The 72089-nt window shown below is 35.1% G+C and overlaps 1 pseudogene across 1 annotated transcript; it reads right to left on the bottom strand.

Annotated features, from left to right (window-relative positions):
• Window positions 1-49165: 49165 nt before the first annotated feature.
• On the bottom strand, window positions 49166-50175 carry LOC149545286 (uncharacterized protein At5g64816 pseudogene; annotated as a pseudogene). Its single transcript, XR_016353559.1, has one exon. The product of XR_016353559.1 is annotated as an uncharacterized protein At5g64816 pseudogene (transcript).
• Window positions 50176-72089: the final 21914 nt, after the last annotated feature.

Below are 72089 nucleotides of genomic sequence, written 5' to 3'. Positions count from 1 at the left end.
TGCTTGCTGAGAAATGAGTAGCCTGTGGGGAGAGGATCAATGGAGGATGAAGGAAGACCTCTAACACTAAGGTTGAGTTCCCTGAAGCGCCTAACTTAGTCTTCAACCAACTTCTCTTGGACAATTTTCTCAACCTCTGGTAGAGGCGTAGTGTTGGAGTTTTTGCAAGTAGAGGCCCAAGTTTGAATTTGTTGCTCTGTTTCAATCAAAAGAGATGACTGTTTATTAACAAGCTCGGTCTACTTATCCTGGAGGTTTCCAATGTCCCTAAAATTTTCAATAATGGAGCTGATATCTTTTGTAATGCCTATCATTTGTGTGGTAAAAGTTTAAGATTTTGATTTACAAATAGGGTTCCAGTTTTCTATTTTTTCCTAGTGTCAAATTTGCTAAGGTTTCCGAGCTCACAAGAATCTCAAACGATTCAACAATTCATTTAAATATAAAACCCCTTATTGTATATAAAAATGAATTATCATATAATAAAACCTAACTTCATTAAAAAATCTGTAAATTAAAAATTAAATTCTATTTCGAATTGATGATATCCTTATAACCAATCTTTCAATAAATATTATTGTTATTTAAATAATTATTATTAAATTATTAAAATAATAACTACCAAATCATTAATAAAATAATACTAATTTATTAATAACCATAATTACTAATTTAAAAATATAATAAAAATTATTATTAATTATTATTAACATTAATATAAATTAAATTAATTTATAATAGAAAAAATATAATAAAAATTAATTAATTAATAAAATAAATAAAAATAAATAGAGCACATGCTCTATGTTTAAAAAGGCCCATAGGCCACTATCGTAGCAACCAAGCTACAACGTAGCTCAGGGACGCGGAGGTGATGACGCCAGTCCCCATTTAATATTTATTTTATTTTAGTAAATAAAAAAAATTATAAAATATTTAGTTTCAACAAAAAATGATAAAAATACCAAAATACAATTATCACAGTAATTAAAATATTCAGTTTCAACCAAAAAAAAAAAGACTAAAAATACCAAAATACAATTACCACAGTAATTAAAAATTACTATGGTAATTAGTATTATATTTTATTCTTTAAGTTTCCTCACTCATAGATCTAATAGGGCAACGAAATAGAAACAATCAAATTTAATAATTAAATTTAGTTTTATTTTCTAATCACCCATCCCGATTCCACAATTTCTAAAATGACTCATTTTCCAATAAGAGTATTTCATAACAAATATCAAGTTTTCTCATACGAGGGTTTCATATTAATTTCAAGCACAGACATTTTTGAAACTAAGAATGGTGATTTCACAAACAAAGGTTTCAAATAGAGTCATTTCCAAAAACAAGATTCTTAAACTACCACGAAAAGACAGACAGAAATATGAAGAGAAATTGTTGTGATAAATTCAAGCAAGAATCCTACCTTGAAATGATGCTAACCAGACGAACGCTTGAAGAATGCACAAATTTCTCGTTTCCTCGTAAAACCCTTTTCTCAAATTTCTCTCTTGCAAACCTGTGTGTGGAGAAATGAGCTTAGATTTCTTAATAAAGAGCCTTCTCCCTTTAGGGTTTTAGTTTTGCAATCATGAGAACCTTTTTCTTTATTATTGTATGTTATTATAATTTCTTGTGCAAGCTTTTTGCATTATAATTAAAATAAACCTTATTAAATTCATTTTTTCTCACTTTTATTAAATCACAAGACGTTTTTAATAATATACTTATTAATTTAACTAATAATATTATTTAGAGTTTATTATTAAAATGAAACTCCTAAATAAATTATTATTAAATTAAGTAAATATAATTACACCAAAATTAGAACTTTAATTAAATCATTTAAATTTAATTCTTTTGTTTAATTAATTTCTAAATTAATTAAATATAATTAAAATTTGATTTTTCTTAATAAAAAATTGTTAAATTAAATCATTTAATAATCTTTTTATTTGATTTAATTATAACTAAAAATCACAACATTCCCATAAATCCAAATAAGAAAACTCATCTGAAAGACAATACAAGTTCAAACTCCAAGGTCAAAATCTCGAATTCGCATCACTTGACGAATTTAGAAGGGTAAAACTCAGATAGTTGTCATACTTTCTAGGACAATTGGCTTAGGGTTAAGATTTGGACTTAAGAACTATCTCCTCTCTTTTACTATTAAGATACTACAATAGGGCATGCTCATCCTGGCAATTTAGGGAAGTCGATGCCCAGTATCTGCAATCTACATAAAAGTCGAGCATGTACATATACATGTAAATCTAAACTAAACAGGCAATGGTGGGGAGTGATACATCGTATAGATCCCGACTAGCAGGTGACTACGACTCCCTCCCTCAACCATATTAGAAATATCAAACATAAATTAAAACATACAAGTACACCATACACATGCAAGTATGGGGTAAGTAACCATAAAACTACATATAAATAATTCATCTATCTATCATCATGAGATAACTGAAATCACTATATACTAACATCATCACAAGAATAATCATGAACATGTGAAATAATTAAGTATCAAGTAACTCATCAAATATATAAATTGAGTATGAAATAACATTCAATCAAATCTGGCAACCAAGTACCACTAATCATAAAACATAACCATCAAACTAGCCTAAATGAATTCGGCAATAAAAAATGAAAAGTAAACTAGGGGTAGGCATTACATAATGTTTCATTATTAATCTTTGCATATATATAGTAGGGAACTAATATTTTTATTAGACATAGACATTTTGAATTAATTTTTTTTATTCTATAAAGATTTTTAGAATCTTAAGATTTAGGTGTTTATATTTTAAAAACCAATTTCTAGAGAAAATTTCATGTTTTTTAGTTGACTCAAACTTATTCTGTTGGAGTTTAATTATTTTTTCTAGCTAAAAAAACAACTTAAAAAATCTACAAAGATAACTATGAATTAATTGCATAATAAATGTAGGTGTCCTATACGAACCTCTTGCACTTGAGAATTATTCAGTGAAGGTGAATAAGTTTTAGCATTGTTTTCTTCTATGAACAAATGTCCAGATGCAATTAGTTCACGAGGTTGTATATGAATCCGTTTATTTTCCCAAATATTGTGGGCCAATGGACGATGCAACATGTTTTTTTATTATGTCATTTAACATTTTTTTATTAACTTATATTATTACTAGCATTTGCACCAAAAGGAGGTAGAATAATTTCATCGATAGAAAGATATAAACCATTGAAAAATAATACAAGTAGGAATCAATATGTTCCCTTTTTATGTTCATAGTATTCATTGCATATTATCAAATACATGAAAGAGACAACTCCTCTAGAACTTTAGTATGATAAGTTATTCTTCACATCAACAAGTATGTGAAGCAAATAACTATTGTGATTTTGCATTATGTGATTTGTCACACCGAAAGTGTACTATGTGTGCTTGTTGTGTCTCATTTTTAATACTCATATTTTATTTCCCATTCTTGACTTTAATATTTTTTTGTCATTCCACATGCTATATGATGTTTCCTCTATCTTGTCGTCCTGCACACTTTGCATAAAATTGTTCGCTTGGCTTGCATCTCTTATTATTTGTGTACTATTAGCAGTGATACTTTTGGCAAGTCCTTCTAGTACTCTTTCTTGTGATCCCATCCAATTTGTAGAAGCATAATTTGTTTCACATGCTTCTTTCTAAACCGCAACCAATAAGGGTGAAGTTGTCTTTGAAGTGTCGCTTGAAATGGTAAAAACATCTCTCAATATACTTGTGTTCACCATATCTGAGAACTTTATTAGGAAATGGATTAGCCTACATGCACCCATGCCATAGTTATTATCGATTCATATTCAAGACTTCTATATGTAATAAATTTTATACTTTAATTTAAAATTTGATATTCTAAAATTTTCTATAGATTATTCAATAACAAATATTTTGGAATTATTAAATTTGAGAAAGAGTGTATGATTTTTGTTATGCAATAGAAATATATTGCAATATTCATTAGAAAATGCATTAAATTATAATTCTCTAATAAAAAATCATAAATATAGAATTGTAAGTCATTTGAATTATAAATTTTTGTATCATTCAATATTTTTCTAAATTTATTATAATGACAAGAGATATTTCAAAAAAACAAACAAGACTCTACTAGGGTTTCATGTGTTTTTAGAGTTTCCTTTGTTTGAGCTTTCCTTCTGTCTTCACCACTTGTCAAACTGCATTTAGTGTGGGAGTTTTTAGGGCTAGTTTATAATGGCCCCAACTAGAGGTGACCTAGCTATTGATACTGGTGTTCACACTCCTGCTTTGAAAATCCATGGCACCTCCATTGAACAAACGTCATCACAAGTTCATCTCAAAGGTCTTTCACGAGGTAATCTTGATATTATCCTTCCTCTACAAGAATTTGATGTTGCTTGTGATTGGTTAGGTGAACATACCTTGATTGAGTATTTTGTGGGTAGGACTCCTAAATCCATGCTCCAAGAATGGGTTAACAAGAGCTAGACTCCTCACGGAGTCTGCCTTGACGCTATGCAAAACCTTACCAAAGGTTCTTTTTATTCCATTTTACTAACCCACCTCAGGCGGACACGGTTTTTAATAATGGCCCTTGGCCAGTGTGTTCCTCCTTACTGGTGTTTCAAATATGGTCGCAAGACTTCACCATCTCTGATGACAAAAAGCTTAGGGTTCCTGTGTGGGTTGAGTTCCTAGGTTTACCCTTGCCGTGTTGGCCTTTTATTGAGTCCATTGCCAATATTCTTGGCAAAGTTGTTAATAAGGAGCACGATAAAAAATTTAATGCTCATCCTCAGAAATGTGTTTGCTTTTAGTTTGATCTCTCCAATGATCTCAAGGATTCTATGGGGATACAAATTGGTTCCCAAACCTTCAGAAGGTTTTCTATTTGAACCTGTCCAACACTTGTTATAGTTGCTAGTCAACGGAACACAAAATTAGGAATTTCTCTTTAGCAGTGTCTACGGCTAAATCCCTGCCCAAGGAGGCCCCTACCAAACTAGCAGAAGGAAAACAAAAGGAGGAATGGACTATTGTTGGGCACAAGGGCAAGGCTTCCTCGGCTCCTAAGCAGTCATATGTTGTTGTCGTTTTGGTTCCTCCTATCCAAACAGGAGCGCAAACCTCAGCCATTATAGGGTCAACGACAGTTTTTCTGGAGTCAAATCTTATTGTTTCTCAAGTTTCAAACCCTAGTAGTTCACAAAGGATCAAGATAGTCATGAGGGCTACCACTCCTATAGTGGTTTACACTCTGTTTTCTGCATCATCCATTGCGACTCAAAATGTGCAGCATTCTCACAGTCCTTCTAGACGTGCTGAGAAACCAAAGGAGAAATGGTGGGCTATCAGTCAAGAAGAGTTTCCTTCTGGCTTCAACCAAGTTTCTACTTTCTTGCAAAACAACTACTCCTCTCTCGAGAACGAAGAAGATATGGAAGAGTTTTCATGAATTTTTTATCATGGAATGTGCGAGGTCTTATAGACCTCTCCAAAAAGTACTATGTCAGGGACACCCATCATAGACTTGGTAATTTGGATTTCCTTTGCATATAGGAGGTTAAAATCACAAGTTTTATGCTCTCTTCTGCATGTTGTGTCATTTGGCCGAATGGCATTATGTTTTCTTCTCAGCACAAAATTGGTAGAGGTGGTGTAGTTACTCTTTTGTCACCTTGTCTTCATTCTATTATTATTTCACATGGTTCTAACCCCATGCACAGAATAATTTGGATTTTGCTTTCTATCAATAATCATTCCTTTGGAGTAGTTAATGTTTATGCTTCCAATGATGTTTTGGAAAGATCTCAATTGTGGTGTTGGATGATTGATAACTTGTCTCCAGCTACTTGGGTTATGTGTGGTGATTTTAATATGGTTGAGTTGGCCTCTGACAAATACAGCATTTTGCCTTTTCGCTAGATAGTTGGGGAAAGGGAAACCTGGTACTACATGCGTAATAAATTAGGCCTTTGTGATCCCAATACTAACTGATGCCAGCATAGTGGGGTCTGGCACACTTGGTCTAATTATTGAGTTGGCTCTGACTGCATTTTAAAACATCTTGATCATGCCATGATTACTACACAATCTTTTTTCTCCTTTTCTGAGGATCGAGAATTACCTGTCATTTTGCTACCAAATGTGATGTTATCAGACCACTATCCCATTTATTTTACCATTTATTGGCATACAATTGTCCAGCACGCTATTAGGATGCATTTTTTCCTCAATACGTTGGTGTTAACACATGCTTCCACTATTGCTCATATCCTACATGTCTGGAATTTGGAGCCATGTCTACATTCTCAAACAGGTTGGATTCAATGGTGGAACGATGCTTTTACTAGAACTACAAGATTTATGTGCATCTGTGGGTGGCAGTTGGCGGCTTTCAAAAGACAGTTTTATGACTCCACTACCAAGGCCCTCAAGAAGGCTTTTGAAGCTCTCACCCTTAACCCATTTGATGTTGATTTACAAATCCAGCTTGCCAAGCTTCATCATGACAAGCTAATTGCAGATGATTATGCTGCTTGAGGGGTCCAAATCAAAGCACACCTCCATTGGTTGAAGGTTGGCAATAAATCTTCTAAAGAGTTCTTCCAGGCTCTTGGAGACTGTCATACCAATTTTGGGATTAAATAGATTAATAAGGGCAATTTTGTTCTCTCCAATCTCCCTAACATCCTACAAGCTTTTGTTCACCACTATGAAAATGTTTTTGCTTCACAGGGAAATTCGGTTGCTTAGGAGGAAGCCCTTAGAAAGTGTATTTTTGTTACTCCAAGCCACCTAGCAGTCGAGCAACGTGCTTTCTGTGAGCAGCTTCTCATCATCTGAGACCTCAAAGAGGATGTCTTTTCCATGGCTGATGACAAATCCCTTGGGTGTGATAGATTTCCCTATGAATTTTACAAGCACCTCTGGGAGTCTATTGGTCCAGAGCCACACAAAGTTTATATTGAAGCCTATTATTTTAAGAGTCTAGGAGCAATCATCAACAAAGGAAACATCAAAATTAATACCTAAAGTTGGTGACCTTGAGGATATCTATAACTGGTGGCCCATCACTTTTCTTAATGTGTCATATAAGATTATTGCTAAGAAAGTATCTCTTAAAATTTGGCATCTCCTCCTTTTAATTGTGTGACCTAAGCAAACTATCTTTATCAAGTCCAAGTATACTCTTGACAACATCATTGTTGCCTAGGAAGGCATGGAATGGGCTTGCAAATCCAATCAGCTTTTTGAAAATTGATTTTGATAAAGTTTATGATCAAATTGAATGGCCCTTCATTTTGGCTATGCTTTTTGGAGATGCTAACGCTTGTATTGTTATCAATAGCTCTCACTCTAAAGCCTTTGGGCTCTTTCGCTCTATTCAACAGGGTTGCCCTCTGGCTCTGGCTTTGTATGTTCTTGCTATTGAAGGGTTTGGTTACCTGCTAGCCCACTCCATTTCTTTTGGTTTGGTTTGTGGCATCTCCTTGCCAAATTCCTCCTCTTAGTTGGTCAATGCTTTGTTGACAATTCCTTTCTCACTCTTTTGGAGGATGAGGAGAACATCACTAATGCCTTGCAATGCCTGGACACCTTTTTTCAAGCCTCTAGTTCTGCTATTCAATGGCACAAAAAACTCTGCTAGAGCCAATCTTTTTTTCCAGCTCCACCCTGGCTTGCCTAGTTCGAATGGAAATGGGTCACACATAGGGAGATTATTCACTTTCTGGGCACTCCCTCTACCTTTCAAGCTTCGCCAGTGGATTTTTGGAATGTTGTGCTTGCTAAAATTGAAAAAAGGCTCGAGTACTGGCTTACTAAACCCCTTTCTCTTGTGGGGAAGTTCTAGATTTGTTAGAATATCCTAGCAACTATGCATGTTTATTATTCTTCTTGTTGGGCTCCTTCCAAAGCTTCGTATCTGAAATCGGAACGATTGCTTCATGACTTTCTTGTGACTTCTAGTTCTGACCATCATGGCTTGGGATTTTTGTTGTCTCCCCAAAGAGTCTAGAGGACTTGGCCTTCTTTCCACACAAAAGCAAGGCCTTGCACTCTCTACAAAGTGGATTACACGTGCCATTACTAGTGATGAAGCTTGAAAATTTTTGGTTTGGCATTGCATTGCTTCAGGATTTCCTATTAATAGGCCCGCATGGAAGGGAATTGGCTTTCAAACCCTTCTCATCATGCAGGAACCTATGCACATTCTGGGCTCTTTTGTTATCAAGAGCATATGGAAAGCTTGGGAAGCTGTCAAACCTTGGCTTCATTAGTCTGGTGATGGGTTTTGTGATGGGCTCTCTTTGAACCAGCAGAACCTTTGGTTGTCTTCGTTGTTTTCCATCTAGGGTGTTCCTCTGACCAAGACTCAAGGTGCTATTGCTCTATGTTTTTTCAAACGTGGCATCAAGACAACTAAGGACCTCTTTTCTAAGGTCTCTATTAGTCTCAAATCTTGGAAAGACATGCAAGTCCAGTTCTATCTTGTTCGTTCAAATTGGCAGACTTTTTGGAATACTAGACTGGACAAACTGGTTCCTCCATACTGCTTCCGTGCGATCATACAGTAACTAGACCCATAGGCTAGTTGACTGACCTGATTCGATTCTACCATGTCATCAACCTAACCGGATATATTAGTCAAGCTAGTTTACTCCAATCACTAAGACTTCTCCCACTGTCCCTAAACGGAGAGCAATCATAATGGATTTGTTCAACTGCCAGATGAGGAGGTAGGGCTGGCCCAATTCCAACAATAAGGGCTTTCGATCAGGTATGTGCCATCTATTGCTTTCTGCAATTCCAAACCACTTAATTCACAAGGTGGGTCTCCAGTCTGTTTGACCTTGGTGGTCGGACTAGAAGTGGTATCCTACCACACACTTTACCAACTACAAACCAAGTATGGGGTATCAATGGCTTTCTCCCCATTTGTCGATGGTGGATACTCTCAATCAGCACTGGCATCTGCAATCTTCCCTTTCTCAAAGGAGAAAGTGTTTCGACACTATTTGGAGTGCCATTACTAAGCCTAAGATTGCCCATTTTTCTTGGTGTCTATTGTTTCAAGGTCTTCCCCTTGGGCCTCGGCTCAAGCATATTGGGGTTCCAGATCCTCGGTGTCCATTTTGTGGACAGCCAGAGTCTTTTTTCCATATTTTTTGGTTTTGTAGGCATCCCCAAAATTATTGGTACTAGATTCATGATTTCTTTGAGCCTTTTCAGCCAAAGCCTTTTTCCTAGCATGTGGTTGTGTTGGGTGACTCTCCCATGTTCCCTCGGCAATTTACCCAGATCTGGCATACCTTCAAAATGGAGATTTTGTTCACTTTGTGGAAAGATAGGAATGTTGTTCTTTTCACTCATGGTTTTCTTGATATAAATGTTGCTATGTACACTAAAGCATGCATTTGAAACAATGTAATGATGCAGATCCAAGTCTAAGCCAACAAGGTGGCTCTAGAGGTGACCCACCTTCAGGAGCTACTCAATCATTGGGGTAGTGAACCATGTACGGTTGGTAGAGTGCCTCCTAACGCCTCAGTTGATCATACTTCACCCAGCGGCCACCATTAGGGGCACAACTCTTCTACTTGCCACGCTCACAAGATCCCCGCCACCGCTCTCCTAGTGGTGGTAATTGTGGTTGGTGATGCCACTCAACTTCTCCGCCTCACCATGGCTCAGGTTGTCCCTAGGTCCGATGGCTCCCCCTCCTGGTGCTCCTCTTGTTGCTTCTGGAAAATGGCCTTTTCGCCTAGAGTTGGCTACTTCACCCCGCAAGTAGATGACAAAGATAAAGACCAAGCCCCTAAAGATGTTGCTAATGGTTGGATTGTTCCTAGCCCGCCTGCCAATCCCAAGGATGACTAGGGTTTGCATAATCGCGATGATCCACCCCCCTCAACTGGCACTGCTCTGGCAGCCTGAGGGATTACTTAAAGTTTTTTTTGATGAATAGTTGTTGATTCCAGCTTTGGTCGTGTGAACTTTTGTAGGGTGATCTTGTATCCCCTGGCCCTTTTTTGTGAATGTAACTAGCATATTATTTATTAATAGAAAAGTACTATTCATCAAAAAAAAAATTTATAATAAGTTTAGTTGTTTCTAATAGTTTTTTCCCCTAGCGGTCATCAAATCCTAAAACTGAGGAAGAATAAATATTACAGGTAATGGTATGACTTTGAAGTAACTAAATTTTGAAATTCTAAAATTTAATAAAAGTCCCTTACCTTGGTTTGAGTGTTGAAATTGGAATGTGCAAGATAATTTATTTGTTGAAATTTGAATGTGCAAGATAATTTATTTGTTGTTTCCTCTGCCCTATACCTTCTCTTATATGTAAAGATAAGACCAAAACAACACAAAAGCAATGCTTCAACTAATATGTGATGGCCACTACGCTTCTCATTTCCCCTCAAGATTTTAAGCAAGTGTGCTTTTCTAGTTGTATAAGTTGTTGAAATATTATGTGGGCATCTACGAAGAAATCATTGCTACAATATTTTCAGTGCAAATGGTGCACATGAAAATGTATTATGCAACATGTTGGAATTTTCCGTTACAACTATTGCTTCTATTGGGTTGATTTCTAAAATTACCAATGCTATGAATGTGGAATCCAAGGGAGTTGTATTATAATGATCAAATATTGTGTTAAAAAAAATATTGTGCTAAAAATATAAAATTGATTATCTTAATGTATTGTAATGATATTGAGTAAATAATAATAATAAAGTTGCTCTATTTTAGGGGAATGGTTTTGATACTCTTATTTTAATTTGATGTTCATATATTTTAAATTGATATTCATTGATCTCTCTATAGAGATTATATACTGAAGGATAAACATGTCACCATTTCAAAGTGCCTCTAATATCCAGTCAATAATTCACCAATAGTTTTTACTTTAAAATTATAGATGTTCAGTAAAAAATGTCAATACTTGCAGACAAGAATCCTAGTATCCCTACACAAATATAGAAGTGCACAAATAGACCAATTATTAACCAAAAAAACTAAAACTTATTAAACTATTAGTACTCGAATTATCATTTTTAGGATCTTTTCATATTAATGACTAAAAGATCATCATAAAAATATCATAACCCTTATTAAACCCATACTGGTTATGGACACTCCTCACCTACTTTAGATCTACTTCTCTCTTTCAAATGATAATACAAGAACTTATTTCTTAAAGTTCTTCCACTTACCAATAAAAAATTGGAACCTACACCTATTCATCCTAAAATTTCAAACTCAAATTCAAATGAAAACATATACTTTGATTTCAAAAATAGTATTTATATTTGAATGTAATCTTTACTATTCTTGGAGACGTCCTGATGGTCTGATTTTCCACAATGCAAAAAAATTCCTAAATATGTGTGAAAATCAAATAGATCCATATATATTCTACATATTAGGGTTTGGTCTTGTCAAAATTGGTTAATCCTAACAAAAACCCTAATAAAAACCAAATTGGTGCCCTAAGTAAACCCTTTAGGTCGTGTGCTTTTTCTTTGAAGATCGAGCGGGAAAATCATTTTTTTGAAAAGGGTATATATTTTCAAGAACTTTTAAAGTTTTTTCTTTTGCCTTCTTTCTTTCTCCAAAATTTTCCTCACCTTTAGATCTTTTTAAGATCTATGGTGGTCGTCTTATCGTTATGGAAACTTGCAGTTACTTTATCTCATATGGCATGGCAACCTCCCACAAAAAGGAAAACACAGTGCGTCAAAAGTAAATACAGCACCGTAAAATTTTGCCTGTCATTAATGAACCATGTCAACACGACAGACTGTCAGATGCGTTAGAAGAGCAGTAAATATAGTCATAACCAGAGCATGTGTTATTGTCATGGTGCCAGAATTTTTCAGAATTATGGTGGTCGCTATGTCGCCACCGAAATGTGTAAGAGTTTCATTGGTAACAACATGGCGACCTCCCGAGAAAGTAAAGCACGGTAGGGTCAATACTAAAGACTGGCGCCATAAACTTTTCTTTGTCATTTACTAAATGGTGTCATCATTATGGAATGTTAGAAGGTGCATTAAAAAAAGTTATCCTAATGATAATGTGCTTCTTTCTCGATGTCGATGTTTTTAAAAAATACGATGGCTGTTGTGTTGCCACTAGAAATTATGAGTTTTTACCAATAGCGACATGGCGACTTCCCATGAATTAAAACACGACGAGACTTGATTTCTAAAGAGCAGTGCCAAAATGGTCGACAGTTATAAATGACTATGTCAACGTGTCAAGGTGGTCTGATGTCACATGTTACATGGATCTGCACTCATAAAAGGATACATGTTGATTAAAGTCATCATATTGAAGATGCATCAATGGTAGTCGTCTTGTCGCTATGGAAACTTGCTCGATGTTTAGTGCACATGCCATGGTGACCAAAGAAAAAACCAAAGGACCTACCATAGTTGCATTAAAACCCTCATGAAATACACATCCTCAGAACAAAGATGAATCAACAATGGTCGCTATGTTGCATGCAAAATTTCTTTGATGTTCATGCATAGCGACAGCGAGAATGTGACATGTGTCCGCAAGTGCCAATGGGGCCAAAACAAGTTGCCAACAATGGTTAGAAAAGCTTACGTGGATAAACTTGATTGGGTTAACTGCCAACCTGGAAAATTGAAAATGAGTCATTCACGATTTTATCCCTAGATCATTGGCTTATTTTAGAATCAACGATGTATTTTCAAAATTAGAAGGTGTTGCCACCCTGTTTCTCCTTACAGTTCATTTATGATAATTGAAGGCTCCCCGTGCAAACCAAAACCAGAGATATATTGCAAAATTTTGCCATTTCTTCTCTACACAATCGAATCTTAGGATTACAAAGAGTTGAGAGCCAATTGAATTATTCCTCGCACGTTTAAAATTACAAAAGATTTTTAGTATCCACCATTTTTTGCAAAATTTCAAGAAGGATAGTGAAGAGCCAAGTATCTGAATCCATTAGACAGTGAAGAGTTCTACTATTTTTATGTTACTAAGTAAACATGCCTCCATAGAAAGTTTTCTCAAGAAAGGTAGATTATGCAAGTAGAAATATACATGATGACCTTCTTGAATTATTGTTTGAATCTACAAACGAGTCTACCCAAATGAAAAAGCTAATTTATGTAAACCCTAGCTCAAGATTGAAGATGGGTTGTATGATAGAGGGAATTAGGTTAGAGATGCTACCACTACTAAAATAGGGCTCCATCTTTTTAAGAAGTGGTTCTTAGAAAGAAAATTGTTTGCTCCCCACAGAAGCATTTAAAATTTTGATTTGGGAAAACTAGTGGTCCCTAGTATTTTTATGGATTCTAACCTACTAATGGCCATTGCCCAAAATTATGACCCAAGAACCAAGATAGTGAGAAGAATAGATGGTGAATGCCTAGTCAAAATAAATCCTAAAGAAATTCGAGAAGTTTTTGGTCTAGAACCATTTTCAGAGTATCATGTACCCATTGACCTACCAAGGCTGGAGAAAGAATACTTATCTAAGAAGGATAAGATTAGGCAGGGTGCACTAAGGGCACACATAGGTTCAATTGGAAATTTTTCAGTAGTCGCAGAATATACTAAGGAGCCTTTTAAAAAGAAATTTTTCACTTCTAGGGCCATAGAAATATACATGACTCTGTGTAGGGTTTTTGGTGAGGATAAGGAAAATTTTGTGCCAATAAAAATATGTATATGTTGATTTAGATTTCCTCTTTTGGTGTTGATATTATTTTTTATTTTGCATCCTATATATCGGAGGAAATTCATATAGGGCTAGTTGGAATTGCGAAGGGCAAGGTGGAAAAAACTTTTGGCCATTATTCACTGTTAATGCACATGTTCCTATTTAAGGGGGTTACATATTTCGAAAAGGAGATGGTTTTAAACCGAATGTATGAAGAAGAAGATCTACTAGTCCAGTTGTGGAGTGCAGACATGACCAAGGATGCAAGGGAGGCCAGTTTTGTCAAGTTTCATAGGTACTTTGCATCTAGGTTAAGATGCCTCATATTAAGGGACAATCCCAGAATCCCCAAGGCGTTGATGGATTTTATCAAACCCATAGATAATCCTTCTGATTTGAAAGTACCACATAATTGGGTAGATATCATACCATACTCTATTTCAATTTTTTTTAGGGTTTATGGTTTCCAAGGGAATTCATGTATTGCCCTACCAGGTGCCTTTGAAGGTAGGAATAGTTGAGATGCTATGGCAGTTAGGGGGAATGGAGGAAGCGTATTTAGTTAGAAGAAACAAAGGCTCAATTTTTCCCACTTGCACTATAGCTCATCATTTCATAAACACAAAAGGTGGTTGGTTATTCTTGTATAAATTCCTGGACCAATACAAGATGGCCGTGTCTCACCCCCGTTTTTGTGATACTGAGGGATTTTTTGATATGTTTAGAGGAAGGGTTAAAGTTGGCTCCAAAAAATATGAACCTTACTTCTTTGAGGACATAATAAGGAATGAGTTATCTTGGCAAGAGCAAGAGATCAAGAAAGAGAAATGGAGAGTTTATTCTAGAGTTTTGGAATTCATCCATTGTTTAGATAATAATTACAAGCCTCTTGCTTATGCAAAAATAGAGGCAGACAGATTGAATAAACTCATGACTACTTTTCCTAAAATCATGGACGTCATGGATGAAAAGAAATTGTTCTTTATTAATTCTTTTCCAGAAAAAGCCAATGAGGTCATGAGGAGGTTATCTTTTACTCCCACAATAGGATCAAGGCAATTGATCATCCAAAAGAGACCTGGCTAGAATGTGATCTAAAATAAAAGGGCTACTATAAATAAAGGAAAACAGATTATGGGATCAACCAATGTAGTTCTTGAGGAAAGACCTAATGAGCCCTCGCCCAAGAGGTAGAAAATAATATAGGAACAAACACCTCAAATTGAGGAATATTCACCCACACAGTCCCCACTGAAATTAGGAGATGAACAACTTACTAGGGAGCAGATGGAGCAATTGGGATCTCAAGGGGGAGTATTAATCACTCAAGCAGAATTAGAAGAGGGAAATCCACAGGAACCTGCAATGCCAAGCCTTGAGTTAACAATGGCAGAATATAGAGGAAACAAGATGGACCTTGTGATGGAATAGGCCAGCCATGAATTCATCTTTGATGACAATTTTGTCAAATCCCGAGCCTTCTACCAATTTATTTGGAGAACAAACATGGGAATATTTGAAGAAAGATGCAATAAGCTGAAAACAGAGCATCTAGAAATGGAAGAGGCAGATGTGCAAAATCATATAAAGGAAGAGATGATGCAAGGATTCAAGAACATGACCCCTAAGGAAGGAAGACAAATGATAAAGGCATCCGGTGTTTTGCTGCTACCCAATTGGGATATTACAGATGCTTTGGTTTTTAACTCTGTTGCAAACAAAATGAATATAGAGGATCAAGGGAAGAAAGAAATGAAAGGTGCCAAATTCAGTGAGGACCAGGCTGCATTGGTCATTTGGTCAGTAAGGAAAGGATCTAGAACTGTCTCTTCCCAGCCTAATGATACTAGGTTGATAGGCAACCTAATTGCAAGAAGAGTTGAAGAAACTACTAGAAGCTGCACATTTGGGTGTTAGATCAACCCACTTTACCTTAGCCACAACTCTAGTGAAAAGGAAAAGTTGGAGTTACAAGGCAGGTATGAAAAGGTTTTGGATGCATACAATAAAGAAGTTCAAAAAAGAATTGAACTTGAGAATAAAGTGATGGGACAATCCACTAGGTCCAAGAATCACCTACCCTCGCCCACTAGTGGAATTTTTAAATCCACTCCTCTCATTGAAATTCCAGACACACCACAAAGGCCACAATATTATACTGCAAAAGATTTTGAAGAAGAAAAGAGAAATTTTAGGCATTACATGTAGAATTGAATGTACAATATGAGGATAAGCTAAGAAAAACCCTCGTGTATTTAGTTGATAAAATTGATTGGCCCTCATTTTATGAGCAACTCGCAAAGATAGTAAACATATGGGATGAAATAAAGGCAAAAAATGAAGCCTTGAAACCAATTGTCAACAAGTGGAGTAAGAGGAGAAAAGAGGTCACATTTTTATGTTTTTCTATCATCAATTTATCACATGATCATATAGAAAAGACTGATGATGTTGCCAACAATCTTTCAGAGTTTGATGATAAAAGAGTTGAGCTACAGAGGAGAATTGTTAGTTCCTTGGACAAGTACAAGAGTGTTAAATTTGATTTGTTCCCACGTGCTTTAGGTAAAAAGAATAAATTGAAAAGTAAGGAGGAATGGGCCCAAGAATTAGATGACCTACTCTGTCTAAGGATGAATAGAGTCATAAATGAAAGAGGAAATGCGTGCTAGGCAACTACTACTAAAGAAATTGTAAAAGTCCAATTATTCTTTGATTTTTTAAAACAAGATTTTATTGAAATTGACAAAATTGTTGAATATGTGATTAAGAAACAGCATGATATTCTACGATTTAATTGGCCAGATGACACACTTTTTGACAAGTGGATGTCAGATATCGCTCATGGTGAGCAATTAGACGATGTTGAAACTGATGATGATGAGGAAATGGAACAAGATGAGGTACACATAATTGATACATCAGTAAGAGATCAAAAAGAAGAGAACAAATGTAAGCAACCAATTGCAGTTGCTAGAACAAAAGTCCAAATTAATGACTTCGCAGAAGAGAAAATAGATATAAATGTTGTCTTATTAGTTCATGATGATATACATGGAGAGCCTCGAGTGCAAGTTAGTCTGCAACAAGCAAAGCCAAATATGTCACAATCAATCCCATCAGTTACAACCTCCAAGGAGCAACAACAGTAATAGGGCCAATCATCAATTTTTCCACTCACTAAGAAATGCAACAAAAGATGTAACAGAAAATAGTCCCACCAAAAGGCGTAATGATGTAAAGTTTTTCTTGATGCATATTTCTTTGTCTTTTGTGACAGTAATGATGTAAATATTTTTGTCTCGAGGACAGCTGTCAATTCTCTATACCTAAAGCTTATTACATCTCACCCTATATAAGTGAGATCCCAAGGTCAGAGAAAAGGTCGATGAATTTTGTAATTTTGCCTTGTTCAAAAGTACACTCAATCCATTTTTATGTGTAGTCTTATGAGTTTACTTTCAAGCTCTGTAATTTCTTGATATTTTCATACCAATGACAGAATTAGCAAGATATTCTGAGTTCCATTGAGTTTCTATTCATTATTGTATCAATCTTTTCAAAGGATAATACAAAAGGGCAATTACACTACATCTATGTTATCCATTTTTGTCTCCATTTTATGAATGTTTACTTTGAGATCAATTAAATAAGGTTTAATTGATTGAATGCAATCTGGATAGGTTGTATATTGATTCTATTGTTGTTTTTAATTCATAGAGTTAAGGAAGTGCTTCAATGAATCAATAGGGTCTGTGAGTTTATAAGAGGGATGTTTCATAAGAATAGGAATTGGTGATTACAGTTGATATAATTTATTTACAAGTTATTCCTCTGCTAATAGTTGGCTCTGTGTAACAATGGATAAGGCACTAGTCATATAAATCAAAGACAAACTGAAGTAAATTCTACTACATGTATCCAATTTATATTCAAATCTAAATCAATCAAATATTGTATCAAGTGTATAAGCAGTAGTCATCATCTATTTGTGGGAACTTATGAGCTATTGTTAGCTGTTTTATCTCATCTTTATCTCACATTTATCAGAGAAATTGGACCACATTTGCTATTCTAGGGATTAAGGATAAGAGTCAAGAAGTTATTTGAATCCCTAAGGTACTCCCACCTTGGTTTTGCAGAGCCAGAAGTGTAGAAGCAATTGTGCTTTGTGCAATTGACCCAGAGACATGGTTTATTAAGCTAAATATGAGCATTGGCTACCTCTAGGTATAATAAATTTTGTTGTCTGCTGGTAATAATAATCACTATTAAATTAGGAGCCAACACGTCCAATTTTGTATACAATTAAAAGTTACCTGAACCTCCCCTTGGTATGTACAGGTCAAAAATTGAGTTTTTGTAGCATAACAATCTTGTTCTACGCATGGCATTTCTATCATCTTACACCCCAATTAACAAGTAGATTTCACAAGTTCAAGCTTATACAATGAATGATGTTAAATTTACATTCTTTACACTGCTCTTTTTTTGCACAAATTCTCATGGAAACTTGCACAACTGGTGCTAGAGATAGTGGTTCCTACATCGAGGTCAAGCGCCAATGCCCGAGAAACTATTCAAGTAGAAAGTTGAAGAAAGCGTGAGGTCCACTCATTTTGAAAGCAACTTTGTCGCACACCATGGACGTTGCTTTTACAATGGAGAATGTCAGCCAAACCCTTATCCCCTGTCTTGTCGAATCCCTTATCTCCACTGCAAATTTTCCCCATTGACACCTTCGAACCCTTTTGTAATGTTTTTCTACTTCTATTCCACTCTGCTTCGACATATACGTTGTTTTCTTTTCAGGTATTGCGACACTCACATTTAAATGCTCAGAGTCTTCAAGTAAAGAATGTGTCTTTACCTTTGCCTCCATAGGAGTAGCCATCAATCAATTGATGGCAATCTTTTCTATTCTTTGAGGTAGAAGAGGCTTTCAACACCTTCTATTGATGACAATCCACCATAACTCCAATGCTGCAAACTCTAAAAAGGCTATCATGCTTGGACCATTGTAAATAACACAGAGACTAAACCAATATGTTAATGGCACTCAGCTTAAATCATAAGGTGGCTCAATCTTATATCACTTTATTCATTTTTTATTTATGCATTTTTCAAAGATACTAATTGAGACCAAATCTTCTAGAAGTATAGACTTGGAACAAAAAAAAATAGAAAGCCGATTTTTTGGGCTTCATTCTCTTTTCTTTGTTTTTTATGCTAGAGTTGTGCATAAAGCAAATTTCTAAATAAGTTGTAAATATATTGAATTTAGACACTTTTAGAAACGATTTCCTTTTGTATAAAGACTCTTTAAATACAATGTGTTGTTGAAGAGATAAAAGACAGAGACGAAAAATTCTTTACACAGAGTTATGCTATCGAATTTTCTCAGAGCAAGATGTAAATATCCATGTGAAGATTGAAAATGTATTGTAACTTGTTGTTAAAAATACATTAGCTTGATGTTTTAGAGGGTGGTATGTTTTCTATTATGTCTCATTCTTCTAGTTTCATGATTATAGAATATTAAATCTGTATGTCGTAATATTGTTGAAAGTTATCAAATTTGTAAGTGGTAATCACTTTCCTTTAAGGTTTTAATTGTGGGAAATCAACTATGTCTATTTATGCTTTTATGGCATAGTAGTATGTACTTGTATTTGCTTATTAGAAGCTATTCAAGAAATCATTGAATACAGGATGTGCATACTGATCTCATACAGCATTCTGGGATGCTCCCATTTCCCTTCGTTATTGTGTGAGCTTGAGAATCTCTACTCATTTGAATCTCCATGTCAAATCGCAGGGCCAGATCAGGTAGCCAAAGGCCATGGTCACATGTTTTTTGGTAATCAGATTAACACATACATACCGAGAATCAGGAACAATAAAGTGGAACACTGGTACTCTGATTGTCATGAATTAAGCTTGTTTTTCATTAGGATGGATTAAGCTTGTTATTTGTGAAAGAATATAAATCTAAAATAAGGAAGAGGCGTGATCCTCATAATGAAGAGATGTCAATGAAACAAGAAGATAAGAAGCCCAATTATTAATAGTTATGCAGTGGTATGATTACTAACAAGTATGAGTCAACGGTTCTTGTAATGAGATGCAATCTCTTGTGAAGAGATGTGAATTACAGACAAGGCATGATTTGAAAACGCAACCATGTCGTGGGGATAGATACATAAGGAGACTGAAATAAGTTATTGAACTCAGCATCAGAGACTTTTAAACCATCCATATTTGGATATGCTTGATTGAGAATCTGTCATTCAGCATTTATAGGGTGCAAAAATAATATTGCAGATCAGAGACAGCACCAGTGATTACAGGCATATAAAGTGCATATCAAAAACAACATCATTTGTTAAGTTGCAAGCATATAAGTCAAGATCCGAAACAGAAACATCTCACTCAAAGCAATATTAACATATTTGCATGAATAAATTGTCATATAGGACAGAGAAAATGCACTGCTACAAGCAGTTCTCTATCGAATGCATATACACAGTCTATATAAGAAATAGCATCATTAAACTATCACTGTAAGTGACTGACTGGAATAACATATTCATACCATCTTTCATATCATCATGTTACATTGCAAGTAGTCATATTGATACCATATTCATATAGCAGTTGATATTTTACATTATCTCCAGTACTTAGCTCAATATTCCATGATACCAAAAAAGGGTTAATCTAGGGAAGGAACAAGCTTAATATTTAATAACCCATATTTGTCTCTAAGTCAGTAACAAAATAACAATATTTAGGAACTTATCTCTCAACAGAAAATTAATTTTACATTGTGTTGGCAAACAGATTTTTCACTGCAATATTGTCTTCAAAACTGACCCCATTTGCCCAAGCAGTGAAAATTGTGCCTAACAGTTGAAAAGATTGTGATCAAATAATGTCTCTCACAATCTTCCTCTACGTTTGAGAGGGGCGGCTTCATCATTTGATGGGGACATTCAATATATTTGTGTACTTTTAATCTGAAAATACATTAGGGAGAAAACTAAAACAAGATGAACAAAAGAAACCCAAATGATAGACATATAAATACCAAGTAGGATTTCACAAAGGATAACAGATTATAAAGGGGATTCGAGTACAAGATAAAGTTGGATATGTGAAATGATGAAAAAAAGGAAAAAAGTGTTTCCAAATTCGAGGACAAAGGTAGCCTAAACATTCTCTAACCAGGATACCAGGGTGTAAGCATGCTTCATCTTTTACATATATCAAAAGTTCTCAAAGGAATAATTAATTTAACATATGAGAAATCAATAGCAATAACTGGAAAACGCATTTAAGACATACAAATCAAATGCATTCTTGGTTGTTCTTTTGAAAGTATTCAAGTTCAAAAAGCTCCCAGTACAAAATATGAACATAGAAGATCTCCATAACTCCCTCAACAAAATTCTGCAGAGTTTCTCCACTCTTGCAAAAAGTCTCCCCACATTACAAAATGGCCTTTGTAATTACAGGCTTACAAAATAACCTCCTTGTAACTACCTTCTTTTCTAGGTTAGTAACCAACTCGTTTTTGCACAAATTGAATGAGGTTATAAACCATAAAAAATTGTGCAAGAAGAGTCAAACTGATGATGTTTTTACTACAATATGTTCTTAAGTCACCATGCAAGACTTGAGATTTGTAACACAGGAAGAAGATAAACTTGTCATTAGAAGATTTCTGGAATAGAAAAGCTCTGATTAAGGGTATTATATTGAGTGGATGATACTCAAGATGAAACTTCACAGTTTGTTCACCTATCCATATTCCTCTGATGAGAAAAAATAACTTATTTGCCCACCACTCATTGTGAATGTCTTGTTTCTTCCACGCTGGTAAAACTACAGTCCATTTCTGAACGAGTTGTATGTGCAGAAGGCAGACTAAGCGGTTTCCCGTTTCAAGCATCATCTTAACAAGGCAAGCAATCAAAGTTCCCGTTGTGGTCCACCCATGACCCATTTCAAGACAGATGCAGTGATCTATGAAGCTGAGGCTATCTTCATGGCTAAGACATCAGATTCAGAACTTTTTGGAGCTTTTTCATCTGCAATGGGTACTCAAGCGTACTCTAGTGGAAATCCTTCAAGTTCCAAGCATATAAACACTTCCAAAGGGGTTTGCACTACTTGTGATTTTACTGTTTCCCAAGCATCATATATTTGGCCACCAACCACCTCATGGATTACCATTATAGCACCCCTGTAGCGTTCTGCCTCCCTCAAAATATCCTCTTTTGACCTAGCCTCCATTCACTCTACCCTCTTGTCAATTGATGTCCATTTATTCCAGCATGTTTTTGTATGGCCTTTCCATCTCATGAAATACAAAAGGTTTTCTATTGATATAAATAACAGGTTCTTCTCTCATGTTGTGCCATAAAACAGACCTTGCACCCTTCCAGCCTATTTGATGAATAGCAGCTGTAATGCCATCTGAAATTGGATTAGCAACATCATACACTAGAAACCCAGGTACTTCCCTGAAATTAAGTATAGCCTCAACACACTAAGGTAAGGACATGTTTTGACAACCAGGGCAATTATCACTTTTTAGAACAGTTTGCCTCCAATAACCTCTCAATTTCTTTTGGCAGATATAATACCCATGTCAGATGGCTGCCCATCAGTGGAAGCAGTAATGTTTTTCATTAATGGCAAACTAAGAGTGCCATAACTTAAGGCACCCATTGGATCCCCACCTCAGCAATCTCAATCGCTGTCTTTCATGAGAATACATCTCTTTATGTATTCTGTCAAACCAAGTATGTTTCTGGAGACTACTTTGGTACTTCGCATCCAGGTTGCAACTACAAAATCTGCCAAAAGTTAAATGTTCTTTAATTTAAAGAGATACTCAAAATTTATCCCATATTTGATGAACAAGAGGAGATGATTGACTAAGGTCACTGAATTGACCTTAAAGGTCTGTTAATTGCATTTTATTGAGAGATTTCAAATCTCTGTGATGGACTGAACATATGCACCCCCTGCAATTATTTCATTTCATGAGATGAAATCTCTGAGGTATTTGTTGGCTGTCAGCTAGCGTCCCTCGCGGGGTTCACGACATGACTTAACCACCTCCTGTGGTTCTATAAAACTACATTGACAAGTCGATCTTTTGGTGCAACGGCAACCCTGAACAGTCTAACAAGTTGTATCAGAGTTTGGTCACAGGTTCAAATCCATGCAAGCCGTGACGAGTGATGTTGGAACAGGGATGTTGACAGTGGGTGAGCATCCCTCACAGTGCAAACCAATTTTTCAGATCATTTCATCTAGCACCATCAATAACCTTTCATTGTAGCAATACACTATTGTTTTCATTGACACTATCAATTTCTCCAGCTGTACATAGTTTTCTAATTTGGCATAGCATACAATAGTTTGGCGAAGGTTGATGGATGTTGGCTTTCTACCTGTCGTATATTTGCATGAAAGTTTCTTAAGGCTTTATGACAAATTCATTTAGTCCACAGTTGTTGTCAGTATAATTGTATTTATCGGGAATGGTTAAGTATGTTGTTAGGGAGTTTCTAGTAACTGAAGGGTAAGCTGTTATTTCACAATGGTTGAGTTGCACCCCTTCAGATGGTATATGTACATTCTCGCCATAGACAAGAGACGTCATCTGCATTGTATTGTCATATGTTATCAATGTACTTGAAGAACAATAATGAAATATATGGTGGTTTCCTAATAAACACTTGCACTCACTTTCTCTGTTATACTTTTATATTACAGCAGCTTGTAGCAAACCAGTTTACAGTAGGCAGTACACAACAGTCTGCAATCATAGCATCCATGAGATTGCATCTCTTACAGGTAACTGTCAAACAGTTGGGATACATTGTCTATGATTAACACTTTGCATGTATGCTTGTAGGAGTATTTCTGAGAAGAGATGACTATCGATAAGCATGACTTTGACAAATTTCTATGACTATGGCAGTTACTAGTTCAGTGGAAGAGTCATGGAGAGTTGAATTTTGGCAATTGATATTTATGGTGGGGTTCACTTTTGAAAAGTGTGAAGTAGGTGTTGCATATGGAGAGGAGACCGTTATGAATGAGAATCTTTGTTGCATTGGAAGTTTCCATGTATGTCTCATTGGTTTAGCATGTGACACCACATACCTCTTTCGTATTAGAAATGGTTTAGGACCATGGGCTCTTTCCACTCTTGTTGAACTCTCTAAATTTGTAGCTTCTTAGTGTATTTTATGATGATAGGTTGGATACCTTCTAAGAAGCGTGTGTGTGCCAAATATTCTCTAGAAATCTTTGCTGCTCTATTTACTCTATAATGACCATTAGCTATTGGTATCGTATTATAACTATTGTTATTGCTAATAATGCAATTGTGTTTGGCTTTTGGAGTTGTTTTTTTCCAAAAGTGTTTTCCCACATATATTTGGTGTCGTGAGTTTATTTTTTATCTGATTTTGCATGTGTTTATCTAGTTTGCAATAGTTTAAGAGTTTATTTTGAAATATATGAATCAACTCTCCTATTAAATTTTGCATTTGGTAGCGTTATTCTGCACTTAGCTGCCTTTCAATTGGTACTACAGCCTGAGTAACTTTGTCACTGTTGTTGGGTAGAAGGGTTTTTCGTGCTTATCTAGTTTTAGTGGGAGTTCTGGAGAGGAAATATTTCATAACCTTGTTGAGTTTCCACAGGTAGCTTGATGTATGCTATAGTCTATACAAGGCCAGACATTACCCAAGTAGTGGGAGTCCTTAGTCAATATATGGCTAATTTTGAAAGGGGATGTGATTAAGAGAGTGTTCAGGACTTGTCTAAAGTACCTTATGTGAGTGTTCCATCCCAAAACAAACCATATTGATGTAGTTCCATTTTGTTTGTGATGTGGTGGAAGATGGGAAGGTGAAGTTGGAAAAGGTTGATACTTCGTTGAATGTTGCAAATGCAATGATGAAGCTAGCGAGCATTAACAAGTGTAAATGAGGGTGTTTGTTCCATGGACGAAAGCGCCTAGAGCAGGTGATAGAGTCTTGACTCTTGATAGGTGTTCAAACAAGTGGGTAAATGTTGGGACTAAAGTGTCTCAACCTTAGGTTCAAACATGCAAAAAAATTATTTATTAGAAACCCACTTTGGATGTTCTACAGTTTAGGAGCTAGTGGAGTAAGTTGTTATGTCGAAACTATGACAAATTTTTATTATGCCTACAGCAGTTACTAGTTTGGTGGAAGAGCCATGGAGAGTTATATTCTGGCAATAGATATTATGTTGTAGACTTTTCACAAGTGGTGAGATAGGTGATGCATATGGAAAGGTGTCTGTTATTTACTAGTTATGCTTTGATGCATTGGAAGTTTTTTATGTGCAATGTGTCATTGGTTTAGTAAGTTGACACCACATACCTCTTTGGTATTAGAGATGGCTTTGGAAACCATGGACTCTTTCTACTTGTGTTGAGCTCTATAAATATGTTGCTTCTTAGTGCATTTTATTATGATAGGTTGCATATCTTCTAAGGAGTGTACATGAGCTGAATATCTCTAGGAATCTTTGTTTCTGTATTTATTTTCTTAAATCTGCTTTTGCATGTATTTATCTGGTTTGCGATAGTTTAAGGGTTTATTTTGAAATCTCTGCATGATCTCTCTTGTTAGATTTAGCATTTGGAAGCACTAGTCCACACTTGGCTTCCCTTTCACAAGGAAGATCAAATTTCCTATTAAGCTTGTAGTTCCAGTCAGATTGATATAATTATGAGTCTCATTATTGATGGTAACTCTCATATATATATATATATATATATATATATATATATATATAATTAATATGCTAACTAATGATGATTAACTATAGAGACATGTCTCCTCTTATCATATGTTTGAGTCCGCAAATCTGCATTTGGAAAATATCTATAACAATGGCAATGTTAGTACGTTTGCAGAATACTATCTTTAAACTTTAACATTTCCAACCTCTCTTGGAATTCCTCATTGAGGTCAACCATAAACTTTGCCAGGTCCAGGAAACTTTGCCACGAAAATTTCAGATTTTCACCAAGTTCCTGGATTTCTTTCTTCAAATACAAATCAAGTCTCCCTCGTTGACTTAAATCTTTTAAATGTTTGCTTAAGGCACGATGTTTGTTTCAACAAAGGCATGAAAATTAAGTCATATTCCTTGTAACATATTAGGAAACTCCATATTGACAAGTCCAAATTTCAACCTTGCATTTAAGATTTTCATTTACTATGTGAATTGGATTTCACCCATGGCTTGAAAATTTATCAAGGTTGGATTTCTGACCTTGGCTGCAGTTTTATTCTAAGACAGGTTGGATTTTCCACCTCTCTAGGAAATTAACATTGAGGTTGTTTTCCAAGATTTGCTAAGCGTTAGAAACTAATCAGATATTCTCCTCAGTTTTTCTTGCAAAATATCAACATTCAGATCAAGCTCCCTTAATTATTTGCACAAATTGCCTTGGGGTGAATTGGAATACTTCACTTGTTGGGCAATTTTGATTGACACTTATCCAATTTCCATGATTGTCAAAGGTTTTCCCCGAAGAGGAGACTAAACCAAGTGTAGTGAATTTTCATCATGCTTGCATTGAAAATTAGCTAACTGTTTGGTCAAAATGTCTCATCCAAGTTGGAAATCAGGTAGTCTTTAGGATTCTTGCTTGGGATCAAACCAAAGACTTTGCCAAATGAGCATCTTGACTTGATGATTGAAACTTCTAACTCAGTTCAAGACCCTAACTTGCAACAAGGGGTCAACTTGCATCCCAACCTTGGTCAAACTTCCTACCTTATCAACCTTGAGACTTCACAATCATTGCCAAACTAATCTAAACTAGAAAACTATTAGCCTGCCAAGAAAAACAGGGGATCCCCATTTGCAATGGGGTGATGCTGTTAAAGGGTTACAAAAAATAGCATCATCGAAATACTTTAATGATAATTGGCAAGAAAACCTTCAGAATAATTATTCATTTCTGCAGTATATTTTTAAAAATTACATTATCGAGTCACATGGACATCTTGATCAGAGACAGAATATAAACTCCTGCTATTATATAGTTGCTACCATAGCAGAAAAAATTGTATGGAAAAAAAAATATCAGTAGACTAAAAGAATAAGATCTGTTGGAAAAATTGGATTTTCAAAGAAAATTAAAAAACTGTAGAAAAGGAGACACAAACTTTTATTTTAAACTTATAAGTATTTTCATAGCATAGATATTAGAGATATAGAGAGAAAATAAAACAAAGTTTAAACTATGAATTGTAGAAAATAATATTTTGTTGATTATATTCAAATTGGTGATTACATAGGCAAATATTCAGTTATTTTTTAAGAAGGTACTTGCCAAATAGTGTGCAAGTCTCAGATCAATATTAGCTAAGTCTATGAAGTAAATGAGATCAACATATATCAGACATTTTAAGCATACATTCACCAATTATTTGTCTAACTCTGAGATCAAAATTAGTTGCCTATGAAGTTCCTGAGATCAACATTTATCAGACTTTTCAAGAGGGGGATCGCCAAATAGTCATCTAAGTCTGAGATCAAATATTAGCTAAGGCTATGAAGTAACTTAAATCAAAATCTATCAGACAGCAATCTACCTGCTGTTTGGAATTTAGTAAAAGTGATTTTGAAGTGATCCAAGACTTCCATTGCAATTGAGGGAAGGAGTTTAGTAGGGGTAGTCAAATGTTTGAAAAAGCTTATTAAATCGTATTCCACAATTACAATGGTCTATACAAAATAATAATAAAACTTAAGCCCTTCATATGAAGTAGAATTCAACAAAAGGTAGTTGTCTAGTTAAAGTAAAAGCTTAGTACGCCACCGATTTTGGGAATACCAAAGTTGCAACTACCATTTAGGAGACAAATGTCAATAGTAACATATATTAATTATAAATTGAAAATATATTTATATGTATTAAATATTAAATATTAAATATATTATTATAAATTTACCTTATTTAAAATTTATTATTCATTATATAATTATAAAACTACTTCCTATTATTGATTATAAATCTTAGGGGTTCCCTCCTTCCCCGTCAAAGTTTTATCTGCAATAGTGCATAATCGTTAAAATTTTAAAATGTGTTGTAATATTCGTGTTTCACGTCAGATGCCATAATTTAAATCAAATTCACCAACTACTTTAACACAATCTCACATGCCCAACTACTTCAACACTAACTCAAATATACCCATAGTTTAAGGATGATTGAGGCCCTTAAGATTCAGTTGATGACCGCTATTGCTTCTCCCACTCCTCTATCTAAGGTCTTCTAGAGGTCAGAAAGTAAACAACAAAACAAAATAACAAACTATTTCCATACCGATTATGATTCTCTCTTGGAATTGGCCCTATTTCTGAGTTTTCAATAATTAAATATTAAAATTATTATTATAAATTTACATTATTTATAATTTATAATTTATTATATAACTATAAAACTACTTCCTATTATTAATTATAAATCTTAGGGGTTCCCTTCTTCCCTGTCAAAGTGTCATCTACAATAGTGCATAATTGCTATAATTTTAAAATGTGTGTATAATATTCGTGTTCACATCAAAAGCCACAATAAAAAGCAAATTCACCAACACTATCTCACATGCCCAACTGCTTCAACACTATCTCGCATACCCCCATAGCTTAGGATGACTGAGGCCCTTTCAGATTCAGTTGATGACCACCATTACTCCTCCCACTCCTTTGTTTAAGGTCTTCTTGAGGTCAAAAAGTAAACAACAAAACAAAATAACAAACTATTTCCATACTAGTTTCGATTCTCTCTTGGAATTGGCCCTATTTCTAACTTTTCAGTAATTCTCAGGGTCACTCATGGATGCATCCCCAACCTAATTTCCCCTCGTCCCAATACCGAGGACATTTCGAGGACTTCAAGACGGCTAGGGGACATCCACCCCACGTCCCTAAGTTATGAAAATTTGGGACGTCCCAAAAACTTGGGGACCTCACCCCAAAAAGGGGGACAAAGGATGGTCGGGGATATCATAGTTGTCCCCCAATTGTACCAAGGACGGTCATCTGTCCCCAATGTTTTACACACAAAAAAGTCCCAAAAAATGCCAATTTGTTTTGCCTTATAAGGGGTCGATTTGTGGTCCCCACCTTCTCATGTGCCCTAAAAAGCCAAGCAAAAAACTTCAAAATTTTATGCATGTAAAAGAATGAAGAAGATGCGAGTATAAATACAAGAAAGTTAAAATATAAATGCAAAGACAAATTTAACGATGGTAGATTTGAAGATGGGTCAAGAATTACAAATCATAATCAAGTTAAACAAGCAAAAAAGAAACAATCACAGCATTGATCTCTTTATACAATAATAGACCTGGCTTTGCATTATATAAACATTATCAGACCAAGATGTTGGTCATCACAAGCACTCAAGAGCCAGAATAGATTATTTTCCTACGTAGCCCGAGGACGCGCTCTTGGCGAAAACCCCAAGTTTCTGAGCCGAGGACATCCCCAAGACAACAGGGACAAGTATGGGACATTCCCCCGCCATCCCCAAAATGCCAAGAATCACAGGGGACATTTCTGGTACTTGGGGAGTCCCTGGTAAAAAAAGGGGGATGGCGATATGGCAAGGGGACATTGAGATATCCCCTGACTGTACTAGGAACGTTTGGTCGTTTTCTTTCTTTCATGCAAAAAATAAACAAAGTCAACCAAAAAAAAAAACAATGCTTCCTACTTGGTCACCCAAGTGGGCCACACCCCTCCAAATACCCTAAAAGGTTAAAAGAGACCACATTTTGGTTGTTTTGTCATTTGTTTCGTTTTACTAGTAAAGTTGGAGTGTGTTGCAATTGGTTGGGGTTTTTATTTTGCAAGAATAGGAGGTTTTTTTTTTTGCTTCCAAAAGCTTGAGTAGGGGTTTGAGCTTCCATTTTGTGCACCAAGTATGAAACTCTTTGTGCTTCCATTTTCCATTTTTTAAATAGATTTGTAGCTTGAAAAGTCTGATTTTTTTTATAAAAAAAAATTGTTTCAACTCATATTTCCATTGCATATTTAAATCTCAACATAAAGCACAATGAGCAGCAGTGGGAAAACTAGTAGTAGTGGTGACAAGGAAGAAAATGTAGTTGAGGGTGATGTTGCTAATAGTGGGACTAGCAAAAGAACTGATCCTAAACCTGATTTGTTTAAATGCCCTTCCACCATCAAGAGGGTCCTTTTAATAAAAAAAAATCTCTTCTCCAATATGTCACACGTAGGCCAAAACATAAAAAGAATTCAAGAGGGACTAGGATGTGGGATTGCCATGTTTGTCTTGATGATTTTAGGGGCAGCTATATGAGGGTGAAGTAACACTTTTTAGGTGTTGTCTGCCATGGAGTCAAAGCTTGTCCTAACTTGACTAGTAAATAGATATTAGAATGCCAAAGATTGCACTTGGAGGCTGAAATCGAGGGGCAAAATTTGACAGTGACATTACCATCTATTTCATCATAGTGATCTAGGCATATGTCATCTGCCATTGGTACTAGTGGCAGCCCTACTGATTCCAAAGGGAAGAGAAAGATGAGTAATGGTGAGAAGGGATCGATGGAAAGCATGTTAATGCACAAGCAAAGTGTGAGGCATCCATTGGTAGATTCTTTGTTGCTAATGGTATCCCATATCATGCATCCCATTCCACTTATTTTAAACAAATGGTAAAAGATATATTGAATATGAATCCCTCATTTGTGCCCCCTAGTGAGCATAAGCTGTTACATCCCAAATTTTGCCCTAAGTTTTAAATTTGATCATAACCATTGGTTTAACGAATTATTTCTTTTCCTGATCATGTCAAACAAGTTAGTTAATTATATACGTTGTATCAATTTATTTCTTTCCTAACAATGTGAAGTGAGTTAGTTAATTATATACGTTGTACCAACTGATAACGAATTATTTCTTTCATAATCATGTGAAATGAGTTAGTTATTATAGACGTTGATGAAATAATCAAGTAACCTATAACTGTCATTAGATGATTGACAAATGTTTGATTGGAATTAACGATCAATATATTTTTGAATTAATGTCTTGGCAAGAATGTTTTGCTTAAGTGATTACAGGCAGAAGATTGAAGAAGGGGGGAAGCATTACTAAATGGGATCATCGAAAGGGGATGGTCGATTGGTTCAATCATCAGGATCGACAGTTATGACCTAAAACTACCTTGGAAAGGACACAAAGATTGACCATTGGTTACATTATGGGACCACATGAGCTATTAGGAAATCAATATAATCAAAACTTAAAATAATCAAAATTAAAAATATAATTCATACCTTTGAAGATTTATTATTGAAATCTCTTATTTAATCATTATTATAAACCCTTAAAATACGAACACATATATAAAAATGAAGTGACACCAATAAATTATAATTTTATAATCTAATGATGTCATTTCACCAATATATACACATGAATGTATATAAGAGCGCATAATAATAATAAAATAAAGATTTAAAACTCTTCAACTTCTTATTCCTTTTCCCTCTTTCTTTTATAATTCGAATTTGTGATGCATTTGAATGGCTTTCTTGATCACCGAAGGCAGCCGAGAAGTCAAGGCCAGCCATTTAAAAGAATCCATTAATCATGTTTGTCACAACTCCTCTTCTCACTGCAATTTCCACTACCTTTGCATTCATCGGCTATTGCATTTTAAGCAAACCGAGTGATTCTAAGAACATAATCAGATTCATAACTTATCATCCCATTTGTTTTCTTTTCCCCTTCTTCATCCATCAACGAGTACAAAGCAAGGAAGACGTGGAAGATCATTAATTTCGGCCACGGGAGGAAGGAATATTTTTCTACGAGTCACATGAGTCATGCTAAGTCCATTTCCAATGCATATACTGTATGTTTTCTTTTCTTCTTTTCACACTACTATACCAACTCTGTGCTCTACTTTGTACGTCTACCCATATTAATGTTAATACTGTTGTTAGATTTATATACTATCTGAAAAGGAATATGCATATATAAAAATAGCTTCTTTAGTCAGAACTCCATAGGGTCTGATATCATGTCACCTGCTTTACTAGTAACCATGAGATTGTCTCAGTCATGAATATGGAAGATGGAAATTACAATGAAAACCATGACTCAATGATCCTGTCCATATTATTCCTGTTTCTTTTTAAACATCTTGCAGAGGTGTAAATAATATCATGAAGTCCAAGCACTGAGGAATTCACTGGCAAGGACGCCATTAAAGGTGAAGAGGTGTAAATCAAAATAGAGTGGATATAATCTCTCAAGCACCTAGGATTCACCGGCAAGGAAGCCATGAATGGTGAAGAGGTGGAGATAACCTGCAAAAATCAAGAACGAAATCAGATATAATAACTATGTAATGAAAATAAGAGAATAGCTCATGCATGTCCTGATAATGATATTTGTTGTCAAGTCGAGTGGTGGAGATCGGGTTTACAAACCTAAACTGAAATCCTTGACCAAGGTAGTTTCAGGCATATGTGCCAATCATGGGATCTTTTTGTTTGTCCATAAGCTTCAGTTATTTAGGAATAACTAATGGGACACTCAAACCACTAGATAGCTCGGATGGCTAGACTTAAGAACATCCCAAGCCCAATCCCAAGGTAGGGAGGGCCATTCTATTAAGTTAGGATGTGTGAGGATAAGTGTGGTCCGCGATTGGGAGGTTAAGCCTATGTCAATGTTTCTCCTCTCACCAATGCCGAGGCTTGAACAACAAATGAAGGGATTCCTCTATTTATTCCATATGTTTTCTTTGCATTTTTACCTTTATTTCCTTACAAGAATAAAAAGATAGTCATCACTTTATTTTCAGCTGAGCATATTATCAATTAGATTGAAGATATTAGTTGATAAAGACGATAGTTGTTTCTTTACTTTCAGCTGAACATGTTATCAGTTAGATTGAAGATATTAGTTGATCAAGAAGATAATTGTTACTTTACTTCAGCTGAACATGTTATCAATTAGAATGATTAAAATGTTAGCAACATACTCATTAATTTATTTCATATCAACAGTTGAATATAATTTGCAAATAGAAAAGGAAGCACTTACTTTTCTCTAGTTAAAATAGTTAATGGAAATCTTTTTTCATGTGAAAGGGAATCTGTTATTAGTTAATTATTTGTTTTAAATTGGTTCGGAAAATTCATCTGTTACATAAGCTACAAACCACCATCCTAGAAGAAGAGTACTCAAGGGTTACTCTGTTGTTTGAGGATATGAAATGCACTTGGATTAGGACAAGCTGCTCTATTGCGATGGATGGGTGCACTGATATTAGACATCGGCCACTCATCAATATCATTGTTACATCCCCTGCCAGCTCTTATTTTTTGAAAGCCATAGATTGCTCAAGAAAGAAGAAGAATGCAAAATTTCAATTCACCATTTTGAGAGATGCAATGGAAGAGGTTGAGTCGGCTAGTGTAGTACAGGTTATCACAGATTCTGCACCTGTTTGCAAATCAACCAGTTTGATGATGGAGGGTGTTTATACGCATAGCTTTTGTACCCCTTGTTGTGTTCATGCCTTGAACAATGCATTGAAGGACATAAGGAGGATTGAATAGCTGAAACACACGGTGTTAGAAGCTAGAGAAGTGCAAATGTTTATATGCAACTACCACACTTCACTTGCTCTATTTAGGTTTCTCTAAGGAGTTCCTCAAACCAGCCAAGACAAGGTATGTCAATTTTAATTACAGTCTACTTTTAATTTGCTTTAAGTCTATTTTTATTTATAATTGTTTTTTATTAAAGAAAACAGATTTTAATGGGGTCCTAAAAACCTACATAACTAAAAGATTAACATAGATAAAGTGCTAAAAGTATCAACAACATACTAGCCACAGGCTAAAAACGATAGCCTCCCTCAAGATAAACAGATAAAGCCAGAAAAAGAAAATAGGGAAGCGGAACAAAAAACTAGGAAAAGCCCAAAGCCAGGAGAACAACTCAGGCAATTTCTCTGAGAATTTCTGCAACACGAATCTCTAGCTCAGACACTCTTCCAGACGCCTCCTTAAGGTCAGAAAGATCTTTATCAGGTTCTTGGGTGTCCTTTTTCATTGTGTTGGATCTGGTCCTCTTCCTTGAACCATCCTCAAGAGACTTATCCTTACCATTGTTGGGAGAATGGCCTTCCTCTTACTACTCCTATATTCCTCAATTTTGTCAATCAGCACCTTTATGTTGTCATTAGAAGCTTTAAGAATGTTATAGCTTTATTCAGCGATTTTCTGCAGGGTGCCCTCCATGCTCTAAACTCTCCTCTTCACTTCCTCCACTTCGTTTTCCATATCCCTTTCCTCCTAGGTATTCATGTTCTTGTTGTTGTAATTGTCCCTCTCCAATCTGCCCACTTTGTATATAAGCTCCTGGATTTCATGGTAAATCCATTTTGTGGTTCTATAGCTGCCAATTGCACTGTTCTTTGCATTATTTAGCACATCCATCTGAGGGTTCTCCTTAGTGATGTCGCTCAAAATAACAAGGGCAAGATCAATAAGCTCCTCCATTTGAATTTTGCCCTTCTTATTCTCCTTCACCAGAGTTGTTGCATCCCAATTTTTGACCTAACTTGAAATATAGCCGTTGAGGTTCGCATGAAGTCAATTGGCAGTTTAATTTGTTATAATCTGGCGAAATGGTAAGATAGTTAGTCGTTGTTCTGGCGAAATGGTAAGATAGTTAGTCGTTGTGATTTCAAATGAAGATGACATGTTAGTTGATTGTTAATCACAAACTCATGGAATTGAGAAGATGGTTAACTGTTATTATTAATTAAGGTTTAAATAATTCACTTAGCTATGGGGAATTTTCTTGCAAGAAACATGTTGATGGGGGTGGAAGCATTGTCAAAAAAGAATTAGGCAGGAGCATCACCATCACTGGCAGAAGTGTAAAAGATCTAGTGACTTGAATCAGGATACATCTGCAGGACCCGCATGAGTTATTTAATAAATAATTTAATTTAAAAAATTAAGTTAAAATATAAAACGTATCTCAAAGGATTTTAATTTATCTTTCATCATATTATTATAGTAAATATTTAAATTCGTGCATTTAAATATAAAGATAATTTAACATCATTATAATTTAATAATTTAATAGAGTGATGTTTAGTTGTACATTATAATAATGTTCGAATTATACTAATTGAATTATTATAAATTTCAAATTATAATCTTCCAATTCTTCTTTCCAACTTCTTATTTTTCTCTTATTCTTTTCTCTCTTCATAGTCGATTTAATAATTGGAATTCATATAGTCATCTTGGGAATTCGAATGGCTTTCTTTAATACCAATGGGAGCCGGATAGTCACAGTTTGTCCCGTATATGGAAGCCGTGGGATACATATTTTTATTCACCCCGAATAATATCTGCTTGGCTATGTTTTTTCCTTCAATCTTTTTGTTCTCTGCTATCGGTGCTTTCCAAAATGACTGAAACCAAATTTTGATTGCTGTTACTGCTCATACTGTCCTCATTTTATTTTCCATATTCCTCTCTCCTACTTGGCCGCTCTGGGATAGGAAAGACGACTGTACTTACAGCAAAGCTTTTGGATAAGAATGCAAAAACAGTATTACCAAGGCATTGGAAGGATGATCCTGACTTTGTTTGGTATAAACATTTGCAACATTTACGAAAGTCTGAGACCATTCATCCTGAAGCAAAGATGGAACAAAGATTGATCTTCAGTTTAAGGTAAATGACGAAGAATCAAGAATAATCAGGTTTCCAAGAAGTTCATTCATTCTTGGCCACAGGAATCAGATCAAGCCGTGGGACTCTCTTACCCGATCATAGAGTCATCCGGAAATTACAGAGGCGTCATGTAAGTGACATGAAATATTTTCTTTATTCATTCTACTTATGCTATGTCTGTTAAAACGTACAGAATACTATTTAGCTGTAGAATTCATGCATCATGTAATCTTCACCTGTCAATCCAGGCCTCTAGAAGGACGCACTCCAACACCACTAATGCCACCACACACTGTTGTTAAGGTTCATGAAGTCATGATTGCATGAAAGCCAAATATTGATGCCAGTCTAATACAGACTGAAACAGGTAGACTAAAAAGAAAAAAAGAATCTAGTTCACAGAGTCCCTCTTTATTTATCACTGATGTTCTTAAATCATAATTGTGTATCACCCATGTATATGTAGGATGGAAATACAAAGATAACCATGAATTGATGAATCTATCTGAATATATTATTTGCGGTTGTGTTTCATAGTTTCTTCCTTCTTATTTTGCTGTCAGCTACATATTGACAGAGCTGAGGATAAATTAAAACATATTTTTCAAATCCTTTCTCTCTAAATGAGTATCCAACCATAGCGGGCTAGGCATGTTTAATAGAGAACAATTTATATTACTAGCTGTTTGCATTCTTAAATGTATATGAGATCATTCACAGGGTATCCCTGAGTATACACCATTTGTGAATTCATTTGGCAGTTGAACATGTAAATCCACCTCATTGCATATGTTTTTATAATCTTTCAAACATATTCAGAGTATTTGAAACACCGAGGAATTCACCGGCAGAGAAGCCATGAAAAAGGTGAAGATGCGGAGTTATTCTACAAGAACGCGGTAGAGGAATCAGTTATGATTAAATTAATTAAACATTAAATTTTGAAATCTTTAAAGAACATAATTATGTAATCACAAAGTGTGAAATGCTAGATGTATGAAATCTTCTTGAGTAATTGACAGAGTTGTCTGCTCTAAGAAATCCAAATACCTGGGATTCACCCAGCCGTGTAGCCAAGGAGATGGGTGATGAGGTGAAAGAAAGGAATCATTAATAATATCAAATATGACCGAACAACATTTATCATTTTTAATATGAATCAAATAATAGCTCATGCATATTCCTGTTATTGTGATCTCCTACTGCCAGGTCGTATGGTGAGTTAATTACCAGGAAGCCCAGTGGATGGCAAGATGACCCCTGTCTATTCCGGCTAGGGAGGGCTTTTCTCGATAGAGATCGTGTGGGGATAAGATTTGGTCCGAAGTTGGGTGGTTAAGCCCCTAGCAATGTTTCACCTCTCCCCAAAGATGTTAGTCATGCGTCAGACAGAGATAAGCTATGTAGTCAATTGTTTATTGAAAATAGGTATTATCACTTTTATTTATGAGGAGGCAAGATTAAATTGAGTTATTTCATTGCTACTGTTATTTTACACCTAGATGCAAGAGATAGATTCGTGGATGGTATTTCATTTATATGAATATCGAACATAAGTATATTTCTAATCTTGAGTTACTATCAAAATTAAGTAATCAAAAGGAAAAGAAATCTAAAGCCCTAATTGATTGAGTGATAGCTGGAACCCTAAATGATACAGCAGTATCGGAATCCCTAATTGAATCCATGGTATTGGAAGCCCTATTCAAATCAGTGGTATCAAAAGCCCTAAATTGAATTCGTGGTAGTGGAAGCCCTATTTGAATCAGTGGTAGTGAAAGCCCTAAATGAATCTGTGATAGCAGAAGCCCTAAGTAATATAGCGGTATCAGAAGCTCAAAATGACCCAAAGCCCTAATTAATACAATGGTACGTGATGCCCTAATTGTTACAGTGGTATGTGATGCCCTAATTTTGAATATAGTGGAATTTAATTGTAATCATCTTTTGAATTTGAGATAGCGGTTTTAGATGATAGTTGTCATATGATATTGTTATAGTGGTATTTATGGGCTAACCCGAGTGGTTGCAGAAGCATCCCTAGTTTTGGTTTCGATCTCAATTTCCGAAGTATGAGGTTTTCAATTTCTGAAGTAATTTCATTTGATGGTGTTTTAAGTTTTTAGTTAAGAAATTTTGTCTAACTGATTTTAACGGTAAATCACATGAACATGAATGATATAACTGTCTTCCTATAAAACGAAGTGATAACTATATTTTCTTTAAGTATGTTAGATGTTAATTTAGACCCAAGAAAATCGGGGTGTTACAAGAGTTTTCATCAGCTCTCTATTGAGCCTCATCCTTGCAAAAACATTGTCAAAATTCCTCCCAACCACCTTCCTGTCTTTGCCCAAAATCTTGCAAGTGTAATGGCCAGACCCATATTCATCAAAAACCTGCTCATTCTCTTCCCCACTCCTTTGATTCTCCTCTTCCTCATCCCTATCCTTCCCCTCCTCCTGCCTTTTCTCCTTGGCTTCTTTTTTGATATCTTTCCCTCTTTTCAACCTCTTGAAAGGCTTACCGGTAGAAACCTCCTCTCTATTGACAAGCATCTTTATAGTAATGTTTCTCTTTCCTCCCGTCCTCTCCTTATTCTCCTCTTCTCTGAAATTTGTATCTTCCTCCCCATCAACACTGTCACCCTCTATATCCATGCCTTCCGCCCTCTCATTGTAGTTTCTATCAAATGAGAACTCAATGTTCTGTTTAGGGTTGGGAGTATCCATTTTCTCCATTTTGATTTTCTTTTTCCCCTTTTTATGCTATGGGGTAGCATCCTCATCCATATCCGAATGCATCTCTTGACTGTCCTTGGTATCGGATGGGATATAATCTTCTCCCAACTCATCGGACTCATTTTTTCCCTCCTTGCCCACCTTCCTATTCTTAATTTCTTTCCCCATTGTCCTAGCCTTGAAAAAATCATAAATTAACAGCAAAAGCCCCTCATGGAAAGCGGGATTAGGAATGGACTTCTCCCTATAGTCATTGATGTTCTCATTAATTGACGAATATAGGAAAAAAAGAATTGAAACCTTCGCCCCATACCTATGGTTGAGAAGCACAAAGTGATACGTGCAAAGGCGGTCCAATCTCATATCCAAGGAGATGTACTTGATAATAACCCTCAACACAAACCTCCACAACGGCTTGATGGAGCTCAGCAGGTAGTAGGTACTTTTCTTCACTAAAGCCTTCTTTTCCTCCACGTCCTTGGTAAATTCAATCACAGCCTACCCATAAATATGCCTATCTCTGTAGAATTTCTTCCCAATAATGGGTATGCCCGCCACCGCAGAGATAACCTCCTCCGTTACTGTCAAATCCACCCCATCAATTTTGACAATACCCTCATTCCAACTCTTAACCATTATACGCGTAACAGAGGGTTTCCACCCATGGAGTCGTTCGATGAACGTGGTAACTTCACCTTTTTTTCAAAATGCTCCCCACCTTAAAGAGTCGATGCCACTTATTTGTTTCATCCTTGAGTTCTCTCCTTTGTCTTTCCCCCACCATACTTTCGTCCTCTCTGCAATCTCTTCTTCTGGTAGTGATATCTTTCGAAGCCTGATTCTAATTGATATGTATTTTTTCGCGAAACTTCTTTCAACCTCATGCAAATTATACCCAAAATCAAGCCTCAAAGTGTATTGATGAATATTAATAATGTGTTTCGTACTTTGGCTATCATACTTACACATCATATTTCGGCACATTTCCCATAGCACATAATCTTTCATAATCGACCGTTAATGTTTCCCAATCTGCCCGAGATCCTCTCCCTTTCTATCAAATTTAAGATTTTCGACAAAATATATTGTCCGTCCATCCATCTTTTCATTTCATCATTCTTAACTGCCCAGTTGCCCAGCCTGTCAGCCACTTGATTAGCTTCACTATACTTATGCGCCACATATATATTATCAAAGTACTTAAGGATCTAAATGCACTCTTCAATGATATTTACAATCATCCATGTAGGCTTATTCTACTCATTAAGATAGTCTATTATATTCTTAGAATCTCCTTCCTGCAATAGATTTCTGACTCCCATGTCCTGAGAAAGTTTGATGATTTGGTGTGCCGCAATCACCTCTGCATAGTGATTAGTTTGCAATCCCAGAGGACCAGAAATAGCCACAATTCCTTTGCCATGGGCATTTCTTACGATCCCCCCCACCCCAGCCTTACCAAGGTTGCCTTTAGCAGCCCCATCAAAGTTTCCTTTACACCAACACTCAGGCAGGAGAGTCCATCTACAGTCCTCCCTCCTATTTCTATCAATTTCCTTTGTGCTGAGACGAGGATTATAACCTTTAATAATAGTATAGTTTTCTAACAAATCATTAAGGCTTTTGTGGAAGACAACTTTGACATTAGTTTCTTTCTCCCTAAAAATTTTGTTATTTCGCTCCTTCCACACTCCCCAATAGACATGAGGCAAAGTCCATTCCCACAAACCCTTATTCACATCCCCAATAACACTATGGTGTCATTGTTCAAAGAGATATGTAGTGTTATTGGGAAAACACTAGGTCACCTTGAAGAGAGACATGAAATAAGACCATATATCTTTGGTGAGGTGGCAGTGAATAATGATATGATCTACACTCTCACTATGGTTTTTGCATAGAATGCATCTTTTAGGCATTAGATGCCCCCTCTTGTTAAGGTTGTCCACCATCAAGATCCGGTTCTGAAGCATAATCCAAAAAAAAATGTTGATTTTGGGGATAAGGCCAGGATACCAAGCTTTGGCCCAAACATGAATTGTTTCAATGTTTTGCATGGTTTCATAGGCCGAGGCATAAGTGTAGTTACCGTCCATCTCCCCCCAAATAATGGCATTCTTATTGAGGGACAAAGGGATATGCACAATTATGTCCATCAGCGGCTTTAGCTCCTACGAGAACTCCATCAGATTCACCCTTTCATCATTTACCCTATAGTTGCTCACTCTACAACCAAATCTTTCCATACAGAAGTTTGCCCATCTATTATATGGCTCAATGTTCCATAAGGGCCCTTGTCTTAGCCAATCATCATACCAGAAACTTATATCTTCACCATTGCCAAGTTTCCATTTTGCTTTCTCAGTGGCTACGCCCTTAGTCCTCAGAATGTCATTCCAAATGTTGGATCCCCTTGGGTCGTAGTCCCTACTAATGAACTATATAAAATTAATATTAGCCGCACATTTGTCCTTTAAAATATCCCTCCATTCCCCTGTGGATTTGAAAATCCTCCATATCTATTTAGCTTGCAGAGCCCTATTAAACTGCTTCAAATTTCTAATCCCCAGCCCCCCTACTTTTTGGATCTAGAAATGGTCTCCCAAGCCACCAGCGGGTACTTCTTGTTTCCTTCAACACCAGCCCACAAAAAATTTCTTTGAATGGACTCCAAAGTATCAGCCACTTTGGTAGGTATACAAAAAAGGCTTAATGCATAAGTAGGCAAATTCAGTAAAGTAGATTTGATCAGAAGCACTTTACCAGCCTAAATCAAGGTAATTCCTTTCCAATCCGCCAGCTTTCTATTGAATCTATTAATGAACTTGTTCCAAAAGAGGTCAGCAGGTTTAGTCCCCAGAGGAAGCCGCAAATACATAGAAGGGAGAGATCCAATATCACAACCCAAAATGACGACAATTCTCACCTCTCTCCCCGCAAGGGTGTTAATAAAGAAGACCAAGCTTTTGCTCTAGTCAATGAGTTGACCAGTGGCATTGGAATAGGTATTGAGAATTTTCTTCATGTTTCTAGCTTCTTTCACTAAAGCCTCTCCCCCTAAAATGGCGTCATCCACGAATTACTAATGAGAGAAGATTAGGGGTCCAGAAGAAGGTTTTAACCCAGCTAATTCTCCTCTGCTCCTTTTGTCATGAATAAGTCTTCCCAAGCATTCTACTAGAATGATAAAGAGGATTGGTAGAATGATATTGCAGGCTGAAGTTGTAAAGATCTGAAGTACGATATGCTTCAGTGAATGGCAGGTGTTAAAAGAAGCATAAAATTAATAAAGGCAAAAACAAGTGATTGTTATAGGCTGGCCTACTGACTATGCAATAAATGCATAGTTATCTATTTAACTTGTTCTTTTTGTTATTTTTTGTATTGGAAAATAAAAAATACCTCAGCAAAATTGGCTCCAGTTAATAAGAAACAAGAAATTATATTTTACAAATAGATTTTAAAAATAAACTTCATTCAAATCTTACAATCTTTTGCCTAAGACCCCTAGACGATTTGAAGAAATCAGAGGGAGTACCATTAACCATCACCGCAAAAGTGGGAGTGGAGATCAGTTAAGATATAATCTTTCTTGTTTTATCATTGAAACCAAAAGCTTCCAAAACCTTATCCAAGAACATCTAGTCCACCCTGTCATAAGCCTTATACAGATCAAGTTTGAGCAAAAAGCCTTCCTTTTTACCTTCATCTAAGGAGTGGATCACCTCATGCACGGCAATGATAGAATCAAGGATTTGTCTACCAAAGACAAATCCCGACTGCTAAGGTGCAATAATCTCTAGAAGTATTTTGATAATTCTATTAGTTAAAACCTTTGAAAAAATCTTGTAAAAAGAACTGAAAAGACTAATAGGCCTGAAATTTTCAAAAGAATCTACACCAGTCACTTTAGGAATCAAAACCAAAAAAGTAGCATTGATCTCTTTAAGCAAACTCTTAGCTCCAAAGAATTCTTGAACCGCTTTAACAAGGTCGTCTTTTATAACTTCCCAATACATCTGGAAGAAAAAAGTAGGGAAACCATCTGGGCTAGGGGCTTTTTCAGCTGGCAGGGTGAAAACCACCTCCTTGATTTCTTCTAAATCCGGAATAGCCACCAGATGCTTATTCTAGCTAGCAGTTATCACACTGGGGATGGTCTTGAGAATTTCCACCTGGTCCTCATCTCCCAAGTTTAGCTCTTTGGATATAATAGAAGAGACATATTAATTGCTTCCTTAGCAATCTATTTGTCTTCCCCTATAATAACATCCCCCTTTTCAATACCACTAATTCTATTGGTCGCCTTGTGTTTAATAGTAGAAAACTAAAAGAATCTCGAGTTTCTATCCCCTTCCTTTAACCACACCGATCTTGACCTCTACCTCCAAAACATTTCCTCTTTACCCACAATGTTGTGAAGGTCAGCTAGAATAGTCTTTTCAGCATTCAGCCTACTTTCATCATAACCCATACTCTCTATATCTTCCTGCACCTTTACAAGTTTCTCCAAAAACCTTTCTTCTGATTGAAAGATGTTCCCAAGGTCCATTTTGTTCCACTTTCTGATCTCTATTTTGATGTTTTTGAGTTTTTTAGCCACCAACATAGCTGTGCAGTCCATATCAATACCCCACCATTCCTTAATTTTGTCAAAAAGACCAGGGTGTGCAGACCACATCTTCTCAAATCTAAAAGGGAAAGCCTTTTTCCTATTGACAATTTCTAAGATGAGAGCAATAGGGGAGTGATTCGAACCTAGTCTCGCCATAAAAGAAAGTTTGCAATGATAATGGTTCATCCAATCCAAAGTGATCAGGGCTATGTCCAACCTAACTTGAATACAATCCACCCCAACTCTCTTGTTGGACCAAGTATATTTTCCACCTCCTAAATCGACATCCAGAAGGACCAAGTCATTGATCAAATTTGCCAGATGTCTGCTTTCCAGGTCCGGTGGGAGCCTGCCTAATTTCACAGTGGCCATAAGAGAGGTATTGAAATCTCCCATAATAATGGCCTTAGGATCTCCCAACTTGGCCATCAGATTACGAATTTTATTCCAATAGAGTCTTCTACCATTCTTAGTGTTTGGGGCATAGATATTCATAATGAACTAGCTTTCTTGATACTTGAGATTTCTGAATTGAATAAGCAAAATATTACCTTCATCAAAAATGATATCCACTTCTATGTTGTCCTTCCATATCACTAACAACCTCTTCAAGCACCCTCAAAATCGGCAGCCACAGTCTTCATCCCTTTATTAAAAATAATGCTGTCAACATTCTCCTTCATTTTTATCTCCTGGATCAAACATATTTCTGGCTTATGATCCCTTATCATATTCCTAACAATTTCTTGTTTGTGGATTTTGTTCAGTCCACGAATGTTCCAAGATATGACCTTCATAATTTGTTTTGGGAACATGTTTGCTCCTTGTAACGGCAAGAGAGACTGGTGATGGGTCCCTGTTGTTTTTCTTTTTCTTTCCCTAACTCTTATCCAAGATCCTGCATTGTCATCTTTACAGCTATTAAAGAGAGCTTCCATTCTTGAAATTTGTCCAGGAGTAGATGCAGATACCATTTCTAGAAACCTGTTAATTTTCCTTGGAGACACCCGATTGCTTCTACTTAAGATCGGTTCCTGAGATTGAGAAGGCCCTGCACCTCCAAAATTCCCCCATTCTCCTGGGTGTCTAGAACGAAGGAGTCCTCGTCGATGTTACAAACTTACATGGAACAAAGGAGTCCTCATTGATGTTAATTTTTATTTATAATTGTTACAAACTTACATGTGATGTTTTTAATCATTAATATTTAACTTTATTTTAATTTATAATTGTCTCTATAGGTATTGCACATATTTCATCTTGATGGAGAGGATGATTGAGGTGTATGATGCCCTTCAATTGATGATGGTGAATCCGGAGTGGGGACGATGGTCCAATTCTAAGTCCTCTAAAGGAAAAGCGGTGAAGCAATGGATCCTTGATGAGAGCTGGTGGTCCACAATGAGGTAAGTTGAGTATTTTTAAATTTAATGTTAGTCTTTGGCTTGCTGATTTTCATACTAACAGTCTTAAAAAATTTAAAATTCTAAGTCAAATTTTAAGTTTTGTTTGCATCTTCCAGATATATTTGCTCTATCATAGCACCAATTGTAGATGTCATTAGATATGCTAATACTAACGCTCCTAGTTTAAGAGAGATATATGAGACTATTGACAGCATGTTGGGAAAGATGAAAAGAATTATTGCAGCAAAGGATCCCACATTGGGGTTTTATGAGAAGCATATTAGGCTTATTGTGACGCGGAGGTGGAACATGATGAATACCCTGCTTCATAAGGCAGCCTTTGCTCTAAATCCCAAATGGTATGCACAGTTGAGTGGAAGGGGCCTCCCATGTGATGATTCTGAGGTATTGGATGGCTTCACAAGAGTCATTGATAAGATGTATTCAGCTCAAGAGGCTTCTACTCTTTGTGCACAATTCCTTGACTTCACCAACCTTTGTGGCCCGAACTTGGGTAAGCCACAAGCAAGGTTGGATAGAGTAGTTTTGGCACAGAGAGATCCTATTGGATGGTTGACCTAGCATGGGAGAGATACACCTGAGTTAAAAACACTTGCCACTTGCCTCCTTGCATAGGTTGTTGGTTCCTCAGCTACAGAGAGGAATTGGTCCACATATTCATTCATCCACTCCATCAAGAGGAACAGACTTACCTCTAAAAGAGTGAAGAAGCTAGTGATAGTGCATCGTGCTCTTTGACTTACGGATCGTCAGACTCCAAAGTATAGGCAGACACCAGTTTTGTAGTGGGATGTTGAACTTGACGATGTGGCCCAAACAGATAAGAATGAAACAGCATCAAGATTGGTTGGGGTTCCCTTAGATGAGTCTACACTTCCTGTGGAGGATGATAGTGAGGGGAACTTTGATTTTGATGCCATGGCGGCAGAGGCAAAATAGGAGCAGCAGTCTGTTTTATTTTTCTATGTTTTGTTTTCTATGTTGAACTTGAACATGATGATGATACAGTGATACTTTATGGCAGCCCTCTAGCCTTTGGGCATATTTAGATTTTCAGATTTTTATGCTATTGTTCATTGCTAAACTTATATTTAAATATTTTTGTTCATGTATTGATATGCATATTGACAATTGAGTTCTGAAATTGGTTATTATTTCCTAGATGGCATTCAAATGTTGTATGTTAAAGTTCTATAATGTTTAACTGGCATGCTTTGTGCTTAGTTTCATATGAATGATATGTATATTTGCAAATTTCAGTGTATATTTTAAAATTTCCCTATATATATATATATCTCTGTTTGCCATCCCCCCCTCACCAAAATCGCCTTAAAACATTGTCGTTTTGGAAACCCATCCCGCCATCCCCGTCCCTGAAACTCGGGGGAACATAGTTCTTTTCAAACCTACTCATTCAATACTTGCTGCTTCAAACAGATTTATTCTTCTGTCCCTCTTTGCTTTCATGTGACTCTGATTCTAATGCAGAGTTGGCTGCATCGGAATAAGAGCAGCAGTGTGCTTTGTTTTTATGTATTTTGATTTTTATATTGAACATGAAACTATATGGCAGCACTTAGCCTTTGGGCATTTTGGTTTTGAAATATGTATGTTCAACTTATTTTTATATTTTTTGTTATCGCATGCATAAATGATAGACAATGAACACTGAATTCCAAATTTTGAATCCATGTTGTGTCTTAAAACAATGAAATGTTCTAAACTTGTATGTTGAGGTTTTATGATGTTTAAATGGCATGTTTTATCCATACTTCCATATGAATGTCATGTATATTTGCCAATTTCCACATACATTTCAAAATTTCCTTATGTTTATTATAGCCATCCCCTCACTGTCCCTTTGGCAAAATAAATTGATGTCTTGGAAACTCGTCCCCCTCCCCTGTCATCCCCATCCTAGAAACTCAGATTAGCACTGGTAATTTTCTGAGCTTTTCTAGGGACTTGTAGGTTTTGGGAACAATTCTTTCATGTTTTTGCGATTTCAGGAATTTGAACATGATTTCAACGCAATTTAAACAAATAAACCATAAAAAATTTGGATCAATAGTAGGTCAACAATTTTTTCTTGAGTTGGGATTTTTTGGGCACAAAATTGGTTAGCTAAGCAATTCATGAATCACAATAAATCAGGTATAATCAGGATTATTGTGCAGATTATTGCTTCGGTGATTACTACAACTATCTATGAATTGCTACAACAGTTATTTTTCTAACATATATATATATATATATATATATATATATATATATATATATATATATATATTTGTGTGTGTGAGAAAGAGAGAGGAGATTGAGCCATTGGGCAGTTTAGGTTCTACGAAGGCTGGAAAAGAGTCAGTTCCTCTGCAATTTTGTCGAATAGTCAAAAATCAGGTCCATCAAGCTATGTCATGAGCTCAAGGCCAAAGCAAAAGTTTCTGGCATCCACTTCCCATTGAGATCAAAACATGAAATCAAAGCACAGGTCCTAGCAAGAGCCCATGGCTTTGTCAAACGGCCAAAATGACAAGAATTGCAGAACAAAGTTTCTGTTTAACATCAAGCTACATCATAAGTTCAAAGCTACCTGACAAGTCAAACCCTAAAAGAGTAGGTTTTCTGGCATTTCCTTTGCACCGAGCTTGGTCATGAGGTCAAAACACAAGATTATAAAATTTAACCTCAATATGTAAGGTCAGAATAAACACGTTAGCATTTGAACAATGTAAAAGGTCAAGTATAGCAATATATACAAGGTAAGCCCAGACGGCCTCCATAAAGGGGTATTCACAAATTCCTGATTACACAGGCAAATATTCAGTTAACTTTTCAAGAAGGTAGCTGCAAAATAGTTGTTTAAGTCTGAGATCAGATATAAGCTGTAAATGAGATCAACATTTATCAGACATTTTAAGCATGCATTCACCAAATATTTGTCAAAATCTGAGATCAAATATTAGTCATCTATGAAGTAACTGAGATCAACATTTATCACATTTTCAAGAGAGCCATCACCAAATAGTTGTCTATGTCTGAGATCAAATATTAGCTAAGTCTATGAGGTGACTAAAATCATAAATTATCGAACAGCAATCTACCTACCGTTTGGAATTTAATAAAAGTGGAATCCATTTTGATGTGATCCAAGACTTTCATTGTAACTGAGGCAACAAGTTTTGTAGAAATAGTCAAACATTTGAGAAAGCTTACCAATCATATTCCACAACTACAATGCTATATATTAAATATAACAATTGGTGAGCCCTTGGATTGAAGTAGAATTCAACAAAAAGGCAGTTGTCTAGTTGAAGTAACAGATTAGTAAGCCACCGGTCTTGGCAATAACTAGGTTGCGACTACTATTTTAGAAGGAGAAAAATGACAGTAATAAAACTAAATTTATTAATAAAAATCAAAAAAATGTGTATAAATATACACGCAGACATAATTATAAATTTTACATTATTTATAATTTTTTATTAATCGTATAACTATAAAACTATTTCCTATTAATACTTATAAACTATAGAGGTTTGCTGCTTCCCCGTCTAAGTGCCATCTATAATAGTGCATAATTGTTATAATTTTAAAATGTGCGTATGTATACTTGTTCACATTGGAAGTCACAGGGTGGGGCATGCAAAGAGCCCAGGTCATACCGAAGCCGCAATTTAAAGCAAATTCACCAGCTGCTTCACCAATATCTCACATGCCCCGACAATCTAGGACGATTGAGGCCAGTTGATGACCACCATTGCTCCTCGCACTTCTCTATTTAGGGTCTTCTAGACGTCGGAAAGTAAACAAAGGGACAAAATAACAAATTACTTCCATACTGACTTTGATTCTCTCTGGGAATTGACCCTATTTCTGAGTTTTCAGTAATTTTGTGAGCTTTTCTAGGGATTTGTAGGTTTTGGCGAATGTTTTCATGTTTTTTTGCCATTTTAGGGATTGAGCATGATTTTAATGCAATTTAAACACGTAAGTCATAGAAAATTGAGTCAATGGTAAGTCAACAATTTTTTCACAAGTTAGGGATTTTTTGGGATAAAACACGGCTAGCTCCACAATTCACGAGTCAATTAATCAGTTATAATCAGGATCTTTTTGCAAATTATTGCTTCTGTGATTGCTACGACTACCTATGAATTGCTACAACAGTTATTCTTCTAAAATATCTATCTATATATATATCTGTGTGAGAGAGAGAAGAGAATGAGCCATTGGGGGGTTTAGGTACTACTAAAATTAGCGAGATTCATTTCATAAACAAGCTATGTCATAAGGTCAAAAACTAAGTAGGAAGTTTCCGTTCACTCTCAAGCTGCAGCATATGAAGTCAAAGTTGTTGCGATGCAAAAATCTTAAAATAGCAATAAGTTTCTGGTATTTGCCAACCATTGAGTTCAATCATGAGAAGACAACACAGTTCCTCGGAAGGCTGGAAAAGATTCCGTTCGTCCACAATTTTGTCGAAATTTAGGATGGAAATTTGCGCACCATCAAGCTATGTCATGAGCTCAAAGCGTTCTCAGAAAGTCAAAACCTCGAGAAGCAAAAGTTTCTGGCGTCCACTTACCATTGAGCTCAATCATGAAATCAAAACACTCCTAGCAAGAGCTCACAAGCTTTCTCAAAAAAGCAAAATGACAAGAATTGCAGAAAGAAGTTCTGTTTACTTAGTACTATCAAGCTACGTCAAAGTTCAAAGCTACCTCACAAGTCAAAACCTAAAGAACTAGGTTTTCTGGCATTTCCTTAGCAATGAGCTCGATCATGAGGTCAAAACACAAGATTATAAAATTTAAACTCAATATATAAGGTCAGAATAAACCGAGTTAGCACTTGAACATGTGTAAGGTCAAGTATAGCAATGCAAACAAGGTCAGAACACAGGTCTTCCACAACAGGATATTCACAAATTGACCCTGGAAAATAAAATGTTTTATCAGATCTCGTGATGGGATCCATTTAGCTAAGTAGACGTGCTTGTACAGGGCAAAACCTAATATGTTTCTCTTTTTAAGAAAGTAACAAAAGAGGGGGTTGATTTTCTCAGAACCCCAGAAGCGAATTTGCAACAATAGGCACAAATACAAAACACTTTAAAACAGCTTTTTTCCATTCTTTCCGATATAAGTACAAAATCTAACATTTCCATTTCCTTCTACATGGCAACCACTAAAAGCACAAAATCTAACCTAATCGTAAGAACGTGAGCGAAGCTTAAGGCACTGATTTTGGCACCTCCTGAGGCAAACATCACTCCAATTAGGCAAATGGTAGTCATTTGCACAGACTGCTCGCGTACAGGCGTCCGTACACGAATTCATTTCAGAAGCCCCGCAGACAGTAACGCACATATTATGAGGTAGGTCTTTGGAAACCCCTCCCACTTTGTTCAACATTCGCTGTGAAGTGCAGACTCTTTCGCAGAAGAAATGCTTTTCATTTTCATTTCCATGTGGGGTTTTTGCTTGGCCCGCTGATTTGCGACTTGATTTTATTACCTGTTGTACCGCAACCGCTGGAATAGCTGCGCCTATTACTGCCAACCACCAATCCACCATTTTCCCTTTAATCTGCTTGAATGATTTCTCGTTCCGATACCTTCAGCGGGCTTTAGTCGGGAAGGATTTGAACGTAATCTTGATCTTAACGCAAAGCGTAAGAGCGGCTTCGGAAATTTCAAAGAATTCGGTGAAAAAGGAAAATTGATTAACGGGTGGGGTGGGCGTTTGACTCCGAAACTATTCTAAAACCGCATTTTTCCTGCATATGTTTTGAACTTTTTTCAAATCATTAGATTTCATATTAGTTACATACATCTGAAAATTTGAAAATATGAAGATATACTAATGTTTCCTTCATTTTTTTTTTAAATTGAAAAATACAAATTTTTGAAAATTGTATCGGTCTATGATAAAATAAATATAAATATAAATATTTTCTAACAATTGTATCTTTTCTACATTTGTGACAAGTAGATTAACTCTTTAACTTTTTAAAATTAATAGAATCATTAGATTCCATATGAGATACATAAATCTAAAAATTTAAAGATATACTAATGTTTGCGTAAGCTATATTAATAAGTATATTTTTTTGAAATTGGAAAATACAAATTTTTGAAAATTGTATTGACTCATGATTAAAAAAGCAATAAAAATTTTAATTTTCTCCAACAAAAATACAAATATTTTTTAACAACTCTATTAATGAATGCATTAATTACAAATTTATCTTTTCCACATTTGTGACAAGTGGATTATCTTTTTAAAAAAAACAATCATTTTTATCTTCCACCTCACAAATAAATGTCGTCTAATGAATATTAATTATCCCTATATAAAGTTAAATGTTTTATATTTCGTATTCTAAATATATTTATTATTAGTTTTGATGTTTATTTTTATAATTTGTAAAATGTTATTGGACCATTCTATTTTTGGCAATGAAAAAAATCGATTTTATATAGAGTTAGGTGTTTTATATTTCTTATTTTAAATACATTTATTATTTAAGATAGTTTATGAAGAAATAGTCATACGAATTTATAAAGTTAAATATTTTTTAAGTTGTATAATTTAGATATTTTAATCAAATATAGAGTTAAATGTTTTATATTTATTATTTTAAATATATTTATTATTAGTTTTACATTGATGTTTATTTTTGTAATTTGTAAAATGTTGTTTCTTTAAGTTTACACCACATTTTACTAGCTATTTTATCAAGTTCAAATATAGAGTTAAATATTTTTAATTTCTTATTTTATATATATTTCTTATTAGTTTCACATTGATGTTTATTTTTGACAATTGTAAAATGTTATTTTTTTAAAGTTTACACTATGTTTTACTAGCTAATATTTTACAATTTGCTCAATCTTTTTTTATATACCATTAATACTACTCCTCAAACTTACTACATATTTTGGTACTTTGATTTAAGTAATCAACAAATTTTTTTTAATTTAAGTAGCTGAAAAAGTTTATCGTCAACAAGTTTTTGCTAAAAATTGTAACTAATGTAATTTTTCCTTCATGCAATACTACTTCAATCAACCATAAAAACATGAAAGCAGGAACTTTGGCGCATGTGCCCCTTGTTTATGTTGTTTATATGTAAAAAAATATTATTTTGTTTTTAGAATTTTATAAGGATCTCCATTTACTGTATATTTCATTATAATTTTGTAACTTTTATTTTAGTTTTATTATATTTGTGCAGTATACTATTGCAATCATTGTACTTAATTAGTGATTAATATTTTTTTATTTCAATCAATTGGGTGAAACTATATTTATCTTTTATTGTCGCTTTTCATTTTTTTAATGTATATATGTGAATTTTTTAATTTTTTAATTCATTAAAATATTTTAATGTAATATGATTGGTTAATATATTTGTGTGTTATAGGAGAGGATTTTCAAGAAACACTACTTGTATTATGAGACAATATACTAGGATGCACATATATTAAAATATTAAATATATCTAAACTTAATTATTTTAGATTAATTATCTCTCTTTTAGTTCTAAGTTTCATTATTGACTATTTCATCCTATTTACACTTTAAATGTGTTTTTTCTTCAAATTCTATTCCAAACACTAATTCATTCATTTTCATACTTTGTTAAATTTATGTATTAAAAATACATAAATATTTTGAATACAATTATATATTACTTCTATATTAATTTAATTATTTCAACTTTTTATTTTAATATTGTATAATCATTTTATTTAAATGAATTATTTTGATCAAACTTTTACTACTTTTATATTATTTCTATTATTTAATAAACTTTACAGCAAATACATGCCACTATGTGACACTTGTTTTAATTTTTTAATACATGTCAATTATTATTATTTTATTAATCATGTTAAATATAAAAAGATTAATTTTATATATTTTGTAAAGCTACTATGTATAATTTTTAAAAAATCTATATTAAAAATGTCATAATGTTGACATTTATTTTTGTTATACTTTAAACATATGCAATTTTAAAATATTTCTTAAAGTACATATGAAATAGTAGGGGGGATTATGTTTTTTTTCATATCAATAAGTTATTTGAATAAGATTTTAACTTTTACTTTAATGGATATTCTAAATTTAAAGTTAGGGAGAATTTTTATTCTAAGTAGAATTTTACTAGATCAATACACTTACGATACTTATACAAAATGATATAGTAAAAATAGTAATAGATCTCTTTAATACTTTTCCAAATAACTATTAATCTTATGATTTGTGTTATCAAAATTGATGGCCTCACTAAATTAGGTGTCATCAATGTTGTGTAAGCAATAATGTAGCCTAAAAATGACTATTTTTTTTATTTAAAAATATTTGTTGTTATCTCTGGCCAAACCCACCAATAGCCAAAGGGTTGGGAGAAAAAAAAAATTCTACATGACATCTTATATGGTGTGGTTATTAGTGTCATAAATGCTCTAACTTCAAGGTCTAATAATTGAGGACACAATGACAACTAGGCCAGAGGATGCAACCTCGTGGGGTTACTACCCTTAGTTGTGATTCAACACATGCTTCGACCATTTTTCCTATGTGAATGATTATTTTGTGGTCAAACAGATGATTATGATCTCCAAAGATATTGGAAGCCACCTCTCTAAGCAAGAAATGAAAATGATAAAGGAATGAGGTGCTTACTTCTTTCAAAATAAAAAGAGCACTTATATTTGGGTTGCCAGATTCACGAGCCAACCTTACTTGATGTCATAGATTTATAGCGACATGATTGTCTTGTTAGCATTTTGCAGAAAAGGCCTAGATGTGCACCATTTGTGTAGTCTAAAGGAGATGATGGGTGTGCACTTTCTCATCAAATGTAGTGACTATACTTGTACTTTATCCAAATTAAGAGAGGCGCCAACAAATTGAGCTCTTATAATTTTGATTTTACATGAGTTAGTTTTGATTTATAGGTCTAGATAGAGAAGTTAATGTCCAATCATGGGGGGCATCATATATTGAGCTTGGAGAAAATCTTAGGAAATTTGTCAAGACAAATTATAATGTTTGGCAGAGGAAATATAGCCACCTTTGCAAGGATCAAATGAAAACCTACAACTTGCACATGCTTTCCCAAAGTGCTTCAAAGATGAGGAGAAGGTGGATGCCTTGTACATAGAAAAGAGAATAGATCAAATAAGTATCCCTTTGGTAGATTGGAGCACAATGAAGAATGTGCAAATCGAGCAAGTAATAAGGGAGGTGTGTTGACCCTATAGGTCTCATTGGTATTATGAAAAGTAGTTGGTGTTGTAAATATTCTACACACTAAAGTGTTGTCATTGATTGGCAACCGATCGAGTGGAGTATACCATCTCATGATTACCGGTAGACATCTACACTAGACTTGATGGAGATGAAGACAAGTTGAGGAAGTTATGATCAGCATGATGAGTCATCATTGTGACAAGGTAGACGCAAACATGGTATGCATTGTGATGGGATTAACATTCTAACACAATAGCAGAAAGAAGAAAGTACCAAGTAGTTGAGGCTAGACCTAGCACAAATTGGTTGGGCTACTAGTCTAGACCCTATGATGTATGTGTCACAAGTTGCTCATGATTGCTCAATAGTACAATTCAACTATTGAATTCACTATTTTGGGTAGGATTTTGTTTTAGGATTTTGACACCCGAAGAAGGAAGAAGATATAAAGTCTAAAAACTTCATTAAGTAATATATGGAGAGTGTGTGGAAAGAGAAGAAGTGAAACTTGAGAAGAAAGAGACTAAACTCGACAAGTGTTACTGTGTAAAAGAGAAGATGAACAAGCAGCCAATGCAGTTTGGTGCACTACAAAAAGGGAAAAGCGAAAAAGGAATGAGTTGATGCAAAAGACATCACAGAGTATATCTACAAGGCAAGAGAAGATCAAGTCATCTTCTTGATGTACACTAGAGATCTATCAAACAAGATGTGCCACTTATTTTAGGTCAACATTTTAATTATTTTTTAATCACTATAATCATTATGTAAGCTCTTAACCAGGCATGCTTCAGTAGCAAGCATATTGATAAATCCTCTAACAAGGTGCCACTCATAAGGAGTGCTAAAATATTGTAACAAGGTAGCCTTAGTTGACTGATTGTAATCCTAATAGGTTGCAGATTTTCTTAACTTGATGTGTTCTTAGTAGGAATAAGTTGTAGCTCTTAACAAGGAAACCTTTTATCTGTAGTAAAAGGCCTGTGGTTATATTATCCCCCCTGTGGTTTTCATCCTCTCATCAATGGTTTCCAAGTACAAATATGTGTCTATTGATTAATGTTTTTGTGTATGAGTTTACATGCTTCTTTTTTATTGTATTTATTATTGTGTTGTTAGGTGAGTGGATGTTGTTCAATTTATTTGGAATGGTAAAGAGTAATTGATTTAGAGTCAACATTGATTCACCCCCCCACCCCCTCTCAATATTGGTTAGGATCAACTATTGGTATTAGAGGTTAGGCCCTATCGACAACAAGCATGACAGCTTGAGGGAAGATTGGGAAATTGCCATGAAGTAAAAATTAAAAAGCAGTATGAGGAAGCCCTTGAAATTATTGATGATCTAAAGAACAAGTTAAGAGAATCATTGTTAAAGAGAAAGAAACTCAACGAGAGCCATGAAAACATTGAGAAAATGGAAGATCATAGGGATACAGATGGATCTGAGGAAACAATCTCTGACCTCACGGATGACAATGAGAAGTTGAGAAAATATATCTCATACTTGCAGAAAGAACTGGAAGATACATCAAAAAAGATAAACCAAGCATAGAATGAGAAAGGTAACATTGCACAAGCACTAGAGAAAGTTGAAAATGTGCTAAGGGAAGTGTTGGAAGCAAATAGAACGGTTAAAGAGAATTCCAGACAAAAGGATGAGCAAATTCAAATATTGACTAAGGAACTAAGGAGCACCAATGAAAGAAATGAAAAGTTGAAGAAGTTCAATGATGGCTCTGGGAAGGTAGATGAATGACTCAAAGCTTAGAGGAAGACTAAGAGTACAACTAGTCCTAGGTACGAAGGTGATAACAATATTGAAAGGGATGAATCATCTAGAACTAAGGACCAGACCCAACAAGGACAAAAGAAAACATCATTTAAAGGTAAGCAGCCTAAGAAACCTACTAGACATTGTTGTGGTAAGAGTGGTCATACTTCTAATGTATGTTGGCATAGAAAGGTTTCACCCACAACACTAAATACCTTTATGGGTACTGCAATATATACCACTTGTAAGGTCACTCTCCTCAAGAGGGTAGATCTCATTTGAATGAGAAAAAGATTTGATGCTCATTGTTACAAAAGTAACAACTATAGACACTTGGTTGAAGCTTGTAGATCCATGGAAGGATAAATCCAGTAGTCTCACAGAACCTCTAGTCTTGGTTAGAAGAACAAATTCACTATACCAGTATGTTCAACCCATGAGAACAAAGGACATACTACATAACACTACAAACTAAGAACCGAACAAAAAATTCATTTAGGATCGTGGAGAGGAACAAGCATGACATGTTACTATTGTGGTGAGATAGGTCATCTTGCTAGAGATTGTATATTAGGAAGAGGATTCAAAGTGCAAAATTTGGATGCTAGAGGAAAGGGCAAGATCGTGGATAAAGAGGAAGTTGGAAAAACTTTAACAACGTGTAGGAAAAGAATGCCAATGAGGTTGAACTATTAAAGTCCAAAGAAGTTGGAAGCTCATCGGTTGAGGGTGAGACTTCTAAGGCAAACTAAGTTAATTCAAGCTTAAAATGGGTTGTATGCAAAAATAAATAATCAAACATCGGTTCCCTATTCAAAATCGATAAAGGATGCATTAGTGACACAACAAGCAAACTAGCAAAACAAAAGGAATTTATGACAAGATAGGAGTGTGTAAAGATTATGACCATTGTTATACAGGTCATTGACATTAAATATAGGTTAAATATTAGTTAAGCCTATTGTTTACCATTGTGAATTAATGTTAACCTAAATGTTATTGATTGAAAGTTACAAATGAGCTAGACAAGAGCCATTTACCACTTTGTAAAATTGAAACTCTTTAGTTAAGCATTTGGAAAAACCTAGTTTTTCTCATTTGTGCACCATCTACCTACAAAGTGAGTTCCTACTAGAAGGGCAAGGGTGAAAATGGAAAAAGATAACCACCAATTATTGATACAAAATATTCAACCAGTCACCACCTATTAAAACAACATAGTATGGGGAATTCATAATATTGAACTAGTTAAAAGAGTTTGTTGAACCAAACTATGTAGTCACTCTACTAAAGGGAGACATGGAAAATTAGACTTGGGTGTTGTAAGATTTGATGATGAACAAATCCATAGACCCTGGATATCCTACATGCAAATAACCTGTTACAAGGAAGAAAGAAAAGCAAAGAGAGAAGGGTTTTCTCAACAAACAAGAAAATTGTATTTGCTTGTGCAAAACAAAATGAATAAAATTACAACTAATCAATCCTTATGAAGGAGATCAAAACCCTAAAAGGGAAGCCCTGAGAAGAAAAAGCCATTTAATAATTACTGATTAATTATTAAATGTGAATGCAAAAAAGCATAAAGGAGAAATCTTAAGAAGGGAGAAAAAGTGATTTGATAAATGAAATTAAATTAACCTTTTTCTTTAACACCTCCCTTAAGATGAGCAACAATGCAACTACAAACAATGCAAGGAAACTATAATGCTGAAAGCAAACTTGGGTCCTGGCAACAAGGCCTAATGAGATACCCAATTACAATCAAATCTGTATGAAACAGAGAAATAGAGAAAACCTAATGGGAAAAATCCTACACCAAAAAGAGATAGAAAATGATGCACAAATGAAACATCTCAAGAGAATCTCTCAAGACCATAAGTATAATGAAAACCTCTGTGATAGAAGCATGAGACTCCATAGCCCCCCTAGAATGGCAGAACTCTTGTGTCAATGAACATACCAATGTGGCTCCGATCTGAAGGAAATAAAGGCAATGGACAAGGATGATAAACCCATGTATGTAAGGTGCAACTGGAAGTCATAGTTGATGCTCAAAAAAGAAAGCATGAGAATCCTAAAATGGAATCTCTAATGGAGGTGGGATAACAACTATGTTGAATCTATCATATGAGAGGAGATGTGTGTCCTCGAATATATCCTAAAAAATTGTAGTAGGTGGCTTGATGAATAGAGCTACAATGGTAGGCAATGTTGAAGAGTAATCATGTGCAAGAGATGAAATCTAAATAGGAGGTGGAGGTGTAGAAGCCACAACATTGGTCTCAGGAATAATACATAAGTTCAAGCGACCTGACTTCACCTTAGTAGACTCTCATAAAAAAGCAAAGTGAGTCTCCGATAGTGGAGATGGTGGATTATAATGTGAGAAGGAATATAGGTAGGAAGCATGATCAATAGTCCCTATAGCAATAATATTTCTTGTGTCACTATCTCTGATGTGCACTGAATTTTATGCGAACTCAACTGTCTTCCCTATCCCACGATGTGTAATCTGATACATAGAGAGAAAGTTAGAGGAAAAAGATGGAACACAAAGTACATCATGAATTGTACCATCATAAATGCCAATAGAACCTTTCCCACATATAGTCATAACAATGTCATTCTCCATCAAAATGTGTGGAGTAGGAGAAGCCTCAAAAGAAGAGAACAAATCCTGAATAGATGCCATATGGTGTGAAGCACCTGAATCCAATAACCATCCAGAAGAGGTTAGAGTAGCAATTGCACATAGTACATGACCCTTTCCTATATCTTTACCATATGACTGAAGTGATTATGATGAAGAAGATTTGTGAGAAGTATAAGGAATATCGATGTTCCTCTTCTGAAGTAGAGTTGTCAAATTTGATACATGTTTGGCATAACCATCTAAATTCTTCTCATAGAAATGTGACTCATCATGATTAGGCTTATTATAATTAGCACACTTTGATCTTTCTAGCTTTGGTTTACCCCCCTAAGGAGGAGGTGGCCCTGATGAACTTTGAGTGCAAGAATTAATCTGGGACTCTATAGAATGAGATTTCTATGTCTTCTCCTTCATCCCTAAAGATGGTCAAGCTACCAATGCATAAGTTTGTGAGCTTACGAGAGAATCCAACTAAGAGAGCTTAGCTTACTCTAGAGTCAAATGATCACAAAAAATCTCAAAGGATGGCATGGCAATTTTTTTACCAAACAATCTTTGGTGTAATAGAAGGTAGACGCAAAAATCTAAAAATTTCCATGAAGCTTAGAAAGAATAAGATAGATGCACTCAGTGTTAGTCTTCATCTTCCTGCAACCCTGCAATAAAGATCTTAGTTGATTGAACTTCATCAAGAAGTCTTCAATGGAAGGAAAAGAATTTGGTACAAGACTGTAAATAAGCTTTGCCTCAATCTAATGTGCCCCGAACTCATTCACTGTACCAAACAAGCCTTCAAGCTTGGTCCACATAGCTAAAGGGGTATTGAACCCATCGAGATGAAACTGTAGACTATCAGATACCTATAAAGCAATCAATCCTATTACCTCATCTATATTGTTCTTGTGCTGCATGACCTCAAAAGGCCTCTGTAAAACTGGTTGCACTACATCTAAAAAAGACCACAACCCTATTGACCAAAGAAGCCATGTCATCAAGGTCTTTCATGTGTGATAGTTATGAGGGGTTAGAAGTTCTAGACAAGAAGAGGTCTCAACCATTGTTTTAGAAGGTGCTGGATTATTTTTGAAAAAGTTTTGGTTTACTGATGTAAGTAATAGAAACAATAATACAAAACACCCCCCGCAATACAAAAAATTGAACCCCAACTACTAGAAGGAATGTGTTAAAAAGAAGAGAGAAAAAAAAAAACTTAACTTTAGAATCGCATGTACCTTTGAGAAATACTGATAAAAATATTAGAGAATCTATAGGGCTTGAGAAGAGTTTTCCGACGCTTTTTCCAGATCAAAAAATGGAGCTGTAACAAACAAGTTACACCCCTTGGAAGATGACAGACATCAACAAACTTCAAGCATAAAAAATGTACCAAACTGGAAAAAAATCAAAAAAATACCTATACCATTGTCTCTATCTCTGAATTAGCTTTTTGATGCTTCTTTCAGATCAAAAAAAACCCTTGTATGCTCAAAATATTGCAAAAAAACCACCAGGGCCTCCACAAGAAAAAGAAAATCAAAAGCTTGATGGTGGAATGGTCATCAAATTTTTGCAAGTAAAATGATGACATTAGCATTGTGCATTGTAGGCTAGTGTCATTACTTTCGATCAGCAATGTTAGTACCTTGCTGACATGATGACATCAGCATGTGTAACATCCTTTTTTGTGCATTAAAACAAGGTTTTTATAACATTTTAAAACTTTATAAGAGATTTATTTTTTTAATTAGTGCTTTAAAACTTTTCTTTTTGCAATTTTTCGAAAAAAAATTGCCTCCTATTGTGTGCCAAAGGTTGTACAACCTAGTATGCCAAAAAAAGTGCCCAAAATTTCTACGTCTCCAAAATTATCACAGGGATTAGATTGTGCAAAAAACCTCGATTTTCCTTTGTTTTTGTCTCGTGAATCAGCAGGGTCAACAAGTTAACTGAAATCTTTGAGTAGGGTAGGCCACATGAACCAAAGAGTTTGTTTCCTTTTGCCACCTCGCAGGGTCCTCCCGAGTTGACCATGCCCTTTTAAATTAATGGTGCCACCCCAATGCCCTGACCGTGGCAGTCACATAACCGCTAGCCCAACTATCAATGCTAACTATTAATACCTTGGTTGGGTCTGCTAGGACACGTGTCCTTTAGGTGCTTTCTCGCATTACTTAAAGTCCTCGCATCTTCATATTGTAGGGAAGCCCTAGTCATTGATCTCCACGAGATCAACAATCGAGAAGATCTTTCGTATTCTGGGCTTGCTGACATAATTTGGGCCCATGGCACTTGGCACCACCTTGGCAACCTGTACCAAAACTTAGTGCGACATGGCACCACCTAGCATCACCTAAAGAGACAGGCCCCACAGGGACACGTGGCAGCAAAGCGCTTCCTTGCAATATTTAAAATCTTCGCATCTTGATAATGTGGGGAAGCCTCAGCCGTAGATTTGTTCACATCGGATGGTGAGAATTCTTCATGCATCACCCTACGAGAAAGGTGGGCCCGTGACATCATTCCTTCCACGTGTCACAAGGAGGCATGCCCACATTTTTTAAAACCCTTGCAACTTCATATTGCAGGCGTGCGGTATCCGTAGATCTTGGGGAATCTGATGGCAAGAAAGTTACAAGCCGGCGGAAATGGACTTTAGGAAATATGAAATAATATAAGGTTTGGTCATTTACTTTTTTGATATTTCCTGAGCACTTAAATAATATTAAATCTGGGAACTAGATGTTGGGCGGGCTAAACTTTTGAATTCAAACTTGGCAGTAGCGAAATAAGATAACAGTACAAATTCCACATATAGGCACACCTTTATGACTTCATCAACAGATTTCAGAGGGAATGTTCGAAGCCATACCCAATGTTTTGTCTCAATGCTTTCTTCAAATGTCACTAATTTTGCCAAGCTTGCAAACATAAGAGCTAGTGTAAACATAATAAATACAATCTTATCAATCTTCAATACTACATCAACAAAGTGCATTTGTCAAGGCTACAATGTTTGATCACTTTTGATGATCTACCTTGTGAGGGGTTTGCCCTATTAAAGGCTAAAAAAATTGCTAGGCTCTACCTTAATTAAAGGATTTTTTACATCACAACTAATTGAGTACTTACTCCATTAGGATATTTACAAAAGCCTCTTAAAGCTACTCTGTTAAGAGATTTGAACCCTAAAACACTTGTTAGAATGTTTAGAATATGATCCTTCAGTTTGCACTTATAATGTTGATATCATATCTCCTCTATGCGATATATTGTTACCTTACTATGATTGATCTTCTATATCTTTGCTTGAAACTCTTCATGACACTACTGAGTCTCTTCTATCTTTCACACTCCAATTCACCTCCAAAACTTTGCATGCAACCAAAACTTTATCTATTCACTCACACATGTGAAATAGGTCATAGACCCTCCTTAAATAGTTGTTTGGGTGAACCTTGTAGATCCTAATCGACGATCTAGATTCATTTATTTTTCTACTTAGTCCTTGTAATGTTTTGATTGGTGGATTGCCTCACATAGGGATTAAGGATCTTTTATTTGATGCATAATCAATTCCTTGATTACCTCCTTGATCTTCAAAACATGCTTCTAGCTTGATAAAAATGGTTTGCAGCAAATTTAGTCTCATTCTAAACAAATATGTAAAATGGTGTTACTCAGCACTAACACCATACTGAGTTAGACATAAATTGTTTCACCATGCTATCCCTCAACCTTAATTACACTCGACATATACTAAATTGCTCAGCCTTTATATCACTTAACATTAGCTATTGTCCCTGATAAACTCAACAATCATTGGAGTACTCAACAACCTCTAGCTTTCTCGACAGTAACTACTACTCGGTACATAACTTGAAATATATACAAGTCTTCAATACTTAGCTTGACCTATATAGGATGGCTCGGTTGCAGTGATGACTAAACAACCCTTCCTTATGAATGACTAAGTGTTTGATACTAATAGACAACATGACTTAGGGATCAACAATCTCCCCCTTTGACACTAGTGGTGCAAAAACACTTTGTCATGAGAAAAAAAGTTCATTACATAAATAAAAGATAATTACTCTCCCTTAGAATATAATCCATACCATAACTTAGTATACACTATACATGATTTAACTCTTCGCTCGGTATATACATGCTTCAAAACTTCAACTTTAAAATTTTTAGAACTCCCCTTGATCACATGTATTTAGATCACCCTTATTCATCATCAGTGTAATCCTTATCATTACCATTATCTATCCCCCTCATTTTTGTCACTCATGGTTGCTAGGGTGAAGGGCTCAAACCAAACTTATCCAAAAATGGTTTGTGAATTTTCAAAATGTTACCTAAAGTGTTATCTTAGTTAGTCCTTATGGATTCAATGACATGAATCTCTATATCTAATTTTGCTACAAGATCCACCATGCTTCCAACAAATGACAGATTTGGATCTACTTAGACTAATTCATTTACATTTTAAAAATACATTTGCATAACCTCAAGATGAGGTGTCATCTTGGCTTGAATAGAAATCATTTTTTCTCTTATTCGGCTATAGTTTGCAATCAACTCTATGAACCTTCCCTATTGAAAATTGACCTTGGATAACTAAACTGCACTTGAACCTATATTTGTAGGTAGTGCATTGGCACTGTACTGTAAATTTGCTTCTAACTTATTCATCCCATCTTTAATGTCCCTTGTGTATGTAGAGCTATATCACAACTTCTTAAACATTATGTGTACATTATTAGAAACTTGATCCAAATTAGTCACAAGGTTTTATAACTCAACTTATCTCACAAAAATCTTTGTTTCTACATTCTCCATGGCTCTTTTCTCAAATTTCTTTTTTGACCATTGCATTAACTTTTCATTTGCATCAATGTCTGGGTAATTTATTCTTTCTACAATCTTAATCAGTTGTTCAACAATGGGAGCATTCTCATCTAAATTATCAATAACAAAAGAATGAAGAATTATATCCTTTATGTCATATATCACCTATTTTTGTGCTTTCTTCTTGTCATAACCCCATAATGACATATAAATCTTATAAAAATATTTGTATTTTTCTTAATAACCATTGTACCTCATTAATCATTTTAATGTTGACCATTTACATTGACCAATAAGTATCCATACAATGGCTCAATTTATCATATCGATGAATACCTAATAGAAGAAAAATACGTATAATAGTAGTTGTATTTATTGTAATTATATATATATATATAACAAGTCAACATATTCACTAATAAATAATAATGGTTATGGGTCAAAGGGTCACAACCCCCCCCCCCTCGACCACCAATAAAACATATAAATAAATCAAAGGTCATCGATGTTAAAGGAAGGAAGGAGGGTAGATAGAGAATGAGATAACCAATCAACGAAGGGTGCAAAAATAATTACTAACAGGTGGAACTCACCATACAAAGGTCTTACCTTACATCGGTTACAAGAAGACATCGAGCCAGAGATTAATCAGTGGAAGATGACACAAAATTGAGCATTGAAGGAAGATGATAAGTGGGACAGGTCAGATGTGTACTAGAGGACACATTAGATGAGGGAGATAAATTCATGCAGACAATAACATGCATAGTTCAACTACCATACTCTAGCAAGCAATTAGGATAAGAGGTGACGATAGCTAGGTTATCACAAGACTTGTTATTATAAAAGGGAAAGAACATAGATGTCGTCCACATGCAGACCAAGATCCAAGGTGGTACTAAGGAGTACATACATTATTGTTGTATTAAGGTATATATTTGTATTAAAGTAAGATATGTAATATAGTTACCATCACACTATTATGAGACATTAAAAAATTCTTATATTGACATATAGAAGATTATATATATATATATATATATATATATATATATATATATATATATATATATATAGAGAGAGAGAGAGAGAGAGAGAGAGAGAGAGAGAGAGAGAGAGAGAGAGAGAGAGAGAGAGAGAGAGAGAGAGAGAGAGAGAGATCTAAGCATATGCTTGGGGCATTTATTTCAAATGTCATAATATGATCCAAGATCTTCTTGGTGGAGGGCATTCATTCTGAATGTCATAAGATGACAATATGATCCAAGTAACACTTGGTGGAGAACATTCATTACAAATGCTACATTAAATGATATATGTATGCATGCAATTAAGATCAAAATATTTAGTTAGGTATATTATGATCTTATAATTCTTATTATCACCGTCTAATCCTAATGGTGGGGACATTACACTTTTGTTGATGCTTTGTTCTTAGCTCAGCCCGCTTTGCAAATAATTCACTCATAATTTTCATTTTCTCTTTAGTCAAGGTTGACTTGTCCCAATTTGGTATGACCATGTCCTTAGCAAGCGCAACAAGCTTAACTCAAAAAGCAATAGGGGATTGGACTTGTTTCTTCTTAATTTTCTTATTTGGAGTGTTGGAGCTTGGCATGGATACTTGCAACCTCTGTGTGTGGAGCTCCACACTCAGTCTTTGAGTCTCAACTATTTTATCTCTAGCTTATTAGTCTCTCCACTCATTTTCTTCTCATTAATTGGTTTGAGTTCAACCATGGAACTCTATTTTCCAGCCTATTTTGCTCCCTCAATCTGAGGTATCGAGGCTTGGGGCCTTTCCTCAACAATAATAGATTTCTCTACTTGGTCATTATGACCTTCAACTCTATGTTCTCCTTTTGCATTGCCCTCTATGGTTGTATCTATCTTTGGTGTCTCTTTAACAATTACCGACTCACTTGACAATACTTGCTTGTTCATCATCCTGACCATCATCTTTACTTGGCATAGAAATAGGAGTAGTTGCAAGTTCAACCAATTGTGTTGCCCCTTGTGTCTTGATTTTTGGGTAAATTTTATCTACACTGACATAATATTAAAGTCCAATAATTGTATAGGGACTAGTAATTGCATAGACTTGGTCTTAGTTTGGTGCACTGGCTTGATCACTACCTTTACAAGAATTGTGTTTGATTCATCATTAATTATCACAATCTATTCCCTTCCTTCACTCATTAAAAGTATTACCCAGGCTTCCCTATTCATCTACATCTTCTATATTGTCAAGCTGTACTTGACCAACCTCTTTCTCTTCCTCTTCCTAGTCATTTCAATCATTAGGTATTAATCCATATATCTTTTTCCACATGACCTTATTGGCTTCCACAACATATTCAATATTGTTTTTCCTAACTAAATAAGCTCTCTACTTTGGCACAAATTTATTGGTCTACTCTCTCAATGTTAAACTAATCTACCCTTATGTGAGTTTAGGCATTATTTGAGCCAATGTGGATTCCCTTATCTACCTTTCAATGGTTAGAGAATGCTTCCATTTATTATCAAGCTCATCATATGATTCCTCTAGAATTAGCTTTCCTATCTCTATAGGCATATATTTGAAATTAATCATCATATATATTGCTACCTCTTCCAGTTTCTCCTTATCTTCTCTATTTAATTTATCATACTTAGTGAAATGAAAAAACAATAAACCTACAATATTTCTACGATTATCAAATACCTCGTCAATGTTCTAAGATTTCTTATGTATTGCATGTTTAAATTGACTCAAGTCATCAGACTCAGTCCTTTATGCTTCGTCTTCATCATCTTTCTTTAACATAAGCCTTCTTCTTATTCCACTACTTTGTTTGCTCGACTCTATTGCCTTATACATTTCTTGCTCTTGGTTGCCCTTGGAATTTGTGCAAGCTTGGTTATTTTCACAATTCCTTTCTTCAATGGCTCAATAGTTGTAGGACTGGCTACCTTGGATCTCTTCCTAGTGACCCTTTGTGGTGTGGTTGTGGGCTTGGTAACCACTTTCTTCAAACTTTTCTTTACCTTTGGTGCAACCACAACAATCTCTTTGACTTTACTTGCCTTGGGCTTTACAATAACTATCTCCTTACCTTTACCTTCATGCCCTTCTTTGTCATCAACTTCATCTTCTTTTTTACAACTAAGGTCTTCACCTTTTCCCTCTGTTATCTATAGTGGTGCCTCACCAAATGTGCCCTCTAAACTTTCTATTATCTTTTTTATTTTGCTATCCATCTTAGGAACCTTGGTCCACATCATCATATTGAATTTAGTAGTCTCATATGTTCTAAAAGGTTTTCCATTCTTGTCTATCTCCTTGGCCAACAATGTTGTTATGGCTATTGAAACTTCATCGATGTTTACCTCATAATGAAGAGGTCTTAACCATGCAACTCTTGGAATTACAGCTTGAGCATATGTGTAGTCAGTATCTATTGAGAAGGATATGTCATCTTTTAATATTGATCAAAGACTGACTTAGGGATCCTGAACCCATTCTTCATATTTTTCTTAAAGTTCTAAAAAAAATCATCCATAACTTCAAAATTGTCACCTAATTGATAAAATCATTGATTTTCTTGGCGACTAATTTCTTGTTGTCCCATACTAAATCTCCTATTGTGGGGGAAAGAAATGTATGTAAGAGGAAATATAAATAATGAGAGAACCAAACTTACATGAGCTAATCTTCGCTTTCCTTATTGCTCCTAGGTTCTTTGCCAATTAGGTAAGTTGTACCTCAACCAAATCATAGCTATGGTCTTTCTTAAGCAAATTTTAACCCATGTCTATAGCCAAACATGACACGTTGTTCAATCAACTCAACTAATAGAACTTATGTGCAATGACTCGAATAGAAAACTCAATCTTTGGATCTTCAATAGTGTTGATCAACATGCCTCTGCCATTCCATTTTGCCTTAGTGTTGTTCTCAATTACATCTCTGCCTTGACAACAAATGGTCTTTACCCTATCTAGAACAGGGTAGCCAATGACATGATGAATAATGGACCTTGTGATCTTCATTGGTCTATTTTGTAACAAACATTTTATGTCATGAATGCAGCATATGACAATCTTTATCTGTTCCACTTTGAAAAGTTTTGGAAAATCTAGTGCAAGAGTTAACCCTTTATCAGCCACTACTTTATGTTTGTCTTTCAATCTATCATTGTCACAAATTTTATCATATGCACTCCTCAACTCAAAATCACCAATCTCTCTAATTTTTCACATGTAGCACGATTAAACATTGTGAACCATAATTATTCTTGGTGGAATCGTTGACAATTCCCCTGAAGTATTTCTAGTCAACTTGATATCTAGGTATTCCTTAAACTTTAGTGGAGGGCATGCCTCATTCCAAACAATTTGAGCATTGTGGTCCTTTAGTACCTCCTTCTCACTAGTAAACATAGATGATTCCATCTTTACACACTAGGTTTTAAAATGAAAATAACTTCACAACTCGGTCTAAACATAATTTTATACAACTTACTTGTGAAGTCAACGACTTGCACTTAAATCTTCAATAATTTCACACATATTCACTTTGCAATCACCTGAATACTTCTCTCTATAAATTCTCAATAATTGTTTGAGAGAAATGATTGATAAAATCTTCTATGTAGTTTGAAATGGTAGAATTATGTCTTCAATTAATGGTTCAAATATGCATTGGATGCATAACAATTATCTCAGCTAACTCAGTGAAACTCACAACATACACATACATCAACTTCACTCGATCAGTATCATGACTCAATTTATACTGACATTTAACTTAACACATCATTCTATAGCTCGATACATAATGCAACTTGGTGCTAACTAGACTCCAATACTACCATTCGATCTTTACTAGATTCTAAACTTGGCACCAAAAGTCATTTCACTTTTGAAACCTTAGATTTTTCTTTGTACATCTATTATGTTGATTTTAACTTACATGCATATAGTATTAGGAACTAATGTATGATTTATCAATTAGAAACATAATTCCATACATACCACTTTGCTTTAGTTTGAGGTGGGGGAATCACCTAATCCTTTGGATTTGATGATCATAACTTTGTCATTGGAACTATTGCTTCCATCAAACTTCTTCCTCAAAATTTGGTTTGTTTCATTCCTCACTTCTTTGGTATTGGCATTTTTCTTTCCATTGTTCACTCCAGAATTGGGTGTTGGTGCTTGGTTCATATAGTCCTTACTTAGATGATTGACATTCTAATGGTTAAAACACATTGGTCCAAAATTTCTCTAGCTTCCACATCTTCCTCTAAGATGTATCCTAGCACAATTTTATGCAATGTACCATATTTTCCACAAAATCGACAAATTTACCCAAGTATTGTAATCCCAATTCATGGTATTACCTTGTATGGGTGCTTTGCCTTGACTTTTAGGTGTCCAAATTATATTTTCTTTAGATCTGCACATTGAAAATAGATTGATACAAGTATTATAAATGTGTTTCAATCATTATTTTGTCATTGATGTCAAACCTACTACTTGCTAGTAAGAAAATTGCTTATATGATTTAAGTACTATCATTTATTTGATTGATAACGAGGATTTGATCAAATGATTTAACAATAGCACCTAGAGGACAGGTTGAGTTATGAAAAGGAGTACAAGAATCTATTAAGATAGTGATATTATAATGCATTGATAATCTACTTAAGGTTCCAAAGGTTGGCTATATTAATTAAGTTTAGAAGAACAAGTAAGAAGAATTGATTCTACCAAGCTTGACCAAGTGTACAATAGGTGCTGAAAAAAGTTAGTGCAAGCCAAGTAGAAATTTAGTTGGAGCTGAGCAAGGTCAATTTTAGTGTAAGCCAAGTAAAGTTTAGTTGATGCCGTGCACCAATAAACTTTAGTTCATGCCAAGTGTTTTGATAGTGGATGATGAGCAATGCAACATGTGTGAAGCATCGAAAGCCAACTAATGCTGAATGTCAACATTATGAGAAAGATCAAGAATTTGACAAATTTGAGCTAACAGGTTTGATTTCTTGGATTGTGTGAGCTGTGTGGAAGATAAGATTGATGAGTTGGTAGCATAGAATTCAAGATGAACCATTTTGAGATGAGTTCAAAGAGGATTGAAGGAGAAGTTTCTAGAAGGGAATGAAATTATATGAGAGGTAGATCCATTGAATCCTACCTAATCTAACCTAACCCTAAAATGGAAAATGGAGGATGAATGACAAATATCTTAATTCTCTATTTATAGAGATGGTTGTTCAAAAGCAAGGGTTGTCATGTGCAAGAACCTAAGGAAGACAAGGAGTCTAGGGTAATTACTTCGTTCAGTAACCTAAGAGAAGATACTGCATTGGACAACAAAGAAAGAAGGCTTAAGAATATGGATGCTTGAAGGGTGAACAAGCTATCAGAGCTTAAGAGTGTAAAAGCTAAGCAGAATGGAGGACTAAAACAAAGATCTATAATCTACAAATGGAGTTGTAAGTTGTTATTAGATCAAGCCTTATTATTAATCTCTAATCATTGTATTAGCCTAGGATAAATCTTTTGGATTAAAGTTGACCTAACAGTCATTTGTAAATCCTTTAACTGGGTGACATTCCAAGTGAATGATCTAAAGTCCTCTAACAAGGCTCACTGTTGATAGGGTGATTGAAATCCTTTATCCGGGTCACATTTAACAGTGTGCATTGTAACCTTAAATAGGGTTGGCCTTTCACAAGGCATCACTTCATAAGAGTGAGAATGAGTAGCATGTTACTAGTGGTTTTTTCCCAAATTGGATTTCCATGTTAAATCATTGTTAAATGTGTTATTAGATGTGTTATGTTTCATGTTTACATTTCTACAAATTGAATTGATAGTAACCTACAAGTTTAAGTGATTGCATAATCTAATGGATGCATGCATGATGAAAATGTTTTATGGATATGGGTTCACTAAGATGTGAAAAGTTTTAATTGTACATCTAGACCTTGTATAGTTGATTCACCTCCCCTCTTAGTTATTCTAAAGAATTACAACAATTGGTATCAAAGCCATCTTCTTAAGAGGACTAGTTTGAAGGTACTAGAGGCATACCGATCAAGATGCCAAAAAGAAAAGTACCCAAGCTTAATAGAGATAACTTTCTTGCATAGAAAAGTCTGATGAAGCTATACCTAGGTCTTGGAGATCATGCACAAACTACCATTACTATTGTGCATGTTAATCCTGTTGAAGCCTTAACTATTGAAGATTTGAGAAAAAAGAAAGAACACAACCAGTAAATGTTGGATATTTCCTCTGCCCTAAGCTATATTGAATTTGATGATATCAAGGATTGTGATAGTGCAAAGAAAATGTGGGATGCTCTACACACCATCTATGGAGGTGACAAGAATATTCTAAGAGCCAAAGCTGAAAGTCTCAGAGGTAAGTTCGATGATATGAGAACACAAGAAGGATAAATGATATTGTTAATGCAATAAGAGAAGCTATTGGTACAATAGATGATGATATTGTACTAATCAAAGTTTTGAGAACACTACTGCCTATATATACTATTAGAGTTTCTGCAATACAAGAACTAAGATGTATACTAGGGAATAATCTAAGTCTTGAAGATTTGGTAGGTAGGCTCACTACTTTTGAGCTATCTAACTTTGATAATTATAAACCTAAAAATATAGAATCTACTTTCAAAGCTAAGTTGTCATTAAAGGAACCTAATGAGAAGAAGAAGAAGAAAAAGGAAAAATATTGGCCTAGTGACAGTGATACACATGAGGAAGATGTTGATCGACTTGAAGCACTATTAACAAGGAGATTTCGTAGAGGTAAAGGAAAGTTTAAAGGTAGGTTACCTATCATGTGTTTCAATTGCAATGAGGTTGGTCATATTGCTGCTAGATGTCCAGACAAGAAGAATTACAAAGGTGGTGACAAGTACAAAAGTAGAAAAGATGAAGACAACAAAGACTACAAAGACAAAGGCAATAAGTCTTGCTACATTACTGAAGAGGAAACAAAAGATGGATTTGAAGATCATGATGATGAAGTGGTGTATGTTGCAATGAAGGATGAATTTGACGAGGATGAGACAATTGCACTAGTGTCTTGTGTGAACAAGAATGACAAATGGATCATTGACAGTGAGTGTTCACATCACATGATTGGAGATAAAAGTAAGTTCATTACCTTGAATTATTATGATGGAAATAGTTCCAAGTTTGGTAATGATGCACCATGTATGATAAAAGGAAAAGGTTCTATCAAGCTCATAGAAAATATTTTATGTGACAATGCTTATTATGTTTAAGGACTTAACTATAACTTGTTGAGTGTGTCACAACTAAATAATTTGCATTGTCAGGTTGAGTTTGAGAATAAAATTGCTAAGATATATGATACTAATGGAAAACTGATTGAAAAAGGTAATCGAACAAGAGGTAATCTATTCTATCTTGATATAGAGGATGCTACTTGTTTGGTTGTATAATTTGATGATGTGTGGCTATAGCACAAGAACTTCTGTCATGTTAATTTTGATAACTTGGTTAGTATCAATAACATGAGAAGAGTTAGAGGTTTGCCTAAGTTGAAAAAGCCTGACAATATAATTTACAAACAATGTCAGTTAGGCAAAATGATAAAGTCAAGTTTTAAGAGTAAGACTCATACCTCTAGAGGAATATTAGAGATTCTTCATATTAACTTGTGTGGACCAATTGAAGTACAAAGCTACAAAGGAGATAAGTACATTATGCTACTTGTTGATGATTACTCTAGAATGATGACAGATCTATTTTTGAAATAGAAATTTGATGCTTTCCAAATGTTTAAGTGGTACTTAGCAAGAGTTAAGAAAGAAATAGGTAAAAGTCTAAAACGTTTGAGATCTAACAAAAGAGGAGAATTTACATCAAATGAGTTTGAGATGTTTTATAATGATAGAGGAATCAAAAGATAGACATTTGGTCCTAGAACCCCTCCACAAAATGGAATTGTTGAAAGGAGGAACATGTTTGTAATGGAATATACTAGGGCATTTATGATGGAGAAAAATGTTACTTTGAAATGCTGGAGATAAGCTATAAGTACAGTTGTTTATACCTTGAACCATGTACAAGTCAAGAAAGGTACTCATTCAACACCTTTTGAACTATGGTATGGATACTCACCCAATGAAAAA

The sequence above is a fragment of the Cupressus sempervirens genome, chromosome 7, assembly GCF_028749045.1.
Source record: "Cupressus sempervirens isolate cs-2001-9-10 chromosome 7, ASM2874904v1, whole genome shotgun sequence".
Classification (NCBI taxonomy): domain Eukaryota; kingdom Viridiplantae; phylum Streptophyta; class Pinopsida; order Cupressales; family Cupressaceae; genus Cupressus; species Cupressus sempervirens.
This window is presented reverse-complemented; position numbering and strand designations above follow the sequence as displayed.